The 65,378-nt window shown below is 37.0% G+C and overlaps 2 protein-coding genes across 2 annotated transcripts; both read left to right on the top strand.

Moving 5' to 3' along the window:
* Positions 1–4,688: 4,688 nt before the first annotated feature.
* LOC140150347 (uncharacterized) lies at positions 4,689–12,184 on the top strand. The gene is made up of 6 exons (XM_072172354.1): positions 4,689–4,806; positions 4,978–5,144; positions 6,654–6,741; positions 7,356–7,511; positions 9,232–9,350; positions 11,957–12,184. Exons 1-6 carry the CDS (start codon positions 4,689–4,691, stop codon positions 12,182–12,184), a joined length of 876 nt encoding a protein of 291 aa, XP_072028455.1.
* A 19,148-nt stretch (positions 12,185–31,332) lies between these two features.
* Positions 31,333–60,432, top strand: LOC140151307 (meteorin-like protein). The gene is made up of 4 exons (XM_072173592.1): positions 31,333–31,840; positions 35,022–35,449; positions 54,328–54,384; positions 57,485–60,432. Exons 1-4 carry the CDS (start codon positions 31,716–31,718, stop codon positions 57,820–57,822), a joined length of 948 nt encoding a protein of 315 aa, XP_072029693.1. The 5' UTR covers positions 31,333–31,715; the 3' UTR covers positions 57,823–60,432.
* The last annotated feature ends 4,946 nt before the right edge of the window (positions 60,433–65,378 follow it).

Here is a 65,378-nt window from a genome sequence, read left to right as displayed (position 1 = left end):
TAAATACCAGAAGCGTACCGACCGAAGGTGGTTATTTAAATAATTATGGAAAGACAATAAATTACGTAACGCATTGTTACTTTGATGCCGAATTAATTTGCCGACAGGCTATTCATAAAAGTGGTACCATTGTTTCGAACAAAAGGGTTCTGCCATTAAGCTGGTAACTAACGCTTTACAGCAGGCGAGCATCAATAAATGACCACAACATAGTGTGTAAGCGCACTTGACAATGTGGTTCATTTTACACAGCCCAAGTGTAGGGGTTAGTTGACCCCATTTGGTCGCAAACACATGTAATTTCAAGGCGGTGCCCAAAGGAGTTTGTGCGGCTAATTTGAATAAAACAAATGAACACGCTATCAACTGACGATTCGCTCACAAGCAGCTCAGCAGCCATGAGGAAGGAAGACATGTGTTTTACGTCTCGTGTCTTGGGACTGATTTAGTTAAGTTATGACACTGGTAATAATTGGGTAGAGAAATTAGCATTTACATTGGGTAAAACGTTAATTGTTAAAGTTTCTACTTTGTAACACTGAAAAGATTTTATTCGAGTGTTTGGGATGATCACACGATTAAAAATATTGCCAATAATTGAATAAAAAAGAAGTGTAAACATGATGAATAAACGGCTTGTTGTGTGATATGACTTTTTCCTGCCTTAATTCCTTATGTTGGGGTGTGTGTTTTTTTATTTCACTTAGTTTCAGCTCAATGAAAGTACACAGCTGGTTAACTGATGTCAAGTTAAAACGTATTATGTTTAAAAAAATAAAAATCAGAAAGTAAAATGTTTTTATAATTACCGGATTTAGCTAGTTGCTGTATTAGAATTAGAAGGGTAAGTTTTCATTAAAATGTAAATCCATTTAATTGAATTGAATCGTCATTTTTTTCTATCTGCACGTCGATGAAAGTACACAACTGGTTCACCAATGTCAAATTAAACGGTATTACGAGCGTAACTGTAAAAATTGTAATTTAGAAAAGAAATGTTTGGAGGGTAGGTTTTCATTCAAATATAAATCCATTTAATTGAATTGTAATTTTTCAAGTAGCAACACCGTCGTTGAATGAACACAGCTGGTTCACTGATGTTAAGTTAAGCGGTATTCTGTTAAGGGGTACTTGCACCTCGATAAATTTGTGTCTATTTTTGCATTTTTCAAAACTAATAACACAGTGGTAACAAAAGTTATGAATATTATAGAAGGAATCCAATTACTACACTGGAATTTCAGTGACCCAAGACAAGCGTTCGTTATTTATGATAAGAAATAAGGTACCGCTAAGCTAAGATGTACCTCATTTCCTATCATATATATTGAACCGCTTGTCTTGAGTCACTGAAATTTCAGTGTAGTAATTGGATTCCTTGCCCCAATAATTTACATAACTTTCGTTACCAGTGTGTTATTGTTTTTTGAGAAAAATGCAAAAATAGTCACAAATTTACCACATGGGTATAGTACCCCCTTAAAGGATAATGTTAATCAGAAAATGGTAGCTTTTCAAATATAAATCCATTCAATTGAAATGCTTCTTTCCAAATGAACAATGAATTTCGCGCCGCGGTAATACAAACCTCCTTTTTGAAAATTTGCAAAAACGCATAAAAATCTACAAGTGGCATTAAAATGCCCTTATGTGCCTGAAAATGAAATTTCATTACAGCGCAAAATTCCGAAACTTCGTTTATGTTTGCAAAAGATATCAGCAAATTGTGAAAACTGGTGTGAACAAGGAAACGTAACAGCAAGAACACCAAGAAAACTGAAGTGCTGATACTGAGAAAAATATGTGGACATTTACATATAAAGGGGGGCAAAACGATTGGGGTGGGCAAATGCCACCCCCAACCCCCCCCGTAGCGCCGCCACTGGATTCATCATGTCAAACGCTTTAGAGAAATCCGTAAGAAGCACATCCCACAGTCGCCACAAGTGACTTTCTCCGCGCCCTGATGCAGAAGGTGGGAAAAGCTAAACAGATTAAGTGACGTGCTAATTCTAATACCCTTGATATAGCCATTGCTGATAGTCAATTTTGTCAACAGTAATGTTCAAAATCCAGTTTGTGATCAATCCCTTAGCTATGAATTTTGCAAAATGGTCTTTGGTCTTTACTTATATCAGATCGTGAAGGAGAAGGTTTTGGAATGGGCCAATTCAAAATCCAAAATCGCTGAATTTGAGCCCGGATTTGGGTTGACTTTTTGAGCTATGAATTTATATCCCTGGGAATTGGGGATAGAGTGCATGGTAAAGGCAGAGAACAAGATATACATGTACATCCAATCAACAATCTACCTTGGCATGGTCAGTTTCACTGATAAGTTAAATGGTACTATGTTACGGAAAATGCTAATCAGAAAAGAAAATGGTTGGAGTTATTTAAAAGGGCAGATTTTCAAATATAAATCCATTTAATTGAAATGCTTCTTTCAAACAAAAATCCTGCAACAGATCACCAGCTGCTGTGTGCTGCATCGTCACGTGCATTATGGGAGACCTACAGTTAAAGCCTTAATGTACGATTTCCGTTAAATTTTGATTTTATTATTCTTTATTCAAAATGTTGAAATGATATTAGTTATAACTGACGAGAAGGATTTCTGTTAATTTTGAGCTGAAATAACAAGGTAACGTGAAAGAAACCCCACTGGTTATTTTGGACATTTAACACGCAGTTCTATGGGAGGACATAATATCAAAAATTTTAAATTATGATAATATGTCAAACTTTGCTCTGTTGACCTACAAAGTCAAAGACAACAAATTTGACCGATTCCATTTAGGTGCAAGTTGGGACATATGTAAACATTACAAATATGCAAAAAAAATCAGGTTTGAAAAAAAATTTACCAATTTCATACTATAAGATCGTACATTATGGCTTTAATGTCTGAGTTAATGCTGTGTTTTATGGGAGATTTTGTTTTGTAACGAATAAGCCTACATGCAAAACAATGGATCCCAAGACTCCTAAGTGCACAAATTTTTCAATTAGCAGATTGTGGTCCACCATGTCAAAGGCTTTAGAGAAGGCCGTAAGAAGCACATCATACAGTCACAACAAGTGACCTTCTGGTCATTCCTTCATGTAATTATTTCGTGTAAGCTAATCCTAACCCTAATCCTAACCCTAATCCTAACCCTAACCCTAAACTAACCATAACCCTAACCCTAATTTCGTGTATAATTACATGAAGGAGTAACCGACTTTCTCCTGAATTGGAAAAGTCTAAATAGATAAAGTGACGTGCTATATTGTACCCTTGACATAACCAATTGCTGAGAGTCAATTATTGTGTTAACAATAATATTATATTTTAAAATCCCTTAGCTATGATTTTACCAAACAATCAGACAGTGAAACTGGTCTTAACTTATATCAGATCATGAAGGAGAAGTTTTTGGAATGGGCACAATTCAAAATCCTTGACAATTTGCGGTGAAATCTCATCATGACCGCTTGATTTGGTTGACTTGTTTGAGCTATGAATTAACATCCCGGGGAAAGAGTGTATAGACGAATCCAACGAGCCAAGTCATGGTCAGGATTTGGTCGGCCATCTTTGGTTTCCCGCTAGCACCAACCTGGTGTTTTGAGCGCCCGATTGTGCAAATAAAAGCCGCCTAACACCTAGAGAAGATGCAAAGACGAGGAGGGTTAATAGAATAATATATACAATAGAGGTAATCCTGTCGCATCTATTCATATAGTCCTTTTGTTCATCCATTTGTACATCTATGAATAGATGCGTCGGGATTACCTGCGGAATTATCTCTATTGTATTATTCTATTAACCCTCCTCGACCTTCTCTAGGTGTAAGGCGGCTTTTATTTGCACAACTATTGAACTGTATTGTGTTGTAAACTTAAATCATTCTTTTGTCTACCTGTGTTTTCGCGGAAGGTGTAAAACGGGTGATGGAATGCAGTTTAAAATTTCCGCCAAGGCCGAATCATTTCAAATTTTGGATGCATTGTAGCCGACGGGGACCCAACTAAAGGCTGCTAATCAGGTGTAGGAATGCGTGTATTTGGATTCGTCTATACTGGTAGAAGCGGATAACGTGATGATATCAAAAGAGTGACAAGATTAAATGGGAAAATACATCCAATCAACAATCTTGTCATGGTCAGTTTCACTGACATCTGGGATAGGAATACACAATTCGGATTTGGAATTTCTTGTCATTTAACAGATCTGTTGACAGTGGCGGCGCCAGGAATTTTTTTTTGGGGGTGGGGGGCATTGGGGGACAAAGTGAATTTCAGGGGGGCAAAATTGGCAAATTTTGCGCAAAATTGCCGCAAAAAGTGGAAATTTACGTGATTTTGGGGGTTTTGCCTCAAAAGTGGGGGGGGGGCAAACTGGGGGAAAGAAAAATATTGGGGGGGGGGGGCAAATGCCCTCCCTTGAAAACCTCCTCCCCCCCCGTAGCGCCGCCACTGTCTGTTGATGTCATTCACAATGTCCAAGAGGCCAATAAGTAGTCTGTAAATATTGGCATAATAATTTGATCTGTATTTATTAATACTAGTCGTAAACACACAAACTTTGATCTCTCCAGTTTCAGGTTTTTGTCGGCATAATACCTATATTGTATACACCAATAATACAGGAATCAAACTAAACAATCACATGCAAATTGGTGAAACTATACAAGAGCGTCAAAATGGCTACGTTAAAAGGAATATTTGTCGTAGGCTTCATGTTAATATTTCTAAATTCGGATGCGATTGCACAAGTTCCTCATCCATGTTGTGCTTCGAAAATCTTCAGTGTTGGTATAGGTGAGTGGGCAGATTCCTCCGAAGAAGGTGTCTTCCAGCGAGTCTCTATTGTGTAAATAGACTGCATGTGAAACTCGTAAAAGAAACTAGCCAATTAATATGCTGACCTGACAGATATATATAACTATGTCTATATAATTGTGTTCAATAACGTTATATTATCTATTGTAGCACAATCTGTCCACGATGACACCTCCGCAGAGGCCGATCTCCAGTTTGAGGAAGGCATGTATTACTTTGATGGCAATGGTACTCGTCTTGCTTTCAATCTCACAGTAACTCCTCTTTTAGTTGACGAGCCTCCAACACAATTGTACATCATTCAAGATTACAAACAGGTGACCATATAGAATAAGACTCATCCTTAAGGGTATTTTTGGTCGAAGCAGCCAAACAAAAAACTCTTAATTAATATAGTTGATGTTTTGCCACGGCTGTTTGATAGAATTGACTTCATTATTAACTAAATGCAAACTATAGATGGCGCCATTTATCCTAAATCATATTTCTTTATTTGCAAGGGTTAGGTGATTAATACCGCCATTAAAACAGCTGGAATAGGTGAAACAAGCAACAAGGAAATTTTATAAACATATTTTATCAAACAATAAAAGGAATTATTTGTATTAAAAGCTTGAAAGGGTAATTTCCAGTAACTAAATAGCGCCACCAATTTTGGCATTAATACATACATTTTATATCCGAAAAAGCTTTAAAAATACTATAAAAGTGAATAATTTTGTAAAAGAGGGGAAATTAAAGTTGGGAACGACTCAAAAGTATCTGTATACATTAGCACGATATCACTTTTAGCTGTTTAAGCCTAAAATGTGGTTATACATGATGTTGTTTTTTTTTTTTTTTAAATGATCCCATCAAACAACCGTTAATTGCACAAATTCATTCTACATATCATATACTTTGAAAACTTGCTTGATTTTTTGTTGTTAATGAGCTATGAACATTTACAAAAGTGTTGTTGCTTCAGCCCTCTCTTTACAACATAACGCAAGAACCACAGGACCTACAAAAGTATATATATCTGTAATATTTGAATTCTTCTGCACACTCGCTATGAAATGCAATTTTGGCCAAAGTTCACTACCATTCGCAAGATGCTGTGAACTACCAAATCGCAACAGTTTAAAGTAGTTGCTAACCTTAAAGGGGGCCCCCCAGTGGCGTAGCCAGGACTTTTGAGGGATGGCAACTTTCAGGGGGGGCAATATATGAAGAAAATTGCAAAAAATATATTAATGAAAAGTACAAAAAGGCATAAAATGTTTTTAAAATATCACGGCGGCCGGCATTCGTATTTACTTTTTTGCAACCATATTAGGTCGTAATACGCTAAACCTAACCCTAAACCTTAGTGGTATCGCGGCCCATTATGGATGCAAAAAGAAATTAAGCGGCCGGTATCCGGGGGGGCAAGACTTCTTACCCCTGTTACCATGGTTACTTTTATGACAACAGACAGATCAGCATTTACATGCATAATAATTTCAACTTTGACTTATTCCCCTAAGTAACTTGCACCAAACATGCAAAAGTGGGATGACATCTTTAAGACACTTTGAATCGTGCTTTTCTACAGTGGTGTGATTTAGGGTCGAACATGTCAAAATTGCAATGAAAGAATAAACCTCTCTTTAATATCTCAGTTGTTGTTGTTTTGTCCGAAGGGACAATGTATATATTAATCTACTGTTATCGTTCACTCATTAGTATGTTGTTATTTTCCTCCAAACTAAAAGTATATCAACAAAGAATTCGGAAATAGAATTGTTCACCCAACAAAATTATTTTACATCCTGATTTGTTTTCTTTCTACTGTGTCTGTTCAGCGAGTTCAGTTCACAGTCATCAACAACAAACAGTGCTCCAAGACTCCTTGGGCTACTCCTTGGCCTAGCGATGCTGGGTGTATTCCACGTAAGTACAATGTACTTCGGTTATATTTATAAATGCGCATTTATAAATAAGCTTAAATAGCACGTGACCCATGGGCACGACATACCAAGACCAGCAAGCGTGACCAAATCCTCATGCATTGACCACCATACAGAAAGGGCTAGGAACTCTGTAGATAAATATCATCAAATTTAAGTATTAATTGAATTGCAAAATTATTACACATTTTGCAATTCCAAATGTGTAATATATGTTATCAAAAACAACATTTTGAAAGTATTTGACGACGGAAAAAAATATTCAACGACGGAAACGTTTACAATATAATCACAAAGTTGAACAAAATAGACAATTTTGCTGCGCAGCAGTCTCATGTTGTTCCGCTTTTGCATTCAAAAGTATAGAAAGACCACTCGCTATGTAGAAGGTCACTTCGAGACTTACTGTCTATAAGCTGTTATGGTCACGTGCGTATTTATAAAAGTGCATTATAAATATAACCGAAGTACACTGTTAAAAGGATATCAAAGTGAACATTTTCTTGAAAAACCTTTTCATTTTCATAATAAAGTTTGTTGACAATTAACAATGATTAAAGTTTATCACATTTTGTCATTGACAACTACATTTTTCAGATGGTGCCACTTATGTTGGGAGCCCAAATTTAGGTGACAAATTCCCCGTGTATCGATGGTCAATGTCTACGTCAACGGTTACACAGGACGTCACAGTGACAACTGATACCTGCGCACCAGTAACCTCCTTTACATTAATGGTCGAAAATGAGAACAGTAAGTTGGTGGGTTTGTTCATGTGGTAACACTCATATTATTATTCGTAATTATAGTGCATGCACAGGGGATGATTTAAGGAAGCCCTATACATGCACTGCAAACGTGTTATCACTAGAGTTTCAACTGCCACTTTACTTTTCAAATCCCATTGAATTCTGTGCAAAAGATGTTGTTTAAGAATTGTGTGTGTGTCATTATTACTTGGTCGATTTCAGAACAAAAGTGATGTATGCATAAAGGATAATTCACACCTTCTGTAGGTAACATAAAATGTGAAATCGACTAGCATTTTGAATGCGTTTTTATTGTAAATATATCAGTCCAAATTCAAATTTAACCGGCCCGTCAATGCAATGTGCGAGCAGTGGTGTCATGTTCACTCACACAGCTGTGCTAACCGCAAGTCAACACAGTGGCGTGGTGGGAAGTGCTTAAATCATCCTCTGGTGCATGCACTCTGCACCTTGTATTATCAAAAGTCAGATCAGGGAATGGATTGAATAAGAAAGAGCATTTCAGTATAAAACAGTGGTTAGCTCAGAAACAATGAAACATGATAATGTGTTAGAGAAGTATGGAGCAGGAAGAGGAGTTTGTTAGCGCTTTTATATATGTGATCCACCTGGGCATCTTGATGTATGAAGATAACAAGGACTTTTGCAGATGCCTCAAAAATAAAGAGATGCGGGTGTTATCTTCAGATCGGGATGAGAGGCCGAGTTTTCACAAATTTAAAGGGAATGGCCTTTATCGGAATTAAGCCCGAGTTGTTTACTTACATAACAGCAGTCCAGAGACTCAATGAGATCAGACTGAAGTTTGCCTTTCTCATTGCGAGTTGGCGCAGCGGTTGTTCCCTCGCCTTGCACCACTGAGGTCCCGGTTTCAAGCCCCGGCGCGGCCCAAGGTCTCATGTGCACTAGGTTTATCCCGATTCCATGCTCGCTCTCGCAGATTTTCCCCGGGATCTCCGGTTTCCTCCTGCTTTACAAAAATCGGTGATTAGTTGTTTGGTTATCAAAAACGTCCTTCACCCAATGGAATTTGGGGAGCTGCACAGATAATTGGTGGATGTTACAATCTAAGTGCGTATAGGTTATAAGCGCCGGGTTCGGCTGCACAATGCCCAGTTGATGCGATCTGATTCTGATGATTCACCATGGCAGCGAAATTACAGCGCTTTGAACCCTCCGTGATCTGGGATAGCCGCTATATAAATCCGAAATTTATTTATTTCACATTGCACGAACGGTTCTTAACAAATGTGAAATCGTCGACATGGTAATAGTGAGAATCGTAACCTTGCATCCTTGATGTCAACCTGGAAAATGGTCACGGACCTAGTTTGGAACCTTGAGGAACACCATCACACAAGGGGCACAATCATACATGGACTATATCTCCCGTACTGACAGCGATTATGGAGAAAACCGCAAACCTAGGGAACGATTGCCCGGACACCACCCCCATCCTAAAAAAATGAAAAATAAAAAGGTCATAATGCCTTGGAGAAGTCCATGTTGTATTTGTCTGAACTTTGCATAATATTGTGCACAAGACTGATTAGGAAATGCGAGGTTGAAATTCCATTTGACATTCCCGAATTTGTTGATACCTAACCCTAAGGCCTATCATTAATCAAATTTTCTTTAATTTTGATATATGATTAATCGCTGTCTGTAAATTTCAGTTAATGTTTTATTTTTTGTTCGTTTAGTTCACATAGCCACAGCGGCAGAGTTTTTCAATTACACAACCACCATAGATAATCTGAATCAGAAGTTCTCACCACCTGGCTACTGTCCAAAAGCCACATCTAAGTTCCATGATTTACAGGTAATGCATTGTTTGTTTCACTGACATGACCCAAATAGATAGGCCTAGATAACAGAATATCTTTATTCTAGTGACAAAAATGATATCTGAGACATTGTACACATTCATCGCTACATTTCAAATATTGTTTGTCAATTTTTATTTTATTTATTTTGTTCATTTCTTTTACTTATTTATCCATTTATTTACTCATTAATTTATTTATTCAATAAGTGGATAATGCTTACTCGACGGGAATTCATAATAAGTTGTAGTATTTCTACGAGTACGCCGTCGGTATGAATGGTCGAGCTTTCGTCACATGTGTCTACATCATCTCACTTATCGGATGTCAGAGCTAGAATCACATTAAGAAAGCTCAACCACTCACCAGGACCGGCTGCACTCACTCTGGGCTGCACCGGTACTACGGGTTGAGGGCGCGCTCCGAGTCATGGGGTTGTGAATTTGTCCTGCATTTTGTGACGTTTTTTGCTGGATTTTGACCATCTTAAGTGTCAAATGTCTATGAAATCTGCTTAATTTGTCATCTTTTACCACTGCTACACCTTGTGTGCATTGTATTTGCGCTGGAGAACGGTATGATACTTTGTAAATTTCTTTGAATTCGACCAGCTCATCACCTATTCTGAGCCTGCTGAATTCTGCATTCCTCCATCTTTCAATTACCATCAGTATAATTGAAGACCGGATTAAAAAGACTAGTTTGCGTCTGACGTCAGGGAAAAGGCGCGGCGTGATTGGTTGATGACCTGCGCAGTACGGCATTTTTGGTCTGGTTGACAGGACGTCATACGCAAACTAGGCTTTTTTAATTCGGTCTTCAATAATTATAGTTGGTTCATGTTAGTGCTTCTCATTTGTATCATCCACCATCTATACTTGTTGGTTCCATTGCTGATTACAATATGTTGCTGTATTTGTGCCCATCTCGACATCTTAGCAAGGTCTGACTTACCATGGGAATGCTGCATTTCTGAATTACCGAACTTTTCAACGAGCTTCTTTGACACGACAATAGTCGGCAGAGAGACCAATGGTAGCTCGTTCAGAAGTAGCTGTAGCTCTGTTGACTCTTCACAGATCTCATCTCCTGTTGCTCAACCATCCCTTCAAATGCATCTAATAAATACCACCTACTTCCAAATGGCACTCACTCGTGGTGAACTTTCAAAGCATTATCGGTAAACGTGAGGAATTTGGGCTCTATTAGTGCAACCAAACCTGACATTATTCTTATATGTGAAACTTAGCTGAAACCTACCATCAGTTATGGGGAAATCTTATCTTCCCTCCTGGTTACAACTTGTATCGCAAAGATACAAGTGACGGCTGTGGTGGGGTACTCATTGCTGTACATAACAGTCTCATCAGTCTTCCTATAAACATATATAGCTTGAAACTTGAAACCGATGCTGAGTTCATTGAAGCCAAGATTGTAAATGGCACTAATAACATCATTGTTGGTGCAGTTTATAGAACGCCAAGCACATAACAAGACACACCTACATGAATTGTGTTACTCAGACATTTGTGCATCCTACCCAGTGCGATGCCAGTTTGGATTGGAGGAGACATGAACCTACCTGACATCAAGTAATCGGATGTCAGTACCCGCAGTACTTAAGTGAATCCGTCCTTCAAACCAAAGCTCGCATAAGAGTACACCAGCTTGAAGATTTTCCAACAAGAGGGGATAACATTCTCGACATTGTGTTGACAAACCGGCCATCTTGATATAAATGCAAAGGCCCAGTGTCAGAAACCGTGCCGTCGCATAATCCAACTGACACCCAGGCCAAGATATGGGCTGATGACTTTACTGATACCAACTTAACCAGCACACCTATTGAGTGTTTAGCATCCAAAGTACAATATGGCTTGGAATCTCTTATGAAAGAAAATGTTCCAACTAAACTTAGCACCACCAGGTTCAACCAAGCACGGTCTAATTCTGCTACAAATAGATCATCACGCAGGAAAAAACGTGCCTTCGAGAAAGCTAGGCGTACCAACAAGGAACGTTACTGGTGACGCTACAGAAGACTCAAGACAGAGAGTCAACAAGCCTGCCGTAGAGCAACTAGGTGCGTTGGTGAAGGCTAAAAGGAACGGCCAAAATAGGTACATCAATCCTCAAGGACCCCAAGACAAAAGCCAACATCCTTAACAAGCATTTGCCTCAGCATTCACCAAGAAGAGCCACAGTGATAAGCTTCCTAACCTAGGCTCCAGCCATTACTCTACTATTGGAGGATGTCTAGAAGTTAGCTGCTAAGTGATCAAACTTCTCCAGATGGCTTACCAGCAAGACTTCTTAAAGAAACTGCTTCAGAAATAGGACCAGCAAACTCGCTCCTTTCCAAGCATCCATAGATCCGGGTTCCTTGCCATTACTTATCTATAACTGCAATATTATGTAAGCTGTATGAGCACATCCAGTATTGTAACAAAGAGCAGACCGATCTTATCTTACTGGACTTCTCAAAGGCCTTCGATAAGGTACCTCGTCGTCGTCTTCTACACAAGAGCAATTACTGTGGCATACGTGGCATGGCAACACACGTTCTTGTATACATGACTTCCTGTATGATCGAACCCAACAGGCCATTGTTGATGGAAGTGTTAGTAGCGAAGCAGCTGTAACAAAGTCATCAGGTGTGCCGGAAGGCAGCGTGCTGGGTCCTCTACTATTTCTGATTTATATTAACGACCTGCTAGCTATAAATGGCTCTGAAACATGGGCTGTCGGAAGGGCAGACAGATCCAGGATTCAAGCCTTTGAAATGTGGTGCTGGCGAAAGATGCTGAGAATTTCATGGAAAGATCACTAAATGAATGAATTATTTATTTATTTATTTATTTATTTATTTATTTATTTCTTTCTTTCTTTCTTTCTTTCTTTCTTTCTTTCTTTCTTTCTTTCTTTCTTTCTTTCTTTCTTTCTTTCTTTCTTTATTGATTGATTGATTGATTGATTGATTGATTGATTGATTGATTGATTGATTGATTGATTGATTGATCGATTGATTGATTTATATCCGACCGAAAAGAAAAACAAAACAATTTTTTATGATTCAATCATCATCGTGGTATAAAGTGATTGTGTTAGGATATTAAATGCATTCTCTTTTTCTCAGTTCTCAATAAAATAATTGTACTATTTTTTTTTTCAGATATCTCCACTTGTTGAAAGCTTCCTTCGTCGAATCGCAGTTCCTAGGTTATTTGTCTGGTAGAAAATTAAAAGAAATTATTGTAAATAAAATGACTCGGGCACAATGACTTTGAACTTGAATGCCACAAGCCGCTGTTATTTAGAAGCTGGTGGTATATCGAAATGGTGGCTGTCGTATATTAGACAAATCGTGATTGTCGGACCTGTATTAGATAACTATTGGACAGCTATGATCGACAGTGATTTGCAAATCAACATTTCAATTTGTTTCCTTTCCCTCTCTCCATTCTATTTGTATAAATCAGTGGCGTAGATTTCTTTTTGACATGGGCGCCGGCGGAGGGATGGAGTTGGAAACTCTTAAAGCATAGTCAATGCAGGCTGCAGCACCTTTTGGCGACATAATAAGTTTATGGTACACATGCACTCTATTTAGAGAATAAACGATAGGAATTGTTATTTTGCCTATCCTCTACCGTGTGATAGACGACAGGCAGGTCCACTATACTACGATAAAAATATTGGACCTGCCTGTCGTCTATCATAGGTAGAGGATAGGCAAAATAAAAATTCCTATCGTTTATTCTCTTTCTTAGTCAGTTAAACATTATTTTAATAACTGTAAACAATTTCTTAAAAGCAAAAACTAAGTTACCGTCATAAAAACTCCCCTCATTATAAAATGAACGAAACTTGTTTACAACTTCACGTATTCTGTAGCGCGTACTGCTAGCGCGTTCGCGTATTCCGCACTAGTCTACGCATCCAGCGAGATACATACGCGCACCTCTAAACGCGTGTTACGCATTATCAAGACGCATGATGACGTGGGGTTGTCTACGGCCTGATAGACGGCACCCGAAATCATGCGATTGTCCAATCAGAAATGTGTCTACGAACTAGACCACTCCCACTGACTAAGAATTTGAAGCTAATTGCACTTTTGGGGCTAAAATGGGCAAATATGAGGTTAATTTGGTCAGAACCCATTATCAGGCGTCAACATTGGGGGATGATTGTATGCACCATCCCCCGCGGCAAAATACCCCCCCCCCCCCCGGATCATCGCCTATGGTATAAATAAGAGACTCAAATTAGAAACCTATATTATACAGATTGCGAGCTATCAAGGCATCCGAGAGATAATCCGAATATAAAAACGAAATTTGAGTTCAACATGGCCATGTCTCATTATTGTAAAACAAATATCACGAATGCCATCAATGTGTTGGGGCCAGGTGCGTATCCAGGAACGCCATCATGGACAGAATCTATTCCAAATGTAACAGATAGGCCTATAGAGCATGTTCTTGGAGTGTTCCAGGTGTGTTCTTGATGTGTTCTGATCTGAATATTCTACAAGTCTACGAGTCACCGGATGTGTTCTTTTTACTCGAACCCCGGGACTCGAACACACCCGGGTGAACACATCGAGAACACACCAAGAACGTGTTCTAAAATATTGTAGCGGAAATGGATTCAGAAGAGAGATGGCGCCCTTCTGTTATTTTGGTCACGTGATATACCTAGAGTATATAAGCCGGTGCGCCAATCATTCTTGGCTCTTCCATACCCTGCGATCGTCGAGGCAGGTTGGTCAAGACATACCTCTCTCTCTGCATCAATAACCACTACTACCGCTCCCAGCCGATCACTTGGATTCATCCCAGAACCCTAATAAATGATGAGAACAATGACATATATCCGACTCCTTCGTCTGACTCATTAGTGTGACTAGTATTATAGTATTCATAAGACTGTGCGGATTGGCCGCACGCCCACGTCATCACCAAGTTGCCTTAGACGCTCGCTACCAGTTTCCGCCACATTGGTGAGCAGCGGTGGGATTGCAAGTCTTAACGGAGCAGAACATCATAAATTACTCCGGAGCGCCGGATTTATCATGAACTACTTAGAGAGCCGGAGTGCCGGATTTATCATGAACTACTTAGAGAGCCGGAGTGCCGGATTTATCATGAATTACTTAGAGAGCCGGAGCGCCGGATTCATCATGAATTAAGTATTGCAAAATCACTCCGGAGCGCCGGATTTTTCATGAGTTACTTAAACAGCCGGAGTGCCGGATTCATCACGACTTGCTCCGGAGTGCCGGATTTATCATGAATCACTCCGAGAGCCGAGAGATACAAGACACTGAAGAACTCAAAACGATCATGTAGTAACCAGTTTGAGAGAAGCGTCGTTCGCCCGCAGGGTACGAAAGTGACGCAGCGTCGGATAAATTATTGATTACATCCGATAGCACTAATAAAAATTCCTTTAAAAAAGGAATGTGGCGCCCAATGTGAGCTGGACGGGATATGGTGAATTCCATGGTGATTAGATTTGGTATTATAATGATTTTTTAGGAAGAGTAGAAGATGATCAAATACGAGAGAAATGCTTCATGGAATGAAGCTTTCGTGTCAATTTGCGATTATGTGGGTGGGAGTTCTGTTTTGGGGGCCGTTGTAGTGAGGATATTGCTTTGGATATTGAATATTGTTGAATTTCGTTATCAGGGCCTAGGGTATATGATGGATAACTAGAAGACACAAATAAGTAAGCTTCCCCTAGTCATCTATACACTCATTCTTGTCACACGACGAATTTCGACAAAGTCATGTAAACGTAATTTCGTTTTTCACCCGACCTCCGTCCAGAAACAATCCTGAAATGTTGAAAACTTGGGGTCGGCGCACTCATGCCAGTTTATAAGGTATAGGCTACTCTGTGTCTTTTGTAGCCAACCATGTGGCTAAGAGAGGCTAGGAAATACTTAAACTAATACAAAACAATCATACCCTCCTTTCATATCAAACAATACCAAGAAATTGACAGGCCTGTTAAATCAAGGGTAAGATCGATCGTTATTCTTCATGAAACGGGCACAGCCCATTTTTATGTTATTAATTCTGCTAAAAATTAATTAATAAATAACAAAATTACGTCATAATTATGACTTTAAGTCGGCCATAGAACTCTATTTTAAACAGACAAAATAGCCATTGGGGTTTCTTTCACTTTACCTTGCTAGGAACCCTTCCCAGCAGTTAGGCATATTACAATAAATATTATTTTGCAAATAAACTTCTGACCTTCAACACAGTCATGTCTTCCAAATTTATTCCTTTCTCTGCTGACCAGGATTGATTTTCGTTAATTAATGTTTTGTTTTTATCAGAGATAGTCACCACAAAGATACTGAGCTGTATTCAAGCACATAAACCATTAGTGATTTCATGTTTGGACAGTGGATGTGTTGGTCAACTATAATTAATTGGTGTTGGTTTAAGGATTAGGTGCACTGTGTGCAATCACTATATTATCAATAACCTCAATTAAACAATCATAGTGCACAATTTGACCTTAATTTGCAAAGTATGAGTTTTTGTACTCACATTTTCAAAGGTCATTCAATGAATGCACAAATGTATTGGGGTTAAAGAACTGTGCCCTGATAGATGAGCATGTTGTAGATTCTTCACACTGTAAACAACTAGTTCATGTGCAAACATGTTCAAAACATACATAATTAGAATGGTCAAATGTCACCGTCTATCGGGTTCTAAGAGGCGGTAAACTGGTTTAAACCATACAAAGGTCACGGGTTATTTGGTGTTTTTATAAGTCCATTAATTTTGTATTTTAAACAAAGAATATACACACATCATTTTATCCCGTGCATATCAGAAAACAATAATAAAATAAAATCCTAGCATATTGTGGTTTTATTTCTGAGCTGGGCATAATTTTAGCAAAACAATTAAGGAGTAAATCTAGCAAGAGTGAAATTAGAAGCTATTCACAAAGTACATGCCTATATGTGGCCCCTCCGTAGAGGGCGCCACAAAAAGAGAACGAATGAGAAAAGTAATTCAAAATCATACGAAAATCACCGGAGTACATTAATGAGAACTGTAGCAGAATGAACTTGTCGCCGGATATGTGCATGTTGATAATAATCGGATCAAGTCCTCCTTCACTGTTGCCGAACAATGTTAATTAAGCAGTAATGAGAGACTCCCACGAGGAAATTGAGATGCCGTGTAGGAGCAGTACTGAGAGACTCCCACGAAGAAATTGAGATGCCGTGGTCGATGCAGTGATGAGAGACTCCCACGAGGAAAAATAGAGATGCCGTGGTAGGAGAAATTATGTAGCAGACTGCCAGACTCCCACAAAGAATGATACCGTGGTTGGAGCAGAGTCCGGAATGGAAAGCGGACCAAGGGGAATTAATTTAGTAGTTTTATAGGTTTCCGCAATGTGTAAAGCGAGAGGTTGAAAGAAATCCACATCTAAAACAGGATTGTTATCAAGTTGTATCCGGCAGGATAGCTTGTATCCGGCAGGATAGCTTCTGATCCAGATCCGACGAATTCATCCGAATCCGGCAGGATAGCTTCATCCGTATCCGGCAGGAATCCTTATCGTGCAACTTGATCCGGCGAAAATAAATACATGTCTCCGGAGAAGTTGCTCCGGTGGGAATGATTACCGATGATCCGGAGAAGTTGCTCCGGCGTAGAAATTGAAACAAGCAAGAACTGCGGGGAATTACTGTGAACTAATGCGTGATTGGTAATTTGTATGCATGGTAAAAATAATTATGTGATTCCAGTTGTAAAATGTTCTAAATTTCATATGATTGTCCATTTTCATTTATCCATTACATTTTTCCTCTCATTCCATCATCCGTCCATCACAACACATTCCGGTCATAATTCATCCCATCTTCACCTTCCAAACCATAACATTAGTTAATACAATGTTATAATAATTCTTGATTATTGAGACAATGTAATTTAACAATGTCTATTGCTCCAACAAAACTTGGCTCTTTTAAACCTCCGGAATGTCGGAGCAAGTTTAAAAATATGTGATTGGTAAAGATCTTCCTGCATAATCTCATGATCTCGTGTACAAAGTGAAATCCTATTGTTGTGTGAGATACACAAGTATTGGTGTTTGGGAAGATCTGATTGTTTAGTTTAAACAATATAAATGCATTGATGGTGGTAAATCATTTATTCCGGATTCCGGGATTTGTTGGATCATCGGTTGTGATCCCTGGTGTCATGTATGGGCATTGGTTGAGGATTTGTCGGAGTCTTCCCATGTCGTTGCATTTCGCTGTATGGGCCCTTCCGCTGCTCCGGTGATTCCTGAAAGCATCTAGGAATGAATGGAATGCCTACCGTAGTGAAATGTTAATGCTGCACAATAATTCACATTGGTGCATCAGTCATTCCGAAATTTTAGTTATCAGTCGGATTGATTAGCGAATCAGTCGATGCGGGACACGCGGGGAAGCTAGATCCCTGGTGTTAAGGATCAATCGTCCTGTCACAGTATGTGCCCTTCTGGTGATTCTGGAAACGGGGATGATTGGTGTACTTGTGTTGCTTGTCAGTAGTTTATAATGCATGATTTGATGAGATCACGGCACATTCCCACCTAGGCTTTGTTTTTAAACTCCGGAATTTCGGAGTCAGTCAGTTATATAGCGCGATTATAATGCATGAGTACCAAAGTTGCAATGTGCAGAGATTCATGTAAAATTATTTATGGAAGCATGGCCATGCATTTTGTATTAAACAATAAGGTTGATTTTGCATGATATGATTGCTTTTAAATGATAATAGGAGACATTGTTTGCTCCGGATTCCGCTCCGGATGGGGATTCGTCGGATCGAATAGGGAGTCTACCGGTGAGGGGTATGTTCACTAGCGAGGATCGGTTGCCTGTCATAGATGTTCGATCTATGATGGATTCTCCTGTGTACTAACTCATCGCTGGCCGGCTCTTTCTTTGATGCGATGGCTCCAAGGAGTAAATGGTCACTCCTATTATTGCATGGGATGTGAAATATAAACCACATCATTTGATGTAAATGATGTGGAAATGAAGACTTATCACACTGCACACAGGTACTCGTGTAAGTAACAATATTTTTTTTGATGAGTAATAACTAGAGATAATGCTTGTAGCGGAGCTATGATACCGTTTTGTTAAGCGACTCCGGATTTCTAACTATAATGTCATAAAGGTTACCAGCATATAATTATACATGCTGTGAAGTTATTTAGAACTGCTTTGTTTAAACGTTCACTATCACAAAGCATGACAACAAGTAATTTTAAAGTTGATGATAATATGTTTTGGATATATCAAATTGCTTGTTGGAGATATTTTGGAAAATTCAGATAATTCTCCCACATTTTGATAATTATGTTTTAAGTGTTGAAGCGTTAATATAAAGATGATTGTTTTTAAGGAAACATCATTTACTCCGGATTTTGGACACGGCGGAGCACCGATTGAATCCGAGAGCAATGTGTATGGGCACCGGTGAGGGTAATGCACGATCATGGCTGACTCGTTCCATGTTCGTATCCTCCCGCATGCTCTTGCATGTCGTTGTCTGGCTCTTTTGGTGATCCTCGCTCCGATTAGGCGTAAGTGATCGATCCTTACTGAATCAAAAAGATTCAGTTGCGTGTGATTTGATCTGTTCTGAAAAACAATCACCGCACACTTTCCCGCCCGGGCCCGACTATGTACGATCCGGGACGGATCGGTTTGGGGAGGGGGGTGTGTAGCGGAAATGGATTCAGAAGAGAGATGGCGCCCTTCTGTTATTTTTGGTCACGTGATATACCTAGAGTATATAAGCCGGTGCGCCAATCTTTCTTGGCTCTTCCATACCCTGCGATCGTCGAGGCAGGTTGGTCAAGACATACCTCTCTCTCTGCATCAATAACCACTACTACCGCTCCCAGCCGATCACTTGGATTCATCCCAGAACCCTAATAAATTATGAGAACAATGACATATATCCGACTCCTTCGTCTGACTCATTAGTGTGACTAGTATTATAGTATTCATAAGACTGTGCGGACTTGGCCGCACGCCCACGTCATCACCAAGTTGCCTTAGACGCTCGCTACCAGTTTCCGCCACAATATGTTACATTTTGAACACCTAAAAATGTGTTCTGCAATATGTCTCTCGGACGCGCCATGAAGGGTATCATGCTCTGTAGTTTTTGCTATGTACAGTAAGAACAAGGAATGTTCCTTGGGGCACATGTTCATTGGGAAGTTTTACTGGGGGAATCTGGGGAAGAGCAAAACTGAGTTCTGACTGGGGGGAACCGTCTCTGGGAATCGGAAGTAGTAAATCATCTAAATTTATTTCTTGTCGTTAATAATACCAATATTACAACATTTTTAATTTAGATTTCTTGAGTTCAGATTGCATGGCTCAAGTTCTCGCAATCGGCTACATACCCTGCATAAAATGAATGTCCATTAAAAGAGGGACATTAACGCCCTCTTTTATAATAACAAACTAATTATAAGTGTGCAGAAACAGGCGGCAGCAAACAAGCCACACTTGGGGCAACTCCGGGTGCATACCAGGTGGTGGTCGCCGTGCATTCTCTAGATTCAGTAAATTTCCATCGTCAACCGTGTAATTGAATGGGATTATTTTGAAATTTTAAAACACTTGAAATATCACAAACAAATAGGCCTATGTTAATAAATAATATAAATACAAGCTAAAAGCCGTTGGGGTTCGATAATGAACCCCACAAAACTAACCGAGTATGGAAAATGCCCGGGGGAAAATACCGCCGCGCCCCAGCGCCCGGGTTTCACAAGTTGCCGGCTCTATCATGCCACTCGCCGCCTGGGTGCATACTGTAGGAAAGGCAAAATATTAAGTAACTAGAGCGGTTACCGCACCATAGCTGAACCATGGGCTTTGGCAGTATATGCCTATTATGGTTTATACCACTGTCACCTCTTTCATTTGACACCACTTGGGTCGTACCTTCTTGACATTTTAAGATATGAAAAGGACCCAGGTCTTACTAGTGTCACCCCCGGTGGGGAAATTATTTTTATTATGTTCTTTAATGTTTTCTGTTTTCGGGGGAGGGGGGGTGTCATACACATACCTTCTTGGGATTTCGGCACCACAGGGAGGGGGTCATACCTTGGCATTTCAGGCGAGCAAGACTTCGTGGATATGTTGCCCTTCTTGCACTTTGTCATCCTCCTCTGGGACAATTAAAAACCAATTTCTATCTAATATAAGGTCGTGATAACACCAAGTTTCTGGTGGATGGGGAGAGAACTGCAGATATGATATTGGTCGGTTTAACTCTTTTTACCTAGTCCCCCCCCCCCCATAATTTTGGTGGGCGCCAAATACTGTAGCCCCCCCCCCCCTCCCAATAATTTGAGGTAAAATTCATAATTTTAGAGTAAAGTTCAAAAGGGTAAAAATCATAATTTTAAGGTAAAGTTCATAATTTTAGGTAATTCATAATTTAAGGTACAATTCATTTCAAAAGCTTCCGCGCTTCGCGCCGGGGGTGGGGGGGGGGGGACCTCCCGCACACACCCTCTTCATCCTTTCCATGTTCCCCACCACCCGATATTCAAAATCTTCCGGAGTCTCTGAAGAGTGTCAAGAAAAGGCAATTTTCCTCACTGTTTACTATCTATAATGTCCTGGTAACAGTTGTTTACAACTGTCAACAACAACAACAATAATGATTGAAATTTAAACTCACGCTTCTTGCCTCTGCACCTGTTTCTTAAACTGTTTGTTTTGGCACTAATTCAAATTATTTCTTCTTCTTCTTTTAATAAATTACCAAAGTTTTATTTATGTTCATCGTGCTAGAACAATTTCACGGTAGTAAGTCTAAGGTATTCTACACAGGTGCCTTCGCGTGCCAACTTGCTGATTGCAAGCCGGCGCTGATTTCATTATCTGCTTTCTTTTCGCTTCGGAGGACTTTGGGCTATTCCAGTTGAAATCCATACACCCCCATGGAAGACATGACCTTACTTTTCTACGCAGGGAGTGTGAATTTCAAATGGGGTTACCTGCATTGGTGACTCCATTTGAATACACATCTTCTGTGTGGGAGATTAAGGTCCGAGTCTTCAATAGAAGGTGTATGGATTTCAACTGGAATAGCCCATTTATTTTGCTGTCAAATCAATTGTGTCGTTTTTCTTTTTAATAAATTATACTTTAAAAACAAGCTGGAAATAAAAGGTGTTTCGATGATTTTGATGCTTTTTTTTTTATATAGCCTACCTAGGTCTATGCAGGGCCGTAACCAGGGGCGTGGGGCTGGGGCGGCCCCATCCTAAAATGCCCCAAAAGTCACCTTTTTTTTACCCAAAAAGTCCCATTTTTTAAACCTTTTTGGTCAAAAAAAATGTCCAAATTCAGGGGGAAAAAGGTCCACTTTTTCAAAATCTACCCTTCTAGTCCAAAAAGGTCATAATTTTGAAAAAGGGTAGCCCCCCCCCCCCAAAAAAAACCCCAAAATAAATCCTGGTATACGGGCCTGGGTCTATGTAGGCCCTACTACGTATACCACGACACTCGATTCGCGTTGAATAAAGAACAAGAAGGACGGTTTGCCAATCATATAATGACATGATTATTTATTTATTTATTTATTTATTCATTTATTTCAACTTTCTTTATACAGGGTTAGCTCCTTCAGTGTAAAAGCACTGCTATTTTTGAGGCCCTGTGACATACATTCAACATCATATCTTTAAAACGATTTTAATGAAATAGGCCTAAACTCCGTTTTTGGTTTTTGTTTGCAAACGATAGCTATACACAAGGGCGTAAATTGGGTGGGGGACTGGGGGACACGTCCCCCTCACTTTATAAAGTGGGGGGACATAATATCAAATGTCCCCCCCCACTTTTTGGTCCCCACCCCTAAAAAAAAAAAAGGAAAAGAGAGAAGAAAAAGGGAGAAAAAGAGAAGAGAAAAGGGAGAAAAAAGAAGAGAAAGGTTAAATTGCATGTAATTGAGTATGCCCATCACTGCCCATGCCTACAAAAACCGCACAGTCGGTACCGGTATAGGCCTGTGGTTATTTTAGGCATTGTGTGAAGGTGGGTGGGCCCATAAGCGTGTGTCAGGGGGCGGGTCTTATAGGCCTAACATATCAGTGGACCTGTGTAACATTTAACATTTTGCTAATTGAGTTCGGACCCTTTTTTTTGTTTAAGCAATGATAAATAGTGTAAATATGATGCACCAAATGGCTTCAATTGGACCTTCATTTTGCAAATTGTCCAACTTCTCAAGGTGGAACAATTTCTGACACCCCCTGCGTACTGCGTAGTGGGTAAACAAGTAGCCATTTTCGGTTCAGCTTTCCACATTTGCCAATTTATGTAATTTATAGGCCTACAATAATAGGGAAAACTTGAGTCCACGAAAGGCTTCATGGACCGTCATTTCACAACATTGTGGCTTTTTTAAACTAAAATTTTCCACCACACTATTAGTGCCAAAATGGGCCACCAAATTGCTTCAATTAGGTATTCATTTTAAAAAAGTTTCTTACTTCTCAGGGGCACATCCCCCCTCAGACATCCCCTGCGTAGTGGGTAAACAAGTAGCCATTTTCACTTCTGCTTTCCACATTGCTAGTTTATGTAATTTACATGTACATGACTGTATAGGCCTACAATAATAGGGAAAACTTTTGTACGAAAGGCTTTGTGGACTGTCATTTCACAAATTTTGGGCTTTTTTAAACTAAAATTTTACACATTAATAGTGCCAAAATGGGCCACCAAATCGCTTCAATTAGGTATTCATTTTGCAAAATTTTCAGACATCTCCCCGCGCACATCCCCCTCAGACCCCCCCTGCATTTTTTAATGTATTTATTGATTTCCCCACTGTCAGTGTGTCCCCCCCACTTTCAAAAACGGATTTACGCCCCTGGCTATACATGGATGTACAATGTACATGACTGTATAAACTAAAATTCTCTAAAACTCATTTTTAAGATATCATATATAATTGGACGCTGTTAAATATTGCACCCAATAGGGTCTTAGTGTTGACGCCTTTTCATTCAAAAAAGAAGTTTAAAGCGACGCCAATGAAACCAAAATCAAAAGGTAAAAACTGACAAGTTAGTTTGATTAATTCGTCGCGTGGATGGTTTTATTTCCTTGCACGTGCAGAATACTTAACTTAAGTCAAATCCACACATTCATTATTCTTATCGGCATTTTTGATATTTTGATATTATTGTTTTTTGAACTCTTATAAGTCTTATTGCCGTCATTTGACACAGATCACTGCCTTTTTTCGCGGTATTGTCTGGGATGTAATCATTGGTAATTCCCTGTTTTCTATTGCAGTCTCATCCTATAAGCCTAGTCTTTTGTCATGATTTTTTGAAATCGGAAAAGTTCATAAGTCGTTATTTGTTGGCATGACAACTAAATTTGACTACAAAACATTCAACTTGTGGTGGTTCGACACACTATACAAAGCATTTGGTATAATACTGTATTGTCAAGTCAATGGCTTCACTATATCAATACAATTTTGCGTTTCATATTCATTTTTAAATTCAATTTTGTACCAATAATTACACCAGAGTCCCAGACATTGAATTTTATGTAAAGTTCTTACCTATGTTGTATCTAGTATTAGGCCTATATCTTGGCTGATTACAATTACAGTCCCCCGATCACAAGTGTGTGGTTGCGTTTTGTTTGCTGGGAATGAGAAACTTGTGGCATAATAATTTGAAAGAAATCGTATTCACTGGTATTGGACAATTAAAGTAGCTACAAACTTGCATTCTTTCGCTTTTAATTTTCTTGCAGTTCTGCATTTTCTTGCAGTTCCGTTTGTATACAAGTTGTATCGGGAGTTGTACATTCAGTAATTTGTATAAAAGATTTCAGTTTACTATCCGGAACATAACCTACAACGTCAATGCCAACAATGTGTTTTGCATGCAGAAAAGCGCTTGCCCTAAAGCCTTCAATTGATATTTCCACAATTCTGTCCAAATTACAAAATCTCGCAAAATACAGACAGCAAAGCACTTTTGGCATCTGTTATTTTCTAGCTACAGGATTTTAGGCCAAATTTGTTTAAATCGCCGAAATAAAGCCATGGTGATCCAAAATCCCAAGAAAATGCCAGTTTTTCCATTGGATACCCTATTCATTTGTACACGAAGCGTTCTTGAACAAGAGAACTATTGTTTTCCGTTTTGTTTAGTATTAGAACATTAAATTGCAACTTTAGATTTCCTTCCTTTCTTGGGTTTTCGATTTATACCGTGTCTTTAATTCCCAAACGATTCTGTATAGAGCACTAGCTGTCGGTGTAAAAAAAACCAAAAACAAAACCTCAGTTTAAGAGTTCAGCTTCAATAGCTTTAAAATTCTCATTGAAATGTATTTTGAAGCATTTTTAATTCATATTGCTAATACTAGTATTTAGGAGTTTCACACATTTTGGTTTCACCTGTTACACGTATATACACGCGAACAGTCGTGTGATCGATGGGTCCCTGGTTATCAAGCACGCGAACCAGCCTACCTGTATGTCAAGATCAGAAAATATATTGCTTTATCTTTGAACTTTGCTCTAAACTTTGATTTTCGACTTGACAATGCCATGTGCATGTACACTTTGTTCTTTATATTTGCATGACTTATATATCAACCTTTTCCAACAATTGTGACACGATCAAGCAAGTTGAGACAAGTTTGTGTGATACAAACTCAATATTTCAATTTTATATAAATATAAAAATCAATTTAATAAAATATGACCGAAATAATGACACCTAGGACCTAGCTATGATTTGAATGTTTTCATGTCGCAGAAAACAACATACTTTTTGACAGAGCTAAAGGGTACAGGTATTGGCTACTGGTTTTAATTTTGACATAATTGATTAGGATAGGCCTATACAGCCTACATGGCCATAACTGGCAACTTACTATTTTGCTGCAAGTATTATGTTATATGACACGTGCTAGTATCAGGGGTAGATAGCATAGGCATGCCTCAACAAATCCAATGAAATGATGTTGTGTTGGATGGGCAAGTCCAACACAACATCACAGCACGGCTTCATCTGGAGAAGATGTGTCACACAAAATTCAAGTTTAGTTGAATTTGCTGTGCTGACTATGGTTCAACTGATAGAAATTGTTTATCTCCAGTACATATGACTGAACATTCGAATACCTTTTATTGTTTTTAATAATAACAGTGATTGAAGATTGAAATTAGGAAGTACAAAATCATCTCGCTTCCTACTAAATGTAGACTTCTCCGTAGTCCACTTGCCACTTGTGCATACTCTGGCTATTATATAATAAGCTTAAAACTCTGATTTAATTAATGTGTGCACAATTGATAGATTTTCACAACTGATCTTTTCAGTCACCGTACGCCCTCTGTTTGTTAGCTTCCCAAGTGGACTACTGACTTTGCCTTGAGAGTTAGGCCAATTTCTGGCCTAACTAAAATTAGTGATGATGTAATGCATCTTTAAAAATGAATCTGGCTTGTGATTGGTCGCCCAGATCTCGTTATTGTTTAAATCCTCCCGACGCGTACTGGTACCATTATAACTATACATGGTACACAACTATCTAGGGAATGCGGCACTTTTGTGCTGGTGGATGAACGTATGCATCTACTGTCTGTTCAATTAGCTTAGATTCTTGAATTTTTAAGATATTTGAAAAAATGAAAAATTGTGGCGAAAGTCATCAAAGAAAAGTGTTAGCACAGCCTTAGACCCAACGTGATTTATACTTTTCAAATTCCAAAGTTCAATTTAAAACCCCATTTGTATTCAATTTTGCCCCATTTTAGGCAGTTACTTGGGTCCACCAAAAGGGTTCACGACCTTTTTACAAATCGAGTGGGACGGTACATTCTCAACTTAGGGCATAGACCATATCCAATTTAGCAAAACAATCTGTCCACCAATCTGTCCTGCCATTTCAATTGTTATACCGTTCCGGTTATTGGATAGGTTCTATAGGTGATGATGGTCCACCGGTTTTTGTTACACGAAATTATATGGCGCGATTACGTTTAATGCATAACATTATTCTGAGCATTATTTATTTTCCTAAACAATGACATTAAAATTATGGATTTCGTTTTTATTTCAATGGTTTACAATGTAAATTGAGTTTTGTTTAATACCACCATTCCTTCCCAAGAATATCAGCATTCGCTTGACATTTTCAGATACAGTGACTTTACAAGAATTGTTTTCTGTAACCTGATTGTTTTAAATAATATTTTCTGTCACAAAAGTTCTTTTGTTTCACAGTTTTTTCAGTTTGTATTCAACAAACAAAACGAAATAACAAATTGAAAATAAATGTGTAGTTTTATAATAGGCCTATTATAGGCCTATACCTTCTCAGAGCCATTCTCAGACCCATTCGCACAATAAAAATAAATAAATAAATAAATAAATAAATAAATAAATAAATAAATAAATAAATAAATAAATAAATAAATAAATAAATAAATAAATAAATAAGCAAGGAATGTATTTATATAAGCTGGGCCTATTTTAGAAAACCTTAGTTCATAAATAATAACGTAATGTTTCAACAGTAGGGTTTCAACACAAATTATGCATAGGCCTACTGGCAAATATTTTGCTGGACAATACTTCCTGATGCGGATGGTCGAATAAATACTATCTCTGCACATTGTGACATTCGTCCCCATCGCTCTAAATGGATTGATTCAAAAAAGTTTATGGTACCCGACGTTCTACGGCTTTTTATGAAAATATCGCGGGAAAAGACCAAAATTGAATACAAATGGGGTTTTAAATTGAACTTAAGAATTTGAAAAGTATAAATCACGTTAGGTCTAAGGCTGTGCTAACAATTTTCTTTGATGACTTTGACCACAATTTTTTATTTTTTCAAATATCTTAAAAATTCAAGAATCTAAGCTAATTGAACAGACAGTAGCGCGTATTGTACCACCATGCTTAGTCTTGTGGTTAGATTTTATTGATAAACAAGTATGATTGACAGTGTGTGAGTCCCGGGGTAAAGTTCTGCTTAAAAGTGAACGTCCATAGTCGGTTTTTCGGATAATAAACTGGCAGATTCTAAAATTAGAATTGTTCAGTATTGAAGTGTCATTATAATTATGCCATTATGATATGTTGTATTCAATAAGCCTGCGTAGGGCCTATACTTTACTTTTACTGTCACAAATATAATTATATAAACTTTTTCATAACCATTTTATACTAGTATTTTGATGTAATAAATATCAGTATAATTTCGAGTTCAACTGAATGCGTTCATCATGATTAATAACATTTTTATTTATCAAAAATCGACTATGGCATAGTCTATACTAAATGTGGTTAAATTGACCGTAAAATACACGTACGTGATGACGCCACACAAAATTATTATTACGTGTAAATGATAATTGAATCATTGAATTCCACCACCGACAATCGAATGAAACGAGGTGTCAACCCAAACAAATTAGCGAATCCCGACCAACGCTAAAATCAGAGTGCATGGTGCCAGGCACCATGTGAAAGCCTGCCCTTTCAATGTTATCTACACATTTAGAACACTGGGTAAGAAACCTGTTGGGTATGGTAAATTTTACCCAACATGTGGTTATTTTCAGTAATTTACCCAATGTTGGGTAATAAAACTTACCCAACTCGTAAGGGTTGCATGGCACTCAGCGGTTGTAATTTTACCCAACTTGGTTAAAATTGTACCCAAGTTGGATAAAATGCCTTACGGTACACAACCGCTGGGTGCCAAAACCCCTCATGGGTCATGTGGGTTGTAGGTAAAAATTTTATTTCCTAGTTCCCAATATTGGGTAAATTATTGACAATAAACCGATTTTGGGTCAAAAAAAAACCTTACCCAACCGGTTTCTTACCCAGTGTTCCACACTCTTAGAAAAAAAGGTTCCATTTAGAACCATAAAAGGTGCTAAAGCTTGTCCCGTGGGGAGCACCATGTAAGAACCCCCTCTGGAACCTTTTTTTCTAAGTGCAATTTGCACCCCAATGAATTTGCCTGTTGCGATACAACTTTAAAAGTGTGGTGCAAAATAATTGCGATACTGACTTTATGTGTTGATTGTCTGAGACTCGGACTGCACTTCAAATTGCTCTGCGTCAGATGAAATTGCACCACAACTTTCAAAATGGGGTGCAAAAGTGCACCCCAAAGTGGGCCCAAAGTAAAAAAAAAAGCCGGAAAAAAGCTGAACTCAACGCTTGTTAATCAAAGCAAGGAAAACAAAATAGTGAATAAATCAATTCCAGATGTTATTTTGGAAGTAGAAATAACTTTTTTTAATCCCCCCCCCCCCCCCCCAACTGTGGTCAACTTACAGAATAGTAATTCGTCACTGAAACTTAGTATGTAGCTCACCTGAGCTCATGTAGAACCTGCTTTGCGCCCTCATGCCTGCTGCTTAATACACCTGGTCCCTGACCTGGTCTAAGCGTGATATTCCGCCCCCAGTGGCCATGTATGGTCGCAACTTTCAACATGACATATTTGGGGCTCGGGGAAAAATTGTGCAAAAATATGGGTGGGTCACCGTGGGTGGGCAAGCAAATGGGGGTCTTTCGCGATTAAAATTTGGGGTCCTTCGAGGTATAAGGGTCTTTCAGGGGCAGATGCTAAAATGGGGCTTTTCGAGCCGGGGCAATTGGTCTTTTGGTTGCTAATCCCGGTCCCCGCACACCGTGCATCCGCGGGTATTCATGCTCGTCGAAAATTTCGCGAAATAAGGGGTGTTTTCAGATGAAGAAACGCGATTCGCGAAACACACAAAAAAGGGTTGTTTTTTCAAACCACGTGTTCGCGAAATTGAAAAAAAAAGGTATTTTCGTCGAGCATGCAGCCTACGCGTTTTTGCCAGAAAAGGGCATATTAGAAATATCGTTCGTGTTTTAGCGAAAATAGGGGTATTTTCGAAGGGCAAATAATTCGCGAAATCGCTAAAAAAAGGGGTGTTTTTCCCCTAAAAACTTCGCGAAATGAGATGCAAAAGGGGGTGTTTTTAAAGTTAACCGACAAGCATGAATACCCGCGGATGCACGGAGCGCGGGGACCGGGTTGCTAATATTATTGTTGTAACATAGGCCAAAAAAACAAAAAACAAGTTTGTTTCATGTAGGGCGTGCATTGCGTTTTGGCGGCTTATTTTGCGCATTAGAATTTTTTTTTCACATACAAAGAAAAAAAACCGGAAAAAATCGGTGGGTAAAATGGGCAAAAAATAAATAAAAGGCTGGGGTCTTAGTGAGTGCACATAATATTAAAATACAAATCTTATTATTGAGTGTCCCCCCTTCCATTCAACAAGGCATACTAGTATTGTGTCGTTTTTGTTTACTCGATGAAGCTTTTATTTTATTTGTAGCACATTTTGGTTTATTGAAGTTTGTATGTAGGGGTTCAACGCAAGATTTTTATCATGTCGAAACGGGTGATGGGCCTCACATGGGCCTACTGCGATTGCATGGACCACAGCAAGTCAGCAATGCTCCTGGCCTTTTGCCTCCTGAATCACGCGCTCGCGACCAACACGAGGACCACCGCATTAATATAAGTTTTACAGTTTCGTTTCGGATGTTCTCATATCCCTGGTTGGATAAACCAGGGAGGTGCCACAAACAATTGCTTGATCTCTGCGGGGAATTGGATCTCTTATATTATATGATCTGTAAAATGTATTTATTGGTACATTATATTTATTAAAATTATTGTTTGCTTGCTCTCGCGTTTACCCTTTTCGTAGAACATGCGATGAAATGAAATGATATTATCCCGGGGGGGGGGCACTTCCATAGTGGATACGCATCATGTGCCTCGGGAATGACCCCCTTTTTCTAACCGACTTGTACCCAATGACCCCCTTTTTTGTGTTATGGTCCTACCTATTACCCAATGACCCCCTTTAAAAAATCCATGTACTCAATGACCCCCCTTTTCTATTTCCTGCTATACCCAATGACCCCTCTTTTAATTCCCAAATTTAGGTGGTATTTGTGTTTTCCTCCAGAAATAATGAGATTTTTCACATTTCCAAGGTGCATGGCCAAGTTGTTTTTACGCAGTTTGGCACTTATTTATGTGTACTTAATGATACTCTTTTGGCAATCCTGTACTCAATGACTCCCATTTTACTTTTTGTTACCCCAATGACCATCCTTTTTCAAAGTTTCATACCGAATGACCCCATTTTTTCAGGTTGTGTACTGAATGACCCCATATTTTTGTAATTGTACATTTGACCTGAATGCCCCTACTTTTAACATGGCCGAGGCACATCCCTGCCATTTCAGATAGGGAGTGCCCCCCCGGGGATATTATTCCCTGACAAACCAAACAAATAAATACCACGTTTTAATAGATCATGCAAAAAAATCGAATATAGGGCATTTGCACGCGCCCAGTGCATTTTTTTGTTGTTGTATATACAGGTACAAGCCTAGCTGTCATGATTTTTAATATTTTTAACGGCACGCGTACAACCTGACTATTCTTTGGTGCAACTGGTGTCTTCCAATATTTTACCTCATGCCATGCCTTTCTGCAGGTCTGCCATTCTATATCCAACTTCACAATTCTAGCTTGTGCCATGGGCGTCCAAAAGTTTAGACTCTTCCATTAGCAAAAAAGAGGGAATGCCATACCGGACCAGCGGAGATAATTACATAAAACTTGCAAATTCAAATCTGATAAATTTAACATGACACACATCGACGAATTTCAAAATAAAATAAGCAATTTATAGCTCAAAATGGTGATAGTGTATGATAAAGCATATCGAAAATTACACCAATTAGTGACCCTATTCCCTATTTTAAAGTGGATCAGTCTAACATTGAGCACCCAGTTCGTGTGCACTGCATCCACGTATACCACTGTCCACTGATGATGCACTGCACTGGTGGTGTTGGTATACATAATTCGGCAGTAACAGGTACATGTCAACAAGTACTCGCCATAAATTGACCGATGGATTATACATGTACAACTTCGTTTACCGTCATCGCTATGTTTTATATCGTCTAAAACCCCGATTTAATCTTGGAAATGTCAGCTAGAATGTTCTTGGATGTATATACTTGGATTTAAGTTACTTTCTGGTGATATTTTGCAATTATTTCTGGATTTAAAGATCTTACTATACGAAGTGTTGCCGTGCACAACTGGACAGTATATCAACCTTTGAATTGCTGGAACTTTTCTACGGGTACCATGTTATCGCAGAGATAAATAACTGGTCGATGATTCTCAATTAAATATGGCTGTGCCACACTCGGTCAACACGATGGCAAGCCAAAGTTTGTTACTGTGTACTTTGCTTGTGTTTTGCATGCAGATAACATCGTCGAAATATTTAAATGGTGACTGTGATTGGTCAGGGAGGTACGTATCGCGATTATTATCATGTTTTTAATTATTATCGCATTGGGATCAAGTCATCACTGTCATGGAGTCTACATTATGTTTGTTATACTATTTAACACGGATCTACCTTTATTTGCTTGTAATTTTATTGAAATTTGCACAGATATTAAATGCTAATTATTATTTGCATTTATATTTTACGAACTTGTCTGATGTTTGCCGTAATTTTAAAACGTGCAAGGTATTTCTTTTCAGTTTTACTAGGCCTATAACCAATGATACCAGAACCATGGATATCCCTGACCCTGCTGCTGCTAGCAGAACTCAGGCTCAGCACTGAACCATGTCGGCCTATAATTCATCTCAGTATTCTCAGAGATCTTAATTTTTATTGATTGCAGTGTATAATTATAATAATTATTAAATGTGTAGCAAATACAAGTATCAAATCCATTTCAAACATGTGTATTATGCAGATAAGCACCGGCACCCGTTAGATTTTAAATTTGACGTTATTCCCGCAAGGCAGAAATCCAACCGTGTTTATGTTTAAAATAAAATAACAAAACAGCTGCTGATATTTGGTACAGGCTGAAAACAGCGATATTAAAAGAACTTAATTTTTGGCAACATCATTAACATGAAGTGTCCCAAGATATGAATACCTAAGATCAAACAGCAAACATTATTATGGTCTTCAAGAAAGTGATGTTTACGCACTTTCGATGATTATTCCGCTTCTAAATGCAATGATGAATAACAAACCGAAAACTCTTGCGTGTTGTGTTGGTCCTCGAAGCGGCTAAGCCAACAGCGTGATGAATAAGAAGGATTTAAATTGGCAAAACCTTTTGAAACGGGGGATTTGCAAGTGGGCAAACAATAGCAGTTCTTTCATAAGTGAAGAAGGTGATTAGCATGTCTGTGTCAGTGTGTTTATTATGCCTCATGATGATGACCCTACAATGTAAAAAAAATGGTTACTATACGACCACCACCAACTCAAAATTTGAAGAGGCTTCTAGTACAATACAATGTAGTATTTGCATAGCAAAACATTGTGCAATTCAGTGCAAATGATGACTTACATTTCTTTGGCAGATGTTGGATAAAGATTACTTTCATTTCGAGTCTTCGACATGACTCTAGAGGTGCTTCACTCTTTGTAAAAAAATATATAGGATTAGGACCAATTATATTAAACGGTCGTGGCCGCACGCGAATGTCTTGTCAAGTAATTGTTATGCCACCATTCTTCTGGTTTCAAACACTGACACTTCAACTTCCCACCTGGCATATTATCACGTAATGTTTTTGTGTTTTTCATATTCAATTTTTTTCTCTTTGTTGATAATACATGTATAATTTACAATAAAGTTTATTTTTCGCTCTGTAGACCAGGCAACCAGTCAACTATCACATTTTCACTAAATACAAAATTGTACTTTAGTAGGGTCTGTGGCCGTGTCGGTATTTTTTCCAATGCATACTTGTTTTAGTGCGTTCTTGCTGCATTGGCACCCCCGCTCTTGCTTTACTCAAATAGTTTTTCAAATGACTTACCACAAATAAAGAAACCACCCTTCCATGATCCGTTAATTTCATGCCAAAGTCGGATCTTATCGGCACCAAATGCTACCGTTATTGCCAGTCATTGGTCCATGACCGCGATCTTCAGTTCAGATGATGCTGGTAGTCTATTTTGAAAAGTAGGAACAATAATATCTGTGAATGGTGAACCTTTCTCTCTCGACTCTTGGCCTTTTATAATACCTTGTTCAAAGCTTTTGGAAACAAACACATTCTTTGAGGTTATCTACCATAACTGATGACTACTCATGCTAATTACCTTATTAAATGATATTGTCCTGCTTAGATTAGAAGGGTAAATGTTAAATTTTAAATATGTCTAGGCCAGAGGGGGGCAGATGATACATGGTTAGGATTTTTAAATAGTAGTACCACTACTTCAACCATAGTACATGTAGTAGCCAACATGCAGAGAGAAAGTCCCATACAGCCCCCCCTTTATAAAATAGACTTAGTGGGCCAGTTTAGAAAGATGGATTTATAGTAAAATGACATACGGTCACATACCACATGTTCTTGTACTGTATCTTGAATTCACCATCTGATGAAGTCGCCCCTTAATTCGCTGCAACTTGAGGCCATTTAGATTTTGTATTTAAAATGTTAATAAATTTTACTGCTCTAAAAAATAGAGACTGTTGCATATACAGTGTATTAATTATTTATACTTGCCTTGGTAGTTGAGAAATGAGAATAAAATTGGTCACTCACATCCCCCAGTATAATTCTTGATAATCATTTTAACAAATCATTAAAAAGGCGTATCAAACACAAGCAAAATATATATTGAAAATCACCCATGGGCCTACACACATTTTAAATTAGCAACAAGTTTTATACACCAACACTACATTGTACCTACATGTACATTGTATCTTGAGTTATTAATAAATGTAGGGGTACTTTATTCTAATTGTTTATTAAAACCACCATTGTTCTAAGTCGGTACAGCAGATGCAGGAACAACAGGAAATAAACGGTGTATTGTTCTTGAGTTCAATTATTCAAATGAAAGAGTTAGAATTTCAACTAAAGATGAGAACAAAAACATTGTGGTCACTGCCAACTGGTCTGGGTGTGAAAATGGCAGTTGGGGTTGGGGCTTATTTTGGTGTTTTAAATTTGAATTTTATGTTGCAATATTTAAGGTTGCAACAGTTGCAATAACTGTTGTGTATCATAAAAAGAAGTACGGTACATTATTTATGCATGTAACATGCGTTTCAAAATTTAACACAAAATGTGGTTAGGGCAGGGATAATCTCTAGACTTAGTATAGGCCTTCACCATCACAAACAGGATTTTTGTTTGTTTGTTAAAATTGTCTTATAAATTAATACTGCAATCATTGGCAATCATACCATGTACAGTATGTTGTATTTGATGTATTATATTTCCAGTTGTGGCTTGTGCCATTGATGAAAAGCAAAGCTACTTTCCATTATTGAAAAAAAACTTAACTCCATAGATCTTACATGACAAGTACATGTAGGTCAAAATTGTGCATTCTGCCATAATGTGACAATGTCAACGATGTTATTTGTTCTACATTACATACGATTCTCAAAATAAGTCACTTTTTCATATTCTTTCCTTTCTCTATATCCAGTGGACTGACAGAAGACGACTCATTACAAATTGTTAAGCAGCTTTATCTACAGTGCATCCGTGGACAAATTCACTGGAGTTATCCTACAGGAGCAATACGCATTACATTTCAATACAGCAACTCAGGCGCAGACTTTCGAGCTTGTATCAAGCCCAGCGTAGACAGCAGTGGTGCAAATATTTACAAAGAAACATCAGACTCTCTGACAATGCTGGTGTCGGACAGAAAGCCTGTAGTTAGTCCTTTAGATGAAAGCATAGAAACGAAGAGAACTGACTCTGGTGAAATCCATTGCTTCCAATCAGTTGGTGGAAAAGCAACTGTGTTTTTAGAAGCATTACCGACTTTTACTAGTGTTAAACATATTACACACATAGACTATGCTCTTGAACCTTTAGAATCTGAGTTCCATACATCAAGGCAAGATGGTGAGTTGTCAATTTGTCTATACATGTATGACCCTGTTCACAGTAGAAAATTTCTTCATTCGACAAAGTTAATCTTGATAAACTAATTAAGCATGCGTACACATTACGCTGAACGAAGATCGAACGTAGACATTGCACTATAAACATTTCATTAAAATTAACGAAGCTCACAAAGCTATTAATGCCCGGCTATTATTAAAGCCGGCGAGAGGGTCACTTGTCACATGATCACTTTCCTTCGTCGAACGAAGTGAGCGTACACATTACAAAATTAGCTTCATCAAACAACCTTTGTGAACGAAGCAATTTAATCTTCGTCGAAGGAAGAAAATTGCGTATATACACATTAGGAAAAAATGATTTTAAATCTTCGTTTGAGGTTCGTCGAAAGAAGAAAATTGTCTAATGTGAACAGGGTCTAGGCCCTATGTCTGTGTATTTGTTTGTCTGTATGATGTGGATTTATGTTCTTATTCTTGTTGGTTTGATTGGTAAGTATTGCTGTTCACATACACTTTTATACACTGACACTCTGACAGTCAGTGGGGTAGCCAGGATTTTTCAGTGGGGCCAAGGCTTTACACAAAAGGGGTTCAACAAGGGGTGCCAGATGTTGGGGGGTCAAGAAGAAGGGATCAGATTTTTCACAGGGTCCACAATGTATGACAGGCAACAGATCCTGGAAATGGACAGGCCCCAAATACATGGTCACATTTTAACATTCAAATGTCATTTTTTGTTTGTTCCGCTAGCAATCAATTATCAAATGCAGCACTTGGTAAATCAAGCGTGTTCAAATTTTGGTGTGCATGCTGAGGTCAGGGTGAGCCTTTGTCACACCATTCGGCATACAGTGTACATTTTATACATGCACTATGCACATGCGAACTTAAAAAGTTTAATAATAGTATTTTTTGTACTCTGTCACTGACACAGAAAAACCTATTGGAAGCATCAGCCATGACTGCACGTGCAGCCAATTAAATTCAAAACCATTCTATAGTAAAATTTTCTAAAAATATTTCAACTACATGTAGGTCTACATTTTGCCAAGAATCTTTGGACATCTGAGTTGGGACGTAGCAAAAACGATAGGTTAAAGGTTTTTTAGTGTTAAGGGCTAGGATTTAGTGTTAGGTTTTAGCCTATGGTTAAGAGTTAGGAACTGAGGATTTTAAACCATTACTGTAATTAAACAAGTGTTTAGTGTCAACTAGTGATGTGATGGGTAGAAGTTGTACTCCCAGGTTGTACTATTGGCTTCATAATAATTTACTAGGGCCTACAATACATACATGTAGCATCCCAGTGGGGTATATACAATAGAGATATGTAGGCCTAGACCTACAACTACATTGTATGTTTTGGATCGTTGTCAAGTCATGGTCAAGTTAATCATGCCTGGCTATTTGCATCAAAGCAAACTGATAATATTTGAAATTAGATGCATTCAAGCATTTCATCTTTTCTGCCATACAGATAACATGTTGGTAGGCCTATGTTGTAGAGTGTGTACGACTCATTAGCCAAGAATTCAGCATTATCCAGAAATCATTCAGAATCAATGTTTGTGCAACTCAAATCATGCTGAACAGATTTCAAGATAAAAACATTAAACATGATGATACATCATACAGACCTACAAAGAAAATGTTGGACTAGCTAGGTTAATAATAGAAGGCTTCCTGACAAAATGTAGGCTCCTACATTTGTAGGCCTACATAATTGTATCATATTAAAGGCCTGAACCTAAAGCGAAGTCAAATTAAACTATAGGCCTATAAATGTACAACATGTGTAGGTCTATGTTGTTGGAAAATACATAGGCCTAGCCTCTATGAAGGCTGTACTGTAACTGTAGTACTCTGAGCACATAGGCCCTGTATAATTCTGCCAGTGGCCCACATCCTGTTCAGGTTGAATACTTTTTGGTTGTTTTGTAAATTTGACTTGGTATAAATGATATTCCTATTTTGCACCTGGCTACCTAGTACCTTTTCACTAGATCCAGGCCAGTGACTTTTCAATTTAGCAGATAGGTTTCTAAAAAGTGAATTTTTGAAATCCATCATTCTCAAAAAGATCTTTCTACATAGGCCTGCATAGGTACATACTACATGTACATGTAATAATATGTCGGCATTCAGGAAATCTTGTTTCAAACTGCTGCCTAGGCCATTTTGGTTCAAACTAATATGTCCATGTGTAATCATATAGATACAAAATTCTTAGTTCACAAAATGGACATCCTTGACAGCTGTATGTACATTTATATGGGTGATAATTTTCCAATAAAATCTGAATCCTTGAAATATGTCAAAATACTCACAGCTTCTGAATATTGAAATTTGACAATTGAAATGGCCTCCAATTAGACATTTTATAAACCAATTATATCACTCCTGCTTTGAAAGATAGAGCAAATTTATAATGTCATTCACATTAATTATGTTTGACTTTTAGGTCATATAAATGTATGCTGTGTCCAGGGTCTATGGCTGAATTAAAAAGTCTAAAGAATTATGCATTATTATTCTTTCAAGCAGGATCAACACATAGTGGACACACACTAAATGAGATGGCAATTTTCATGACAATTTTTAAGATAACATTGTAATAAGTTAGAGCTGCATGTAGGCCTATACAGACTACATCCAACATGCATTTAAAAAAAATAGAACACTACATGTATTGATAACATTTAATAAGGTCTGCAAACATAGGCCTACATTGTAAAAATCTAAATATCAGATAATCATGATAATGATCAGATCTGAAGATTTAATGTACAAATTTTGTTATCCCAAAAGCCTTAAAACTAATTGTTACATATCAAAATACATGCACATGTAAGGAAAGCAAATAGTCAAATAGGATTACAATTTACTTTAAAAGTTTATCATTCATTGACGTTAGAATTTATCTGTTTATCTCTGATGTGTCTTTGATTAACACTCTAAACTGCACACCTGTACCTGTAAAGTTTTAGTGGAATTTTAAACAAAATGCTTGATTACGGTAACCTCAAATCCTGTTAACTGGTAATGATCTTCGATAAAATCACAAATTGAGTAGTTAATGACATGTTTACCAGGGTTTTTGGCCAGTGAACCAGGACAAAATACGCCAAATTGATTTGCAATTCATTCAGGTATGCCGCGCGCTTTTATGTAGGCCACGCTGATAAACATCTTTTCTTTCTTTTTTTTCTTCACCTTTTTGGCTTGGAATGGTAGGATTTGTGCCTGAATCGGATGTGAATTGTTTAGTGAGCAGAAATGAAAACTTGTTTATGATGTGTGTTCAAGCACCACTATAAAAGTTCAAAACTACCGTATGTGCATAGGGGCCTACATCAAAACAGCAAATGACCATTATGAGCATCTACTTTGAATAATACGTTAAAATGCTTTGAGTCTGTGTGAGAGGGGAAAAGGTGTGTTAAACCCAGGTCTGTACGCAGGATTTTTTTGAGGGATATGGACTTTGAAAAAGTGGACTTTTTTCCAGTGGGGAGATGCTTGCTATAAATGCTCATAAATTATGATTTTTTGGACTTGTGTATAATTTGGGGTGCATCCCCCTGCACACGGGCCTGGTTAAACCACTCCAGTCAGTAAAGGCAATATGCATTGGGCATGCTGAAAGGAAATGTGAACTTATCATTTATTCAGGATTTTGAAAATAGTACCAATCAACATGATCAATAACTTTTCTACACGTTACACAAAAGTTCAATACCACCCATGGCTGGCAATGATGGCATTGTATTCTTTCTGGTATTGATGTCCAACTAATGCTCTATTCATGTTGTTTGTAATGCACCTGGATGATTCTCAGGATGAAGTTAATGTGCAACAAGAATTTGAAGCATTCAAATGATTAAAATAAGGAGTTAGAAATATGATCAAGTATTTCATTGACTGATTGAAATTATTGAGTTCCAATTGTATTGTAATTGTATAGAGCTAAATAAATTACATGTAGATGCCTAAATGTACATGTAGGCTTAGGTCCAGAAATTAAGCTGAACTTTATCTGTCATGATCAACATAATTCTGCTGGCACTGGCAGGGCAGCACCAGGATTTTTTTCTGGATTTGGGGGGGGGGGGTTGATGTGCCTAAAAAATTGGCATGTTTGGTAGTATGAAAATAATCATAATCTGAAGGGGGATGTGGAGGGAACACCCTTTTGGTACCATTACTGTCTACTGTATTGGAAGTTTTTGGATATTGTTCATCTGTCTCTGTGATTTAATTAAAAATTGTTTTGTTCTTCAGTTCAAAATCATGATCAGGACAATGCAGGCTATCTACAGATGTTTTAATTTAGGGCCTGTGATCAAGAATATGTACATGTAGGCCCTAGATGTGGCAATCACTGATCAACTACAATTATAACTATAGAATTAAAATGCAAGATTCATTCTTTAAAAAATTGTTATGGTAGAAATTCCTTCAGACAGGTATTCGGTTCCATTTAAATGTCTAGATGATGGGAATGTGGAAGACACCCAATTCCCATATGACTTGCATATTATCGCAAATCGATCTCGATCATTGATATTTATTTCCTTGGAATTGATTCTCTAACATATGATGCATTAAAGATGCCATAACAAAATCAACATTGGATATTCCTTGGTATTGAGTGTATTGATCAGTAATTGATCTATCAGCAGCGATGTAGGTTTTCATGATGTTTGTTGGTGGAGAACGTGACTCTGATATAATAACTGATATAAAATAAATATAATCCACAGTGACTACATTTTGGTCATTGCGCAGTAATTGTTCCATATAGACTGCTGACATTTGAAATTAAACCCACCTTTTGTTCATCTCTTCTACCTACATTTTAAAAGTTCAATGCTAAATAATTTGGTTGCTGTATTGTACAACCTTCAAGTCATGTGACTCCTGACAGGCATACTTGTTGGTGATGATAATTCTCAACTGAGATGGCCTTCATTATCATGATTATGTCCTTCCTGATCAAAATGTTACCTGTCATCAATTTTGAATGAAATCAATGACATTATTGTTTTCATATCTAGGTGGATAAAAAATACAGTCAGTGAAATTCATACATAGAAAAAAGTCAAAACAACAAATTATGTTGTTTGTAATTTTTGAAATTTTAACAATTTGCTGTTGAATGAAATTATAAGTAGAGGAATAGTGGTCCGACTCTCCACAAAAGGTATCCGGTATACTCAACTGAGCTGTTGCAAGGAAACAAACAAAGTCATTCTGGTCACTTCCATCAATTCTACTTGTCAGTCCATTCTTCCTTCCTCTGTTTATACTACCTCAATGTGAAACTTCCTGAACATTACCAAATCTGTTTAAAATACAATTTGTATATTATGAAGAACTATGCATTTTTCTTAAGGCATTTCCCTTTATAATCCCCACCAATCCAAACTATCAGCAAATCAACATCAAAAATATCAAAGGCTTTCTTAATTCCTATATCGTTTATAAGTTAACTTAAATTAAGTTTTTTTTTGGAGGTCAGCCCAGTTTTCAACCCTGAAACAATCAAGTGTTATTGCATTTGCTTGTACATGCCCTGTTCATGCTTTGTGAGTTTTGATTCAAGATCATTTTGTGCATTTGCATGCATTGCATGTATAGAATACTGTGTGCTTTATCAAGGTATTCATCTGGCATTGAACAAAGTAATTACAAAATTAGATTGCTGATAAATTTTGTGATAAATACAATCAGCATAACTTGTTCATACACCTGCCCTTCATATCATGTTTACCTTTTCATTTACATGACCTGTTTAATTAGGCATGAGGTTAGTGAACTATAAAAAGTAATTTTTACAAATATTTCTTTTATTTGTTTGACATATACTGTACATGTACATGTTGTATACTGCTACTGTACATGTACATACAACAAGTTTTTATTTTTATTTGTAAATGTAATTAAAATATAAAAGTTTTAAAAGTATATTTCAACCTGTGTGCACCCTATACACTCAAGTCTTCTTAGCACTTGTTCAGTGCCTGTATGGGACCATGCCAACCCCTATCTGACATTACAGAATCCGCCAGTCCTATCAAGCGCCTTGTTGGCCGTCTTCTTCAGCTTGTTTAGTATACCATGAATTGAACAATTTACTTTTTTTTAGTTGTAAGTACTATTATGTAGTAGATATATACTGCAATGCAAACTGTGCAAATTTGACACATCCATGACATTGACATATTGCCAAAAACAACTTCAAATTGTATAGAGTTGTGCATAGCTTTCGATCATCAGGAATATTGAATACAAAAGAGAGAATGAATCCCTGCAGCATACCAGTGCACCCATACATTGTAGTTAATTTTTGTATAATACTATTTAGTGTTCACCCACTGATTTTACCTACATTGTCTACATAAAATGTCCTTTTACTGGTGTGAACTCAATTCTTTCTACCTGATATGAACTTTTGACAATCCAATGACCATCAATCCCCGAAAAATGTCCTTGAAACGCTTTAGGCATCTTGAATGAAATCAAAAGTGTATTTTTAATGTGGATAAAAATGTTCAATATTTGGAATTAGAAGAAAGCTGGGCCATCAATTAACACTTTTTCCTTCCCCACCCCCCATCATTCAATGTTGCGACACTTTGGAGACACGCTGAACACATTTGCACGTTTCAACATTGCACGGGGAGTGGGGGACTTATTTTCCCTAAAGACGCTTTGTTTCAAGACATATTTCGGGATTGTATGAGGCAATCGCTAAAATTAACATCTGATTTTAAACTTTTGGCTGTAACTTTAAAATTACTTGATAGAATTACTCCAAATTTTCAATGAATATTAGTTAATGCATAAGCTATGATGTGGATATAAAATAAAACAACATATTGTATCAATTTTGACTATATCGCCCTGCACTACAAGCAGGTTGCACCCATCACCTGTGTATGTCTACAATCATAGATTGAATACAATAGCGCTCTTTTCAAACATTACTAATCTTACAGATGTGAGTGATCAGCATGATATAGTTCAGTGGATATGTATCGCGTGAACGCTGCAGTGCAGGGCAATATATTCAAAAAACGACCTTTTTCACCTTTTTTCAGATCAACGCCCTCCCCAAAGCAAAAAAACCAAAAACAAACAAAAAGCGAACCAATTAAAAAATCGCATTAAATACGCTCATGAAGTAGGCCTACTCATGCAGAATATCTTTAAAATTGATCATTTTATTTGCGTGAAATGGTAAAAAGTGCGATTGTAAATCGTCCCAGTCATTGAATCACATAGTGATTTGACGGTTTACCATAGTCTAATACTGAATATTAATACAAGGAGTTTCTTTAATTTAGAAATGGTAAACCGTTGACAAAATTCATAATTTAGGCCGATTTGGTGTCAACTTTTATTTGGAAAGTGTTTTGTTTGAAAGCTTGTTCAAAACTACATCTAATTTTACTATTTTACGTTTTGTTAGCTCTAACATTAGTTACATTTTACTGATTTTAGCAAATGTAAATCGTCTATCGAGATTTACCATTTTCATAATCACGAGAATGCAATGCGCACCCATATATCACGGAATCCCGTAATTATTTCAACATGACAGCGTGGTGTAATGGACAGTACTTCAGACGGTGAAACGAAAGGCTAGTGGTTCGAGCCCCAACAGTTTCACTTTTTTTTCCCTTTTTTTTTTTGTGACTTATTCAAACCAGTAAACTTTTCTTCTCTATTCATGACAATTGACATTGTGAAACACGAAAATAAGTTTTAAAACCCTAATTTATCTATGGCATGATAATTGATTGTTTCTTTTAATTGTAATAAAGACACACGTAGATCCGGACATCTTTAAATGTCATGAATATGGGCAATATAGCAATTGTCAGATGTTCGTGATCACAGTCTTTATTTAACACGCCACGCCGGTAGATGTCGTTGTTAAGCAGTGTTTGAGTTGTTGGTGGTGGTGGGAGGGGGGGGTAATAGACAGTCGATAACCGACAATCAATGATCAATTAATTGTGAATATTCAATTAAATTCTAAAACCTAACACGGAAATGATGATCACAGACTGTCATGTTCAATCGCAGTCGCTAAGGATAAGGGGTTATATTTGTGTGGTTGAGGGTGGTGGAGGAAAATCGATAATCGATTATCGTGTAACCCCCCCCCCCCCCACACACACACACATTCCACGTTCAAGTTTCATACGTTTACATAAGTATTTACTTATAGAGTGCTTGCACATAAGGTCATTAGTTCAAATCATCTCCTCTATAGGCACGCTCTAGAAGATATGCAAATGGATGCAGTACAAAAGAATTATTTGACCACTATCTAAATAAAAGATTAGTTGTTTTATTTTGTGCCCACATCATAGCCTATCTATTAATAAATAGTCATGGAAATTTTTCACGCTGGTACCTATGCATTGAACTATATCATGCTGATCACTCACATCTGTAAGATTAGTATGTATGAAAAGAGCGCTATTGTATTCAATCTATGATTGTAGACATACACAGGTGATGGGTGCAATCTGCTTGTAGTGCAGGGCGATATAGTCAAAATTGATACAATTAGTTGTTTTATTTTATATCCACATCATAGCTTATGCACTAACTAATATTCATTGAAAATTTGGAGTGATTCTTTCAAGTAGTTTTAAAGTTATAGCCAAAAGATTAAAATCAGATGTTAATTTTAGCGATTGCCTCAGACAATCCCTGAAAAATGTCCTTGAAACGCTTTAGGCATCTTGAATGAAATCAAAAGTGTATTTTTAATGTGGATAAAAATGTTCAATATTTGGAATTAGAAGAAAGCTGGGCCATCAATTAACACTTTTCCTTCCCCACCCCCATCATTCAATGTTGCGACACTTTGGAGACACGCTGAACACATTTGCACGCTTTCAACATTGCACGGGGAGTGGGGGACTTATTTTCCCTAAAGGCGCTTTAATGTTTCAAGACATATTTCGGGATTGATGGTCATTAGTGTTAATCTGTCTTGAAATTCAGTGTGAATTTTCAAGTAGTGGCTAATTTTGCCAAAAGGTGGGGCATGCCCCCCACCAGGATTGATACCCATGACATGGTGACTTTGATATCATTGTAGAACACACTAGCCCCTTCCCCCACAAGCAGCACAAAAGTTTGATGTTAGTTTACAATGTTGCCCAAATTGTAATGTTTGCATATTTACCACCCCACCCCCCAAAAAAAGCACAATCAAACCATTTTAGAAATGTAATGCAAATCAAACAATGTAGAAAATCATGATGATAAGGATCTAGTTTTGTGAAACATGCAGCATTTATAATGGATTTGTTGGACATTTTGGAGAAGAAATACAAAATATTGATCTTACTCTCAGCATGGGAGAGTTATAAGCATCATAATATTATGAAATCACAAGGTTTTGAGCTTTCAGGACAAAATATTGTTTCAAAGTGTCAAAATATTTTTTAAACAAATCTTGCTTCAAATAGGCCTATCTTTCAATGATTGATACCTAGATAAATTGTTGGATGCACTATTAGAATTTGGGTGTAGGGGTGGGTGATGCTGTAGTTTTTGAAAAAAAAAAACTTTACCCACTACATATCTATAAGAGAAAAAACCTAAGAAAATAAAAAGTTAAAAACCTGGCCTATACAAAAACAAATGCTGGGATATTTTTGCTAGGTTAATTTGTTGTGATTTTATCAATTCTGGACAGTTTAATTGCTGTTTCCAAATATACATGTATTCACACATACATGTACATGTACCGTATATGTAAGTACTAAGAATCAAGCTTAGGTTGAAGTACTTTATGAGTATGAAACCGAGACTGAAAAACATTTTAAATGATTCTCAAAATTGTCTGTTAGCTGTTCTTTTCTAATGTTTGTGGTAAAACTTGAATGCAATTCCTTTTTTTCACTGGTATCATTGGTAATGTTTCAAAACTCAAGAATATTATTCCAGATACATGTACTTCCGTGTGTTCAAAATAACACTTATAACATCCAATTGATAATGATTTGCAATATATTTTGCTTATTACTGGCCAAACTGTACTTATTATTGCTCAATGTTTATAATGCACATAATTTTAGTAGCACTTATTGAGCTTGCCTGGCATGGTGTAAATATGCATGCAGAATATTTAAAGGTAGACAAATGGAGCTGCCTTTACAAATTTCAATGTCCAGGGCACACAGCGGTCCAGGGATTGAAAAAACATTCCAATCTCAATGGAAAGGAACTGAATTTCAATGTTTCACAGGTCGGCACTGGGTATTGGTTGCCTTTAGATGAACTTCCATTCTAACGACTTTACATTGTTGATGCACACTCACATGACAAGTCTTTTAAATGTTGCTGGTATTGTGTATCTTTTTCCAGAGGCACATGCATGATATTTTTAAGGGAGCTGATAGTAAACATGGGATTTTTACACCTGAAGGTGAAATTGCATTAAAAAGTGTCCTAAACACTTGACTGATTTGTGAATTTACTCCGAATTGGCCCGCATTCATTGTGGACCCTTGGTACCTTTTATGCGAAACAAGTCGCCATGCACAACGGTCTACTACTGGATACAGGTAGCCCTGCTGTTGTATTGAAAATGGCATAGGAGGTGGCAATTTTAGCACAATTAGTAAAGCACTGGACTAAAGAGCAACACAGTTGGACAGTCGGTCGTGATGGCACCCAACTTGAAATTGACTAAACAAAACTCCTGTTGAACTTTTTTATTTATATTGTTTGAAATTTTACCTGATTTTTAAATGGCAACCTGCTAAACCACAAATGTTACATGTGGGTTTAAAATGGAAATTGTTTTCATAGCACTCACGAAGGAGCATCCAATATAAAGATACATGAAATAAAATGGTTTTCCCCCATAGGAAGCAACAGAGGTACATGTATTAGAAAGGGTCTCATGCAGATGATAAAATAGAGAATAGGAAGCAAATTTGTAGATGGTAATAAGGTAATTAATAGTTCAATAGTTTTATACTTTATAGTCCTTGTCCTTCCTACATAGTACATGTAGCACTACTTTCGGGCTCTGTTGCTTTACTAGGTTGGTAGTAGCATTAGATGCTCGCGCTTGCGACTTGAGCTCGCTACTCGTGCTCTGCAAGTCTGTGAGGGCCACAGACTGTGGCTACTCCTTCCATGCCCATATTTCATGGGCATGTAAGGAATTAAGGATACCTTCCAGTTCTACACCATGTGTCTAATAGAGTTACGGATTGGGATAGAGATTAGGGTTAGGTAATCATCAGGTATGTTTTCTTGACCTTATATTGACCCCCCACCCCACACACATTTAAATGTTATTAAAACATTTTGCCCAAAACTAAAATATATGTAAAACGACACATTTATAAAATAAAAAATATTTAAATTGTGACTGTTGCTGGGTCCATCTTAGCCAAGACAAAGGTGTGTATCACTTTACAATTTGCATGTAGCTCTTGCAGGTATTTCTGAAGCAGGTTCGTTTTGACAGCATATGTGATGACATATTTGATAACCAAGTTGAAGTATTTTGAAAACAATCACTTGCAAACTGGCATATTGTTGAAATACATTGCATTGTTATATAGAATGTGACTGTAAACCATCAACTATTAAAATGTTGGAACATTTTTGTAATACAATACTATATGAAACATTCTGCAGACAGAATAGACAATTGAATGTGAATATATGAAATATGAACATTTTGTAAGTTCATTTGAAGGTTATCTCCACCAAATGGCATCATCATTATAGGAGTCTTAGAAAATTCAATTTCAAAATATGAAATCTGAACATTTCTTATCACATTTGTAAGTTTATTTTAGGGTTATCATCAGCAAGTGGCATTGTCTGAGCACATCCAAGAACTGACGCAGGCAAGTCTGCAACCTAGGACTTTCTCTTCTCTTTATATCCCTTAAAGTCTTGAGCCTTTGTGTACAGACAACAGTTCATGTACATGGAAACCTACTTCATCATTTCCAAGTGAAGGAGACTCACCCCAAATCAAACTATGACCTGATTGACCTCTGAGCCAGGTCAGCAGCATGCAAAAGTGGATCTCTATCATGTGATCCATCTTCCAAGTTCCAAGAGTGGTGAAGATGGGGATGCGGCAGAACGAGCAGTTTGCCACTGCAGCCTCTCTCCCTGGGGATATTATACTGTAGTCATGTAGGCCTATCAATAGTTCAACACCGAAGCATCACATGCATGTCCTGTCCGTATTAACAAGCCTGTAAAAAGTAAACAAGCAAAAAAAACCTGTAGGCGGTACACTTTTTTTTTTATCCCAACCCCAACCTGCATTTAAGTTTATTTACAGGGCAGAAGTTCAACCTTCCACCAAAATAAGAAAACAATATTCCATCCACCTGTCAGTAATTCAAATACATGCAGAATATGATTGTATGTGAGGATTCTTCAGGATAGGCCGGAAATCAATTTAGGGGGATGAAAAATTATTGGAAACATGTGCCTCAATGTGAGGTGAACCTCATGAAGGAGTAAGCCACTTGTCATTGGCAATTTAAATGGATGTCAGTTATACCTGACCATGCCTGGCTCTGATTTTTCAAGTTTCTTTAAAATAAAAAGGTAAATTTTTCATGTGTGCAATACAAAGTTGTTGAACTTGAACCCAGAGGGGTGACATAACATGTGGTCAAAACATGGTATATGTAGCAGTTGATAAATAGCAGGGAGAATTGAAGCTTTTTGGCTTGTGCCAAGTGACCCATTTCTGGAAGGTTGGTTGGAGGTGACATCAGGTTATCCAGTGGAGTAGTAAGAAGCAGGTGCATGAAGCAGTGATCAAATGCTGGGATCCAAAGGTCAGCATTTGCAGGATCTTCCATTAATGTGACTATGGTGACTGCCTGTACATTGTACAAGGAGTCAAAATGCTCTCACTTCAGAGGAAACAGTTCAATACCCTCATTTAGCAATCCTAGTTCAATATTTGTTCTGATTATTGGCCAAAAAATTAGACTTGTAACATCTGTATTGATACAGAATGGCGTGCATGCAAATATGGGTGCAGCACTTAGTTGCATATTACATGACTGGCACATGCTTATGTGAATTGTCATGCATAGAAACAAGAACCGGATAATTTTCGCCAATTATAAGTCGAAAAAACAATAGTGTTGGTTTTGATGATATCCACAGACCTTGGATGATATCTATGGATAGAATCTCATGCAATACAATGGTGTTTACATTGATACATTCGTTTGCATGTTACCAACTACATTGTGCAGAAAAATGGATGAGCTAGCCTACTTGTGAACAACTTTGGTCCCCTTTAACCATTGTTAACTGTGGATTCAACATGCTTTTTCTCCTCCCACCATAGACTATAGAAATAACTTACCCATCAATCATTGCATATCATCTTATTATGACTTGAAAAAACAGGAACAAGTTCAGAAGTTGAAATGTTTGATTATAAATAGGCCTCTCAGGCCTTGCTATCAGCAGATGTACATACATGCTTTGATAGCGGGCCAATGACAGATTCCTATATCATGAAGCAATTGGATTGGTGCATTGTTTTTCTTCACTTGCCCAAGAAGGAAAATGCAACTTTATACCAGACATCAACATATGCCACTCTATTATTGTGAGGTGCATCATAAATCTTTATTTAGACAGAGGCCTAATGTCTTCATGTACTTCAAGCATAGATGTGCAATAATTCACAAAAATTAGACTGTAAAATTGATGTTGTCTACATTTAGAAGTGAAATATTAGATTATTTTTCCATTTATACATACATTTATAACATTGAAAACATAGTAATTTATTACACAGAGATAGGGCCTACATGCCATGTTAGATCAGAATAAACACAACAAATCAAAGGAGTCAGGCTGTTAACATTTAAACATCAGTGCAATCGTCATGATCATAATCTTACATTTAACATGAACCAAGTTCAGATTGATCTGACTCAAACAGTACAATGCCCGACACCCAGAATTTGAAATAGATCAAAACTGATCATCAAACGTAATGTAATGTGTTAACATTATCATGTGTAATTTAAAGGGGTGCGACCCGTTGGATAGCCTTATCTCCATTCTTCTTCATCAAAACTGAGACTTTGGTATTCAAAGCATTTTTCTCATTACCCTTGTAAAATTTAATGCAAAGATAGAAAAGAGACCATATAAAAAAGACCATGAGCATCCCTTTAATATTTAAACGCAACTGGAATCTCAAAATGAATTGCACATCAATGTCCACATTGCATGAAATATCCATTTTTTAAAGTTTGATGAAAGTATACATTGAAGTATTGAACTGAAAGTAAAAGAGCAAGGTCAACGTCACATCAGATTCAGTCTCAATGCACCAAAGATTTATCCGGTTCCTCATTTCGTGTCCGGTATTATTAGATTCCTGATAACTTGAAGTGTACTATATGTCTGTAGGGTAATCCCACTTGTGACATCAGATTCTATGGTGACATCATCCCATGATGTTGAAACCGTATGTTGCTCTGATCATGGTTTGCTGAATGTTTTCTTTACCCTGGAGATACGAATCATGAGGTAAAAGTTGAACAGATAATAACCAAAAATCAGTTATCATGTTACAAATCTAAACTTCAAAAGTTCACTTACATTTTTTGTCCTTTTGAAAAATTTGTTACTGAAGAATAAGTGGAGTAGCTCAGCACAAAGAAAAGTTAGAAAGGAAAATCATTCAAAAAGTGAAATTTGTTCCGTTTTATGAGCAATACCGTTATAGGATCAGAGCCTTTTTGAACTTTATTTGTTCTTTTACTTTGTCAACGTCGCCTGAAAGAAAGTAGGTAGGCCTGTATATAATGTATGTACACCAGTGTATCACTGTTTGAGATCATGAAATAGAAGCCAGGAAAAGCCAAAGCGGTACAGTCAATCAAAAAAACTTAGCTAGAAAGTCTGAAGGAAATTACTTATTGGCCGAGGTCAGAAAGTACTCCAGCCCTCAGGCAAGTTCTTTAAAAGTAGTTCAAGATTTCTTTCAAGAAAAGATTTTCTTCCTGCTTTTGAGGACGATGGTGTTCACAAATATTAGTCACATTTTCCATCATGGTATTCATGGTATTGCTGGACTCCTATTGAAGGAGTGGTCAGCTATTTGGACTTGGAGTTACAATGTAGTAGGTTAATGAATGGGAAGGTAAATTAAGTAACTTTCTTGAGGAATATTTGGATGCACAATACAAGGTACAATAATAAGGGGTAAATTCCAAGGCTATAAAATATCCACAAATGAAAAAAATATTAATCTGTGGAATTGATCTACATATTCTTGCATTTGCGAGTTTTAAAGTTTTTTGGTCTTGCTACATAATTGCGTGTAAAGGGTTGGAGAATCTTGCCACCCCAAACAGTAACCCTAACCCTAATTTAAATCTCAACATCAAAATCTTAAGTACCGTAACCCTCACCCTATGGTTCTAAATCCGGACCCCAAAACCTAACCGTAATCTCTGATGATTTTTCTTGCTGAAATTTGAACAGATGATACGCCTTCGATGTTTTTGGCTGCTTTGGCTTTCTATAATTAGTCAAAGATGACCCATAATATTGAAATTACTCCTGTATCTTCTTCTCATTTACAGCAAGATGGTATTTGATCACAGTTCATATGTGAAGATGATAGAATAGATTCCTATCATCCACCCACGTGTATGGTAAAAGTCAGCCTTGCAAAATATACAACTCTTGTTGATTGTATGGCTGCCTGTTGCAAAGTTATGTTTGCTCTTTTTTTTCCCTCGGAATGTGAAATTATTCAGAACAATAATAGACAATAGAATTCTTAATAATGAAAAAACTATCTTTTAGAATTAACCAGAAGAAAAATACAGATGAGGTTGGTGCATCATGCAAGTATTCCATGGACCAAACAATGTTATCCTCATCAATCATAATTATCTGGTGCTAAATTTATCCTAATATAAATCTCAATTCTGCATTTGTTCCCATCTTCATTCATTCATTCAATTTCATGTCAGCATAATATGCCAGTGGGAATAAGCCCCCTTTTGGGCTCATACCATACTCTTGTTTGAATTCAGCAACCAGTGTTTGATACAATTATATTCTGGGCAGCAATTGTGTGAAAAATAGAACATCTTATTTGTCCATTTGTCATGGTGTTTGGAAGGTTTACTGATGATACTCATGAGAGGCATTGTCCATCATTGTGGGGCCACAAAGATCGCCTGTTTTGCAACATCATCATTGTGCTTACATTTGGAGGCTACTTGTCTGGGATGGGGACGTTTTACTTTTCAGTTGGAGGAGAAACCCCTTTTGAGGTGCCTCCATTCACATCATACTTTGGAAGTGGGCGATAGAATGCGGTCATGTTGTCAGAATGATGAGAAATTGATGATATTTTCCATGTTAAATTTCATCTGCATGTTATTTTATTTCATCATATGACTCATAATGATTTTAAAATGACTTGGTTGACAGAAGTGAAAACCCCATTTGGGTTTTTGTCATGCAGCACTGTATCACATATCAAGCAAAGATATGTTGGTTAGTCATGGCTTGAATATCAACCTACTTCACTGATCAGGCATTAGTCCAACTTCTAGGACTGTATCCTGTTTCTTTATCCATGATCTCCATTCTCCAGGTCCCTCATATTATGTGCATGTAGGCACACTTCAGACTATAATTTAGGCCCACTGGTAGTTTAGTTTACCAAAGTTTTTGAGGTGGATGGGCTGAACACTTCAGTAAACGTTTTCATACAAGACAAAGATCCCCACTGAAAGTATACCTCCTCTCTCAAAATAATGTTACAAAAAGCTTGACGCATGTTTGATAATGGATTTGAACATCTCGTCAGTTTGAATTGTCCGATTCTCATATATTCCCCTGGTCAAGAAGTTTGTTGTCACCGAGTTTGAGCCCCATGTCCAAGTTGTTTCTAACTTTCAAATGTGCACTTACTATACATAGGCCTACTGTACATACTATTGAAGTCGACTTTATTTTTCACATCAAAATGAAATTTTGCGACTAGGTTTCTCCATAAAATGCTACCTGTTCAGTAATATTAGATGTTTAATAAGCTTAAATTACCCCCTGAAAGGAAAATAAATCTTTAACAGTTGAGACTGAATGCAATGGCCATTGGCCTCCTGGCCTAAGTTACCTGATGACTAATTGCCCAACTTGGATCAAGTTTACAGACAACCTGCCACAAGTTTCCTTCTTTCAGATTGTAATCCCTTCTTAAAAACCACAGGTAAAAACAAAACTCACCTGGAAGCATCCTAATCACAAATTTGTTAAATAATGGAGTGGATATGACAATATTTCGTTTGGTAACCCACACCCTTATTACACCTTCCGATGGCTTTACTAAGAAAGAGAACTACTTTGCACAACGTGACCTTCCATGTAGCTGATTGTGTTTTCTCTCCAATCATACCTTTATTATTTCTGAGCTTAGAACAAGAGCTGGTCAAGTATTATTAATCACGTCTTGGTTTCTAGTAAAAACACAAGTTGTGTTTACTGTGGATACATATGGCTACTTTACCAAACCACAATGTAATCCCGCTGAAACAAAACTGGCAGACTCAGCACAACAATACAGGTGTATGTGTGCAGGCACGAATTGCTGCATGTCCGGTGTGTTATTCTTCAGATGAAGAGTGATGATAACCTAAAACAGCCTGAAAACTGTTTGAAAGTTTTGTATTGTTTCCTTTTAAAATCTGGACTTTTGATTATTTCCCTGAACTCGTAGCACTAACAAAACAATATCTCATTCTTGACTACATTTTCAGACATAAATTCTTTTAATCTTAAACTATTGGCAAGATATGTACCACATTTCCTCCTATTGCCATCAGTTTGGGAAAATCCAGAGGGAAAATAATCCAACAGATATTTAATTGTAAAATGAAATATGTTATTGCTTCAATTCTTTCCACTAAAACCCTACATGAATGTGAGAGCAATGAACAGCAACGGAATGATACATTTTGAAATGACCAACTCAATTTTTTTTTCTCATGATGAAGACATGGCAAAATCAAATGAAGTATTGAATTAAAAGAATAATATGGAAAATAACCAGCTCAAGGGTGTCTCCCTTGCTCATTATGCAAGAATTAACGAAGGACTTATTTTAACCTTGCAAGAAAGAATTTATATATTAATTGGTAGAGGTTTCTTGGGTTAAACAACCAGCACTGTATTGTAAGCAATTGTAGGGCGTTTACAGTGACATGAAGTGCGTTGCAAAGCTTTTGTGTTGGGCTTTTGTCGGGTGGACGGTGTCACTCAAACTTTTAATGGTTAAGAACCCTATTGAGGGGTGTTATTGTAGTTTTCCTAATGGGGGGTCAAGTTGTGGAGCTACGATATGTTTTGTGAGGCTACACTAAGTACAGTGTGGCGATTGTGAGTTGGTATTGCCATTGCCCTGCATGATCATCATCATTACCATGGCATCATCATCATCATCATCATCACCACCACCAAGAGTGCAGATGCCCTTCCTTGATTACTACAAGATTTTGTTCTAAAGAAATGAGTCTTAACCAATTTATTCAAAAAACAGTTGTTTAAAAGTGCATTGGCTGGGGTTGACATCCAAAAGTTGAATTGCTGGATGATCATTTACTTTATTCCACAGGACGTCTTCAAGGTTTTTCATGAAATGACTTTGTAAACGGTTTTGTGTGTATATTTTCAATTCTCAGTAATTTTGACTCTCAGTTATGAGTAAGAATTCATCAATATTGTTTACATGCCTACAGGTGTTCTATCGATGTATTAATAATATTAATTTTCTTTTCTTTTCTTGTCTTTTTACAGCATGTAAACCATGTAACCACACTGAAGTTATTAGGGATTTCTGTTCTAGTGATTTTGGTAAGTATAAATTACTGAGTGAAATAAACTATGGGTCCCAAGTTTTGAATCTGTATGTAAAAAGTGTTTCTTCTACATCAAAGTACAATATTAAAAGTTGTAAGCACTCAAAATAGCTAATCCAAATTTTACATACAAAAGGCCTTTTTGTGCTTGATATAGGCTTAGCAGCTTAGCTATTGTTTCAAGTGAAGTGAGGGCACATAGTCACAGAGACTGAAAAATCATTTTTAAATCAATGAAATTTTAGCTTCTCAATCATCATGATCATCGACTACTCTAATCCTAAAATTTTTATATGCAGCATGACTTCCATTCATAACAAAAGACATTTTTGTGCTAGATGTAGACTTAGCTATTGTTTCAATTGAGGAAACATAGTCACAGAGACCCGAAAATCATTTTTAAATTAATGAAATTTTAGCTTCTCAATCATAGACTGCTCTAATCCTAAATTTTTTACATGCAGCATGACTTCCATTCAATTTCATAACTTTCGGTAAAATAATCAGTCAAGAACCTGTTATATTTTAAACAATGTGGTCATTGTCCAAAATATGAAAATTAAGGTGGCACAACTTGAATGATTTGGTTGTAATTGGAGCATTTTAATCCTCTAATATTCGGTCAGCATTCTTCATAATTTCAAGTAAAGAGAGTTGTGCTCAATATGCCTGGACAACCACTTGACATGTTCCCCTTCATCAACTCAAAATCACATTGTATCACAATACTGAAGCTTCACATCAAATTCACATTGTTCTACCAGGAAAAGAAATATCCTTTCATATTCTCCTGTCAAAAATGAAATTCTAAGGATATTGATTTTATTACTATGGATTGTGAACATTATGAAAAAAAAACCACAGTATAAACATGTGCAATTATGGTGTTTATTCCAGGGGACCTCAAGAGGTGGCCTACTGGCCAAGAAAATATGTGACGTGTCATGTCAAAAGGAGACACTTTTGGGCAGGTTATGACTTTTGAGGTTTTTACATATCTTAAATATAGAGATATTTTGCTCCACAACGCCGTTTTCCCCAATGAAATCGGAAATTTCTAAGCGAAGATATTGAGTTCGGAAGTTATGGTATTATAAAATTGGAAATTGAGATATCGGCCTTAAAAATATTATTGACAATGTTAAGAGTAGGAATTAGCTTGAAAAATGTCTCAAAAAATACAAGATGCCAGTTATATTCGGTCTGAAACTATCAGACAATATTTTTAACATTAATAACATCACAAATTCGCAACAAACCCAAATTGTGAAAAAAAACACCCACCGACAGATTTTTGGCTATTTCTCCATTTACGATCCTGCCCAAAAGTGTCTCCTTTTGACATGACACGTCACATATAACAGGGATGTATTTGGCCCCCTCTGGCTCCTTGTAATAAAATAAAGCTAAGAACCCCTGATTTATTCAATCCCTAGAATCTATAAGATGCAAACATTTGTAACTTTCAAAACATTTGTAACTTTCAAAACATTTGTAACTTGCAAATATCAAGATATGATTGCACTGTGACTGGTACACCATTAAGTGATATTATGTATGCATGCAGCTCTAGTATGTTTGAACGATGCAGTTCCGAGAGGCTATAGAAAGTATACACAAAGCATTTTAATGCAGAGATGGTGAATGATGTCCATAGGCAACCAATTGAAGTCCTAAAAGTTTACATTAAATCTTAAGGAACCATTAAATGTGTGGTGATTGAATTGCAAAAGTTTGAATATCTAAGTCGTAGTTAAACATGTTTGCCTTCAAAAGTAAATGTCTTTGAGCAAAAGTGGTCAAAGAAGTTGTGCCAACTAAAATAGGTCGAGAGGTCTCTTTTGTTGCACCCAGCCAGTTTGTTTTCACTAAATTCAATTAATTGGATCTCTTTATGTGTCTATTGCTAAGGTAAAAGGTGAAGTAACATTGGGCCAGAATCCCCTGAAATAACTCGATGTGGGGGTTAACCACTTTCCCTACACAACAAGTCTCTTTTACCTTCCCAGCACTATATTATGCCAGTACCCATTTATACATCTGGGTGGAGAGAGACAAAAGAGGTTAAGGGCCTTGTCTAAGGGCATAACACCACCACTGGGGTTCGAACCCACAACCCAGCGATTATGAGACAGTGCTGGTATCGCTAGGCCACTGTACCCTCTAATGAAAAGACTCAAGCAAATCAATAGGCTTTGCCCTATTGAGCAGGTGGAATTTGTTTACCTGCAGTTTTCACTCTTTTTGGTAGTACTTACATGTATTTTGCATTGGTAGTATTTGAGAATATAGTCACATGCTCTGAGAACCTAAAAAATGGGTCTTAAAATTGAACCACATCTTGTATAGAATAACATCACCTCTACTACCTTGACTACCAAACAACATCACTTCTAAAATATCATTAATCAAACATAAGAAAGACCATATTCAAACCAAATTCCACCTTTAAACCACACTCAATTGAAATGTCTAAATTCAGCCCCAGAGGTTTTACCCGTGATCGGGCATTTCTATAGACGATAACATCGGTTTCTTGCTCCCAATTTTGAGTTCTTCAAAACCTATTATGTGTGCGTTTCCTTCCCACCACTGCCAAGATATATTAAGTGTGAACTCAAGTTACCCAATGAGGTAATATAAGGGCTAGTAATTTACCTGTTTCTTGACAGAAGTGAGATTGGAAAACACTTTCGTTTTCAGCCCCATTTCAAGCAAAGTTGGGCATCCACACTCCATATAATCAAGAATATCTAACCGGGACAACTTTGAATCACATGAATAAAAAAGAACTAGCTCAGGTTGCATACGGCGACACCTTTTGAATATCACAAGAGAAGCGAACTCTATTTGTGGAACGTGATGTCCCTCGAATAGCGCGAGGGATGCGAGCAGCCACAAAAGTGGCCAGCGAGCAATAGTATTAGAAACAACTGAAAGTTATAGGAACAAACAAGTTTCCCACCTCTCTTGAGTTTTATTTGTACATTAATCAGAAGTCTAAATGTTCCTCATAATTTAACCTGCATAAATTAATGATGCCAAATAAGCGAATTGAATTAATTTTGTTCTTTTTTCTTCTGTTCTCTTTGCAGTAATCAAATCCCGGATGAGGAATTTGCAAGAAGACACTTTCTCAGAAGAAACATATCTTGATCTTAGCATTAGTCATGTATTTAGACAAAGAGACAATATATTTTCACCGGCAAAACACAGCCGATACACAGGCTCTGTTGTCTTACCGTCAAGATGCCATGCGAAAAAAGCCAGCGGACATTTCTTAATGACTGGTAACATAGTACTTGGTAAAGCGCACTTGAGTTGCGCCCCCAGATATACGCATGCACGGCAGATAGCTAAAGAATTAACAGAAAAAGGACTGAATGAATGTGATCTTAGCAGTTTAATTAATTATCAACATGGCCAGGAGTAATTGCAAGATGGATGCGGGTGAGGATGTCATGGATGCAAGTTGGGTGGGGTTGGGATGGGTCAAGGTATGGTATTTGAAACGGAGAGACTTTTGGGAGAGGAGAGATGTTGACTTGTAACAAAATAATTTATTATTGGACATTTTTTTTGGTTTTGTTGGAGGGAAGGGGTTGGAATTTGACAACTACTACTACAGACAGGCTCTATCAAAATAATTGGTACCCATCACTTTCCAGTGATCAAGGACATGACCGTCACATCCAAATGCAACATAAGATCTGCATAATTTTAATGTCATGAACAGTCATACCGTAAAGATTCGCCTAATGGTGCATTTTGGCCCCTCTGCCGTAGGGTAAATTTCTTGCACAAATAGAGCTTCCTCCACTAAAAATCCCAACAAGAATTAAGGGTCCATGCCCTTATTTGCTGGTGGGTCTTTATGGAAGGGTACTTTTAGTTTGTGCCTAAAATGGCAGTTATGTCAAGGGAGCCCATATGCAGAATCTTTATGGTATAAAACAATAAATTGTGATAATTTCAAGTAGGCTTTTCAATATTGCATCAAAACAGATTGGTACCAATTATTTTGACACTGCCTGTAGAAGCCTACATTGGACTCAATGAAATTGTCACTAGCCACTTAAAATGTGTTTCTTGAAAAAAAAAGTACTTTTCAAGTTCCGTATTTGAAAGATCAATTTGTTTTTTGACATGGGAACTTATAAGACATAATATTGCAGAAGATGTTGACTTATCAAGCTTCATTCCACCAGTTTTATGTTTTAGAACTTCCCATAATTGTTGCTTTTTAATTCTGTGTAAGTTACTTCGTTATTATTGTTTGTTTAGTTATTTGTTTATCAACATAGGCTGATCTTTTGGTCTTTGCAACTGCATTAAATATTTATGTGTATATAAGAGGTTATTATTTCTGAAACAATGACGTATTACTTTTTTTGTCATTTTGTCTTTTTATTGTGTTATTAATTGTTTGTGCTTATTAACTGCACAATTTGAGATTCTGATTTTGTGAGAAGTGTTGTTGTACTTTGTTTTCCTTGAGTTTGGTCTGGTGACATCCGTGCTATTACATGCATGCAGACAAATAGTCCTTGCATGTGTTGTATACGACTAGATCTGATCTAATCAGGCTAAAGTCAGCAATAATGAAACTCGGATATAAGCAAAATGTGAGGAGAAAAAAACATAAGAAATGGACATTCAAAGGGCTCATACATGTAGGTGAGCAACCAAGTAATTAAGAGACCTGGAGATTCAACAGCAGCGCGGGTAGGCACTGAGTAAGTTAGTAATGCCGGTACATGTAGTAACTCGGTTTTCAACATTTCCAACTTTGGCCTGAGTGGATCAGATTGGGTCACATATGCTGTGCATGATACAGATAAGCATTTGCGACTTGATGTGACCTGCAAGATATGCTCTTAAGTCACAACCAAGCTCAAGGTGAATCAAAATACAGATAAAGATATGATTTTATTTTACCTTAATGTTGCAGAATTTGATGGTATTTATTAGTAGCCATTTAAGCATTCCATGCCCTTGCTAAACCCTTTTCATCTTTTGCAGTCTTCTAAATCGAACCAAGATTTGATCAGTACATTGTCTTGATGTGTGATTGACATCTTGGTTTGACAATAATTACTTGTAGCTGCTTCTGTATCATTATCATCCAAAGTTACAACATAATCAAATATAGTATCCATAACCAAATGCAAGTACATGTATCATTTACTATCAACCACATAATTTGAATTTTATGACTGATTTTCTTGCTTTATAATATAATCACATCTTCACTTAAATCTGATGAATTGTGTGAAATCAATTAATAATAATTAATAATTGTAATGCACATTATTGTACATAATAATTTAAGTTATTACACAATTATACATTAATTTTGTACAGATAGATTTGAATAGTTCTTTACATATCCAACATATTGCCCAACTCAAAGGTTTGTTTTTAATATACAGTGTTTCAACCTGGAGAAGATATCATCCACATCCCACAATGCATTTCTTCCCTGTACTCATTTGCTATATAGTGCAACATGGGTCAACAGTGAGCTCACCCAGATCTTGCAATTCAGGTATTTCTTGGATCGACCCATGTTGCACTGAATAGCAAATCAGTATAGGGAAGAAATGCATTGTGGGAAGTATAAGGTATCTTCTGTGGATTCAACCTGGTATACAATGCAGGTTGTGGCATAGTAATTGCCTAATGTCAGTTCCTGTGTTACATCTCGACAGTGTTTAAAAGTATCTACTATGTAGCAAAGGAAGCTGATGAGGAAGTTAGCTCGGTCAACTCTACTGCGACCTAAAGAATGGTTTATTTGTGTGGTGTACCAACGCTAGCAATTGTTTTATTTGGGACAGCTTGTTTGTTTGCTTGCACCCTTTTGTATTATTAAAAGTTAAACAAGTTCAAAACAATTTGGTAAAATCAGAGCAAACAAGCAGGTGTGCATGTAGAGGCATTTTTCAGAAACAAGTAAAAATGGAATCAAAGTTGCTGGCATCACCATCATATTTTCACATCAGGCGGTCATTTTACATGCCTCACTGCAAAAACAAGTGTTTATATTTAAACACCATATTGTGTTTATCAGAGCAACACTTAATAAACACATAATTCATGTTAATGGTCTAACACTAATGTTCATAAATTAACACTTGGTGTTATATTACAAACACTAATGTTTGTAATATAACACCAAGTGTTAATTTATGAACATTAGTGTTAGAACCATTAACATTAGTTTTAGACCATTAACATGAATTATGTGTTTATTAAGTGTTGCTCTGATAAACACAATATGGTGTTTAAATATAAACACTTGTTTTTGCAGTGATATATAGCTACACTAGTAGTTCATTTTGCTAGATTTCTAATAATAAATATGGACGATTTAATTATCATAATTTTCTATTGTGAAATTTAACCTGCAGTTGTGCCAGATAGCAAAATTTAAGCAAAAATGTCTTGTTTTTGTTTTGCTTTTCTAAATAGAAATCGAGTGAAATTATGAGGTAGACAATATATCCATACAGCAAATCGGTTTTTTTTGATCATGTAATCTGTTTGTAACATTAATGTAGATTGAATTTATGATGTAATGTATCAGCAAATGTATTCAGTATTTGATAAGAGTAGTCTTGTGCACAGAACTAGAAAAGAATGGACAGTGAGTTCTACTTATGTTCTGTGAATGAGACTACATCTAGACAAGAGGTTTTTTGAGTGGGCTTCTGTTTGGGTTAAGTTCACTAGGAATTGAGAAAAGCATGCAACACTGGCTACAGTAGATATCCCACCCACCCACACAGAGCTTCACATCACATGGATCTACATTTCAAAATAATTAATATATTTCTCATATTTTAATCCTCTTCCAATAAAGTTTCAAAATCTTTTTCCAAAATAAATCTGGTGTTAATTACTTTTTTGTTTAATTATAAGATTTTTGGAAAAGTAAAAGAAACTAATTCATTATCAGATTTATTAAACAGGTAAAAACACCTATATTTTGTACAGTGTAACTAACCAACAATTATGACATATGTGTCCAGTTTTGCAAGTTTTAACAGTTGAATACTGATCCTTTCAAAAGGAATCAAACTAAGAAACTTTTCAGACACAAGTTTTTAATTATTGGCGCTTGAATGTAATCTAATGGTTCCTTTTTATATTTTGATTTCTTGTATCTTCATAATCAATCACTAATGAAGCCATTCAAAAAACCTCACAAGAAGACATTGGTGCCCAATTTCACAAGAACACATACCTGTACAGATGGAACCTGGGAGAGACACAAGTATGTTACTTTCATGTTTCAAGATACTAGAATCCACAACATGCTCTTCTATTAGGGCACAGTTCCCCGCACAGTTCTTTAACCCCAATACATTTGTACATTCATTGAATGACCTTTGTAAATTTGGGTACACAAATTCATACTTTGCAACTTCAGGTCAAATTTTGCACTACCAGTGTTTAATTGAGGTTATTGAACTATGCCATTGGGATGAGGCTATTGTGGCCCATAGTGTCCCAGGGTTTGTCAATGGTACAATGTAGCAGCATGACTAAACCAGGCTACAATGTGAAATTGAGTATCAGAGTCAAGTAATTACCACTTTGTATTCACTATAAGATAGCAATAACACATTTATTGTTAAGTAATGAAATAATTAAGGTATGATAAAGTATCCATATACCGGTAATATAGTATAAGTATACAATACTTGAAGCATAGTTTACATTTGGACAGTTTGTAGTTATGCATGTGATGATGCCATCAAACAGATCATCAGATGTAAGTTACTGGATACCACAAAATGCACCCAAAACAAGCATGATACAGGTTCCACAATTTTTCAAATGAAAATGAGGTATTTTTCTTATATTTCAAGAACAAAATGGTAAATTTTCCAAATTTAACAAGAAAATGAAAGATGATTTATTGTTCAAAATTTGGTCATGTTCGATTTGGCCACTAAAATAACCAAAATTTAAGTTTCGGACAATGCAGTTCTTTCAAAATTAACTGATTTCCATCTGATGTTTTGCTTGATTCAATCACAAAAGTTACATTTTGGTCAATTTGAAATAAAATTGTGAAAATTAAACCGGATGAAAACCTTGTTAAAAATCTGTATTTCTTGTTTTGGATACCGTAACAAATAAAATTATTAGTAAAAATTGTAATGCATTTAAGATTATAATGGAAAAGCATGTACACTTACCAGTCAGAATAAGAACTTGTAGATGAATATATGAATTAATTTTGAATTCTTACCTATAATTGAGAATTGATTCAGACAAACATTATTAATCAACACCTTGAACCGTCCATGTGAATATTACATTTTAAAAAAATAACAAAAAAAAAATTATGGAACTGTACATTTTCACAATTATGAACAGAATTTCATGTAAACAATTGTAATGTACTGTTTAGTATTACCATTATATTGCATTTTTGAATTTTGCACACATTATCAAATATAATTACACTATCAATTTGAATTTCATTAAAAGTAAATTAATTTTGATCAATTTCATTTTACACAAATTATCAAATATAATTTCACCATCAATTTGAATTTCATTATTACAACTTTGTTGCAAAGAATGTTTTTGTTAAAAAGTTCTGAAATGTTTTTTTTTTTATTATAATGTGATTTACAACTCATTGTTTCAACACATTAATTAATTTGTAGCAATGTATATAAATGTTGTGAAGTATGTTGTGGTTTTATATATTTGGCATAAACAGGTTCATTCAGATTATGTTCAGTGTAAGTGACCCAGCTTTGAAAATACTGTATTTGACCATCACTAATTACTAGTAGTTCAGTTCCCCTGAGAACTATTCATTTGCCCCAACTGCAATAGCTGCTATATAGCGATTTAATAATTTCTACATTCTCTAGGCTATTGTTCAAATTGCCCATCTGTCCCGGGGGGGGTACTCAAGTTTGGTTTTGGTAGGGATGTGCCGCTGAGAATTTGGAAGTGGACCCATAAATATACCAATTTTTCAAGAAATTTGGACCCATTGATGTACCAAAAGTCAAAATTTTCGGCCAAATTGTCTTAGTTTTTACAAATTTTCGCAAAATTTTGAAAATTTTGGCTAGATTATGAAAAAATTGGGCTATTTTCTGAAAAAATTGAGAAAATTTTGAAAAAAGGACCTATTCATATACCAAAATAGGCTTTGAAAAAGGGGTCATTGATATACCAAAAGGGGGAAAATGGTACCCATATTTGCGGCACGTCCCCGTATGGTCATTTGTACTGAGTACCCCCCCTGGATCTGTCCCTGCTTATTTCACATGTTTACAGTCAATAGTTATCATTTACCATGTTTACAGTCATTTGTTATCCCATATTATATAGTCCACTCAATTTCCATACTGTTATAACCGTTTTAAATGTTTTGTTTTAAAACTGAATTCCTTTTCCTGTTATGGTTATGCCTAAAAATGTTATCCATTTGATGCAATATTAAAGCTTTTTTACAAAAAATGAAAGAAATGAAATTGCAATGTTTCATGTGTGTGTTATTTTCTGTGTTTTGTTTTTAAGTAGCGCTAAAGATAATAGCATTATATGAAGTCCAGGTGAGAAGGTTTCAACAAGTGTTAAGTCCGATTCTTACTCCACATCGCAGCGTGATGCGATGCTTTTAAAACATCGCAGCATCGCGCGATGAAATTAGAATGTACATTTTAATTTCATGTTGCGATGTTTTAAAAGCATGTGGGGTCTCCATCTCCTTTTAAGGTCATTCTGCCGACTTTGATTTTCCAGCACCCAATCACAAGGGTGGCTGCGATATCGCAGCGTGATGCTATAAAGTTGAACAAAATCCAACTCCATCGCAAACCGAAATTTCCACCCGCGATGAGAATTTCCACCGCCGAGCTCATAAAAACCTGGCCCAGATTTCAGTTTTTATAGCATCGCATCGCTGCGATTAGAGAATAACGATAGGAATTTTATTTTGCCTATCCTCTACCGTGTGATAGACTTACAGGCAGGTCCAATATTTTGAGTAGTGGATGCCGGCGCGGCGGGTATAGTGGATGCCGGCGCGCCGGTATCCACTACGATAAAAATATTGGACCTGCCTGTCGCTCATCATAGGTAGAGGATAGGCAAAATAAAAATTCCTATCGCTTATTCTCATTCTTAGTCAGTTAAATATTATTTTAATAACTGTAAACAATTTTTTAAAGTAAAAACTAAGTTACCGTAATAAAACTCCCTCATTATAAAATGAACGAAACTTGTTTACAACTTCACGTATTCTGTTGCGCGTACTGCTAGCGGGTTCGCGTATTTCGCATTAGCTAGTCTACGCATCCAGCGCGATACATACGCCAAGATCTCTACACGCGTGTTACGCATTATCAAGACGCATGATGACGTGGGGTCGTTTACGGCCTGATAGACGGCACCCAAAATCATGCGATTGTCCAATCAGAAATGTGTCTACGAACTAGACCACTCCCACTGACTAATGCAGCCGTCAGAGGGAATCTTGACCCTACCCTCCTCAAGACTTCACCATGTCATTGGTGAAAATGCGTCTAATCTTTAACTTACTGGACAAAACCATAGGGTGAATCTTGACCCAAAGAGTTTTCAAATGCTGCGAATCTTCAACCAAACATATGATTGCAAAAGTGAATCTTTGACTAATCTTTACCCTCATGTGGATTGTTATATATGCTTTTACATAGAACCAGCACTCACAGATCAGGTGAATCTTGACCTAATAATTTTTTTCTTGTGGTGAATCTTGAACTAATATTTTTGGACATAAGGTGAATCTTTGCCTAGAAATAATTTTTGAAGGATGAATAAAGGTGAACCCCTTGAGGAGGGTAAGTTCAAGACTCCCTTTGACGGCTGCATAAGAATGTGGAGTAAGAACCAGACTTTATATCCTATTGTAAAGTTCTTGTTAAAAGTTGCTCAGACTTAATGAAATTGGCCCAAACATTCAGGGCG

This window comes from Amphiura filiformis, chromosome 4, assembly GCF_039555335.1.
Source record: "Amphiura filiformis chromosome 4, Afil_fr2py, whole genome shotgun sequence".
Lineage (NCBI taxonomy): Eukaryota > Metazoa > Echinodermata > Ophiuroidea > Amphilepidida > Amphiuridae > Amphiura > Amphiura filiformis.
This window is presented reverse-complemented; position numbering and strand designations above follow the sequence as displayed.

Excerpts from the sequence above, each read along its gene's own strand:
- LOC140151307 (XM_072173592.1), top strand. The coding sequence starts at position 31,716 with ATGGCTGTGCCACACTCGGTCAACACGATGGCAAGCCAAAGTTTGTTA. Across the intron at positions 35,450-54,327 it reads CCATACATCAAGGCAAGATG|CATGTAAACCATGTAACCAC; the intron begins GTGAGTTGTCAA and ends GTCTTTTTACAG. Across the intron at positions 54,385-57,484 it reads TTTCTGTTCTAGTGATTTTG|TAATCAAATCCCGGATGAGG; the intron begins GTAAGTATAAAT and ends TTCTCTTTGCAG.
- LOC140150347 (XM_072172354.1), top strand. The coding sequence starts at position 4,689 with ATGGCTACGTTAAAAGGAATATTTGTCGTAGGCTTCATGTTAATATTT. Across the intron at positions 5,145-6,653 it reads TCATTCAAGATTACAAACAG|CGAGTTCAGTTCACAGTCAT; the intron begins GTGACCATATAG and ends GTGTCTGTTCAG. Across the intron at positions 9,351-11,956 it reads CTAAGTTCCATGATTTACAG|GCCATTGTTGATGGAAGTGT; the intron begins GTAATGCATTGT and ends CGAACCCAACAG.